General features: G+C 35.6%; 2 protein-coding genes, 1 non-coding gene and 1 pseudogene across 3 annotated transcripts; 2 read left to right on the forward strand and 2 right to left on the reverse strand.

Annotated features, from left to right (window-relative positions):
* Positions 1-8,264: 8,264 nt before the first annotated feature.
* LOC112774601 (small nucleolar RNA R71) lies at positions 8,265-8,368 on the reverse strand. Its single transcript, XR_003189080.1, has one exon. It is a non-coding gene; the product is annotated as a small nucleolar RNA R71 (small nucleolar RNA).
* Positions 8,369-26,979: 18,611 nt separating this feature from the next.
* Positions 26,980-28,430, forward strand: LOC112770242 (probable sphingolipid transporter spinster homolog 2; annotated as a pseudogene).
* A 2,008-nt stretch (positions 28,431-30,438) lies between these two features.
* On the reverse strand, positions 30,439-32,075 carry LOC140181413 (uncharacterized). Its single transcript, XM_072224971.1, has 2 exons — positions 31,201-32,075; positions 30,439-30,751 (listed from the first exon to the last, which is right to left on the reverse strand). Exons 1-2 carry the CDS (start codon positions 32,073-32,075, stop codon positions 30,439-30,441), a joined length of 1,188 nt encoding a protein of 395 aa, XP_072081072.1.
* Positions 32,076-54,827: 22,752 nt separating this feature from the next.
* LOC112772054 (beta-hexosaminidase 2) lies at positions 54,828-57,857 on the forward strand. Its single transcript, XM_025816939.3, has 2 exons — positions 54,828-55,917; positions 56,735-57,857. Exons 1-2 carry the CDS (start codon positions 55,080-55,082, stop codon positions 57,673-57,675), a joined length of 1,779 nt encoding a protein of 592 aa, XP_025672724.1. The 5' UTR covers positions 54,828-55,079; the 3' UTR covers positions 57,676-57,857.
* The last annotated feature ends 14,232 nt before the right edge of the window (positions 57,858-72,089 follow it).

Raw genomic sequence — 72,089 nt, forward strand, 5'->3', positions numbered from 1 at the left:
ACTTGCTCACAAGTGTATACTTAAGAAAAATTTGTGTATCAATATTTTGAGTTTAATGAAATATCTCATTTTGTAGTAATTAATTTCAGTATATTTATATTATGCATAATAATAATAATTAGTGGCACAAACAATTAAGATTCTAGAAAAAAAATAGTTCGTTGTTTCTAAGAAAATGAGTATAATATAACTAAAAAAATCTTAAGATTTTAGCGGCAATAGTAATGGCAACTAAAAGTAAATAATATTACAATTTTAGAATTATTTTTAGTGGCCATATAAAATGCCGGTAAAATGGATTTTGGCGGCAATAGTAATGGCCGCTAAAAATGAATAACATTGTAATTTTGGAATTACTTTTGGTGGCCATATAAATTGCCAAGAAAATGGCCGCTAATAGTTATATACTTTTTGCGGCCATTAAAAAGGTCTTTACCGGCAAATGTTATAATTGCCACTAAAACCTTTTAGCGGCGAAGCATAAGACGGCTAATGTCTAATTGCCGGTAAATGTATTAGCAGCTATTTTTATTGCCGCTAAAAGCAAAATAAATGGCCGCTAAAAGTGATTTTTCTTGTAGTGTAAGCTGATATTATCAAAGAGACGCTAAAAATTTTCTATGAATTTTCAGAACAAAAAATCAACCTCAATAAGTCATGCGTCTTCTTTTTCAAAAATATGAACCATAATATCAGAAAAGAGCTTAGCCAGGAGCTAAGAATACCTCTCATTAGTAATTTAGAAAAATATTTAGGTGTCTTGTTGATCCACGAAAAATATGGTAAACAACATTTTTAGCATATCATTGACAAGATGAAAATGAAACTCTCTAGTTAAAACATGAAAACCTTATCCATAGCAAGAAGAGCTACACTTGTTCAATTTGTTTTGTCTTCTATTCTAACTATAAAAGTTTTGAATGAGGTCTGCAATAAGATTGACAAGATTTGTCAGGACTTTTTTTGGAGTTTGAGTGATCAAGATAGAAAAATTCACCCTCTTAACTAGGACAATCTGTGTAAATCAAAGGATCAGGGACGGCTAGGTATTTGCAAAGCTCAATAAATAAATAATATTTTTTTTATAAAATTTGCTTGGAAATTATGACAAAATATGATACTTTATGGGTTAAAGTTTTTAAAGCCAAGTACGGTTGTGGTAAGAACCTGATTTCCAAAGTTCATAAAAGAGCCAACTGCTCAAATGCTTGGAAAGGGATCGTGAAAGTTTGGAACCAATTTTAAAGGAATATAATCTAGAGAATTGGGGATGAACAATCTATTGCAGTTTAGACTGATCACTAAGTTCTTGGAATTACCAGCCTAAAGGATGTTTTTTGTGTCCTATCGCTGCAGAAAGAACATCTGAGAAGCTCTCAAGTTTTACTAATGCGGATGGCGAGTAGAATTGGGAGATGATAAACAACTATTTTTTGGAAGAAATTACTAATATAATTTGTACTCTGAAAGTCTCTCACTATTCTCTTGGTGTAGATTGTATTAGCTAGTTACCCTCTACTAACAGGGAGTTTTCTATTAAATCAACGTATTCTACTTATTACAATGGAGATGGAGAATCAGACACTAATTTTAAATTGTGTTGGAAAATAAAAAATTCTCAAAGACCAAAAGCTTTCGCTTGGCTAATCTATCACAATTCACTTCTTACAAATGCTAAGGAATGACAAGAGGTCTTATCACGGTGGAAGTTGTCCTAGATGTTCGAATCATGAAGAGGCTCTGCTCCATGTGCTCGCGACTGCCTTTATGCCCGCAGTGTCTGGACTAACAAGTCAACTAATGTTTTTTCTCGAGATTTTTTTAATCAACCTTTACAAGATTGGTTAAGGATAAAATTCTTCAATATCACTTAAAAAAATTAGTAGGACTCCTTGGGTTACCTTTTTTGTTACTATCTGCAACAATATTTGAAAATCTCAAAATTAATTAATTTTCAATAATGAAAATTCTACCAGCTTTCATGTGCATAATAATCTATCCAGTTATTTGACAGAGCAGTATAAAAATAGGATGAACTTTACAGAGAGCAGTAAAAAAATTCTCAACCCCACCAAAATTTATCTAGTCAGATTGGAACCTCCAGCGAATAAGTGTATAAAGCTCAATTTGATGGCTTAGTCATCCAATCTACTAGTTCAAGAACATGTGGCGACCTCCTTTAAAATGGAAATGGTAATCTTATAGCGGACTTCATGATGAAGATTGAAAAAGTTACCATAATATATGCAGAATTTTGGACCATCTACACTGGGATGAAGCTAGCATTTAAGATGGGGATCAACAGATTACAGATTAAAATGGATTCTTCCAGTGCGTTGAAGCTAATTGACGGGTCGTCTAGCAGCCACCGTCACACCCTTTTTCTGATAAGGGCCATTAAAGATCTTCGTAGCAAAATGACTTATTGTCATTCGAGCACGTGTTTTGTGAAGCTAATGTCTATATAGATGCACTGGTGAAACAAGTTCAATTGATCTCAACTGATCTTCAATGCTTTGAAGCTCCACCCCTTTTTTGGTGCCACTCATTGTTGATGACTAAAGTAGAAAGAAAAGTATGAAAGTATTGTCTGTGTAATTTTTTGTCCTTAGACCTTTGTCCCTCCTGTCAATAAAAAAAATATTAATTAAGGCATAATCTTTCTCATTTATATTATTTAAATAAAATTTTAAACATAAATCAATAAAATTATTTTATTATTTTCGTTACATGTTATGAACACGTAATAATTCTTCAATGACATCAGAACCTAATTTCTTATGTTTAAATTTTATTTTCAATGATTATATTTAAGAATTAATATTATTAATTTAGATTTTCTTGATATAAGATAAACAATATAGTTAAGGCATAAGATGCTATGACTACCATCAAGATGGTTATTGAATGGACCCAGAGTTCATTCATTCTTATTTTTAATAAAGTTGAATTTATGTATATATTGCTTCAGTTATGCTACACATACAAGCCTTTTTGGGTTACAAGTCTTATAAGTTGGGCCAAATCTAACAGAAGTTACTCTCACCCACAAAAGCGTGTTAACATGCGCATCACGTTTTCAAAGCGCTCTTTCACCATTATGAACGACTCTTCTTCTTCCTCAATGAAAACCACAACTGTCATTTTTTATTTGTGTTTTTTCTCCTCCTCCTCTTCTTCCTTCTTCTTCTCCTTCTTCTTTGTGTGTTCTCCTCCTTTTTCTTCCCGTGTTTCATCTTAATCGTCGTGTTTTTCCTCCTTCTTCTTTTGATTTTGCAACATTATGCATTTTTTTCTTCTTTGTTTGATTTTTTCCTCTAAAAAAGAATTATGAGAATATGAAATAAGAAAATGAAGAAGAAGAAACAGCAAAAGATGAGGAGGAGGAAGAGAAAGAGTTCTGAATTATGCAGAACTTATCAGAATAACAATACACTTAAATATCTTCGTTTTACACCCAAATTTGCTGCAAATACAAAAATGAGTTATGCTACATGTACACTAAAATCAAGCACAAAAGTCAGCCACTAGTATAAAATATATACTGGAATACAAATATACACTGAAAATAAATTAAACCAAACATGTATTTATACACAAATACATTGGTGGATAATTTTAGTGGCTGATTTTAGTGTACAAATAGCATTTTTGTACAGAAAAATATTTTCTCTAAAGCTGCATTTTTCTTCTTCTTCTTCTTTTCCTTATTTCTTTCTTTCTTTTAGTTAAATGAATGTAAGTTCATCCTCTTCCAAGTAATTTTGCAGTATTATGTGTTTTTCCTTCTTCTTTGTTTGATTTTTTTGTTTTTATTCTTGTTAAGAGAGTAAAACAAGAAGAAACTTGAGAAGGTAAAACAAAAAGAAAATGATGAATAAGAAAAAAAGAAGAAGAAGATGGTGACAATGATGAAAAAAAAAGAAGCAGCAGAAAATGAGGAGGAGAAAGAGAAAGAGTTCTAAATTATGAAGAACTTATCAGAATAAAAATATACTAAAAATTTCTTAAAATACACACAAATATCTTCGTTTTACACCCAAATTTACTGCAAATACAGAAATGAGTTATGCTATGTGTACACTAAAATTAGTCACCAAAGTTAGCCACTAGTACAAAATACATACTGGAATACAAATATATATTGAAAATAAATTAAACCACACATGTATTTATACACAAATACATTGGTGGCTGATTTTAGTGTACAAATAGCATTTTTGTATAGAAAAATATTTCTTCTAATGCTACATTTTTTGCTTCTGAATTGAACCACACCTCAGCCAATTGATTGGATTCAAAACAATAAAAAGAGGAGAAGACTTGTAAAGACTTGTATGAGAAAAATGCTTGTATGTGGAGAACAAACTGCTCATCAATACCATAGAGAGGCTGCAAAATACACCCAAAATACACCATATTAAAACAAGCATAAACTATAGAATGCAAATAGAACTATAAAACAATCATAAAAATAAAAAAAATTAGATTCATGAATCATCATTAAACATAGAAACTAAAACAATTCAACTAAAAGAATAAGACAATTCACCCTCAATGAGATGAAAAGTCATAAACTGTAAATACACCCAAATATTTCTGATTTACACCCGAACGTCTGATATAAAATGCAGAAAATTTATCAGAACTAGTACATTATATTCAATTCAAACAAGGAACAATGAACAACAAATTTCACAGGCAAAGTCCATGCATTATTCAGCTACACAATCATAAACTACTAGCTGGATTCAAATTCAGATTCAATTATTAACTGGAATTAAAACACACCTCAGGAACTTCATTGGATTCAAATTCAAAATCTACTTCGCTCTAGTTCAGATGACAATCTGAAGTTGAATCATCCATTATCTTCAAAACAATTTCAAAAATAATGGAAAATGAGAAAATCGAAGAAAGAAAATAGAGAGAGAAACTTACGTAAACGGCGAAAGAGAAGACAAAGAGAAATGCACAAAAGAGATCGAAGAGTGATGCCAGGGCATCATAGGCTAGTTTCACTAGCATGTTTCTGTTAGTTTTAGTTGTTTTATGCATTTTCTTGAGCTTAAAGTAACCAAAAATGGTTAAATGAAGAACAAAGTAATGAACCATCCAAACAATATGATTTTGATGCAAATTCCATGAGTTTTAGTTATATTACTTAAATGCTATGAATGAAAGATTTCTCATGAAATTTTGCAGGACTTTGATGCAATTGTTTGGATGATTTCAGGGAAGAAGAGGCTAAGCAAGGAAGCAACAAAATCAATAAAGGAAGCTTGAATATCTCATGTGGAGTTTAAGTTCCAGTTTAAGCCTAAACTGGAGTTTAAACGCCAAAATCATGAAGGATAAGAAATGCTGGGATTGAAGTTTAACCTCCAGTTTGACCTCAAACTGGAGGTTAAACGCCAGAATGAAAAGCCTCACTTAAGGAGCATTCCACGTTTAACCTCCAGTTTGACCTCAAACTGGAGGTTAAACGCCAGAATGAGTATGCCACCCAGGGAGGAGTTCCACGTTTAACCTCCAGTTTGACCTCAAACTGGAGGTTAAACGCCAGAACCAGGAAGAGTACCAGGGGCCATTCCACGTTTAAGCTCCAGTTTGACTCAAACTGGAGCTTAAACGTGTTCGATAGTTTTTTCACTCCAGGGTTGCTCTCTCCATCTCCACGTTTAACCTCCAGTTTGACCCCAAACTGGAGGTTAAACGTGTTCGACACCTCCAGGGCCACCATTCCAAGCTTCCACGTTTAACCTCCAGTTTGACCTCAAACTGGAGGTTAAACGTGTTCGACTTCCAGTATGCCTCCACCCTTTTCCACGTTTAACCTCCAGTTTGACCTCAAACTGGAGGTTAAACGTGTTCGACCTCCAGGGCTGCCCTTCCTATCTCCACGTTTAAGCTTCAGTTTAACCTTAAACTGAAGCTTAAACGTGTTCGACTACATGACTCTCCAGGGCTACCTTCTTCCATTTCCACGTTTAAGCTTCAGTTTAACCTTAACTGAAGCTTAAACGTGCTTCTACAAATGGCCTCACTGGAAGTGTCTGGCGTTTAAGTTGCAGTTTAAGCTTAAACTACAACTTAAACGCCACTCTTGAAAAGGGTTTCTGGGCCAAAAATATTGTGATTTAAGTTAGTCTTTGAGCACAATTATTAACTTAAACTTACTTTGGTATGAAACCCAATTGAATATCATGGTTTATGGGATTGGGCCTGAAGGATTGATGAGTTTGAAATCTCAATTTATTGAGTCATGTGTCATTATTTGATTATCACTAAGTTGGCTCAATAAATGTTACAGGATCTGGATCAACAACCTCATCAAGATTATGGATCATAAACCCAAGGCAAAAGGAAAGCAAGGAGAGGCCTCAAAGCCCAAGAAGCACAACTGAAGCTCAATATAGAAAGTGTATAAATAGGATAGAAGTTAAGTTAGAAAAAAAAAAAACTTTTACTTTGACGTTTAGCTAGTTTCTTTTTCTTTGTAATTGAATTCAGAGCTATGATTCACTAAACCCCCTTTCATTGGGTTAGGGAGCTCTATTGTAATTCAATGAATCAATAATAGTTTATCTTCTTCTTCAATCTTTTCTCTTGAATTTCGTTAGAAAGCTTCTCGATCTAATTCCATTGAGTAGTTGTCTTGGGAAAGAGACTACTCATACTTGGAATCCTTCGGAGCCTTGGGAAAGGAATGGAGGATTCATGCTAGAGAAGCTTTCTCACAGTGGATTGGATTGGGGTTTGGATGGATATTGTGACATGTAATCCTACCAAATTGTGGTTCATGAAATTGTGTGGTATAATCAGTGATCAAGCATCATCTCTTCTTATGAACATTTAAACCAAGGGATTGGGAATTTGTTTGTTTTTAGAGAGCATTGGTGAGCCAAGGAATTGGGATCCAATCATATAAGATTGCCAAGCAAAATTCAATGAATGCATTGGTTGAGGAAGAGATTTACATGTTTTGATTCGGAGATTTCAATATCTCCTAAACCCAATGAATTCCCCATTTCTGATTTCCACTTTCTCTTTACATTCTGCAATTCAATTCTTGCAATCATCCCCATTCCCTTTTAATTTCAGCAATTTACATTCTGCTCTTTAATTCATGCAATTTAAGATTCAGCCATTTAATTTTCTTGTCATTTACTTTTCCCGCCAATTTTACATTCCGCAATTCTCATCTCAAATCTTGATTCCGCTCAACTAGAACACACTTCTAATCCGAATTGCTCACTCAACCAATCCTTGTGGGATTCGACCTCACTCTATTGTGAGTTTTTACTTGACGACGATAACCGGTGCACTTGCCGGAAGGAATTTTGCCGATCGTGCAATTTCCTAAATCGTAGCATAACACGTTTATGCGCATCAAGTTTATGGCGCCGTTGCCGGGGATTGGTTTTCGATTGACAATTCTCAAATTGGAAGCTAACTAGATTGAGCAATTTTCTCTTGCTTTGTTAATTCTGTTCTAAATACTTGTTGAATTTTAATTTCTGCACTTGGTTACATGCTTTCCTTCTTTATGCCTTTAAATTCATGCAACTAACTCACTGACTCACTAACTGTTTGAATTAATTCCTCAATTGAGCTAACCATACTCTTCCATTAACCAAGAGTATTTTACTTGTTTGTGTTTGAGCTGTGTTCTTGTATGACAGGTAGGAGAGGAGAGACATCAACTCCTCCATATACCGAACCGGAAAGGACCCTTCATAGAGTTAGAAGGGAAGCAAGAGGGAAGAGAGTAGTGGGAGAAGAGGAATCTGAAGGAGAATCTGAGGACAATTTTGAGGAAGCTCTAGATCTCAACATGGATAGAGAAGTTCACAACCATGAGAGAGCTGATGGAAACAATGCCATTCCCGAGAGGAGGGTTCTTAGTTCATACATAAACCCAACCTCTGGGAATTGTGGTAGTAGCATCCAGAAAACCACCCATTCAGGCCAACAATTTTGAGCTCAAGCCACAGCTAATATCATTGGTGGAAAATCATTGTTCCTTTGGAGGAAGTGCTAATGAAGACCCAAACCAACATCTCACAAAATTCCTGAGAATTTGTGACACTGTGAAGTCCAATGGAGTCCAGGAAGATGCCTATAAACTGCTCTTGTTCCCATTTTCACTTAGGGACAAGGCAGCTAAGTGGCTGGAATCATTCCCAAGGGGGAGTCTAACCACATGGAATGAGGTGGAAGGCAAGTTTCTGGCACGTTTCTACCCTCCACAAAAGGTCAATAGGCTTCGATCTGAGGTCCAAACTTTTAGACAACAAGATGGTGAAACTCTCTACGAGGCATGGGAGAGATTCAAGGACTTGACAAGGAAATGCCCACCAAACATGTTCCATGATTGGGTGCAATTGCACATCTTCTATGATGGGCTCTCTTATGAATCAAGGAAGGCTGTAGACCATTCATCAGGAGGTTCATTGAACAAGAAAAAGACCGTGGAAGAAGCCATTGAAGTGATCGAGACAGTGGCTGAGAATGAGTACTACTATGCATCAGAAAGGCACAACACTAAGGGAGTCATGGAGCTGAACCATGTTGATACAATTCTAGCCCAAAACAAGGTGTTTGCCAAGCAACTAGCAGAGCTTACCAGGCAATTAGAAACAAAGCAAGTGACTGCAATACACACACAAGATCAAGAGGAAGTAGGCATTGAAGGAGGTGATTGGGATGAGGTTAACTATGTGGGAAACCAACAAAGGCAATCATATGATCCACACTCCAACACTTACAACCCAGGCTGGAGAAACCACCCAAACTTTGGGTGGGGAAACCAACAAACCCAACCACAAAACCACAAACCTTACAACCACAACCAACAAAACAATTCCACATACCAAAACTCCAACCAAAGATCATACCAAGCCACACAAAACACTTACCCCCAATCATCATATCATGGCCAAAATAATCAACATACCCAACCTAATCCGAACCAACAATTTCAAGATCAATTAAACCGGATGGAAGGAATGCTTGCAACCATGAGCCAAGACATAATTGAATTAAAGGCTTTTAAGGAAGAAGTAAATTCTAACTTGCAAAACCAAGGAGCTGCCATCCAGAAGCTAGAAAATCAAATTTTGTATTTGACTAAGCAAGCCCCTGGGACAAGCAGTTCTCATACTGTTAAGGCTATTGCAAGGGAGGAATGTAAGGCCATAACCCTCAGAAGTGGAAAGAATCTAAAGGAGATTTCAAGGGAAACCACAGAGGATGAAGTAAAGGAAAATGTGAAAGACAAAGAACAAGGACAATCTGTTACACCGTTTGCAACAAAAGAAAAAGAAAAAGAGATCTTGAAGCCTTACACACCTAAAGCACCTTATCCTCAACGTTTGATGAAAAGTGAAAAGGATGGCCAATTCTCCAGGTTCTTGGAGATTTTCAAGAAGCTTCAAATCAACATTCCCTTTGCTGAAGCAATAGAGCAAATGCCACTCTATGCAAAATTCTTAAAAGAATTGATGACCAAGAAGAGAAGCTGGAGAAATGAGGAAACTGTGTTGTTAACCGAAGAATGCAGTGCCATCATTCAGCACAAATTGCCTCAGAAATTGAAGGACCCAGGCAGTTTCCAAATCCCCTGTATTATAGGAGAAGTCATGGTGGAGAAGGCCTTGTGTGATTTAGGGGCCAGCATCAATTTGATGTCGCTAACAATGATGAAAAGAATGAAGATTGAAGAGGCCAAACCAACAAGAATGGCCCTCCAATTGGCAGATCGAACTTTTAAATTCCCTCATGGAATAGTTGAGAATTTGTTGGTGAAGGTGGGAGAATTTATATTTCCTGCTGATTTTGTGGTGTTAGATATGGAGGAAGAAGCCAAAGCTTCAATAATTCTGGGAAGACCCTTCCTAGCTACTGCTGGAGCCATCATAGATGTACAAAAGGGTGAACTCACTCTTAGACTCCATGATGAGAAATTGGTGTTTAATGTATTCAAGGCAATGAGCTATCCATCAGAATCACTAAGGGAATGCATGAGGGTTGATGTAGTGGACATTGCAGTACAAGAAACTTTTGAGGAAACAATAAAGGAAGTGGCAGAGGAGGAGCTCACCAAGGATATTGAAGTTAGTGATATCAAGGATGATGACACAACTATGCTAAGCAGGCCAGAGAAAGTGAAAGAAGAAAAGGAAGCACCAAAACCTGAGCTCAAAGCATTGCCCCCTAATCTCAAGTATGCATACTTGGGTAGTGATGAGAGTCACCCTGTTATCATTAGCTCGGCCTTGAGCCAAGAACAAGAAGAAGAATTGATCAAGGTGCTGCAAACTCATCAAGATGCCATTGGATGGACCCTAGCTGATTTGAAGGGGATAAGTTCATCCATATGCATGCATAAAATCTTGTTAGAAGAAGATGCTAGACCCTCCATTCAAGCTCAAAGAAGATTGAATCCCGTCATGAAAGAAGTGGTACAAAAGGAAGTGAGGAAGTTATGGCAGGCAGGGGTAATCTATCCCATTTCTGATAGCCCATGGGTTAGTCCCATCCATGTAGTTCCCAAGAAAGGTGGCATAACGGTGGTGCCAAATGAGAAGAACGAACTCATACCCACAAGAACCGTTACTGGGTGGAGGATGTGCATAGACTACAGGAAGCTCAATGAAGCCACCAGAAAAGATCATTTCCCACTCCCATTCATGGATCAGATGCTTGAAAGGCTTGCCGGACATGCTTACTATTGTTTCTTGGATGGATATTCAGGCTACAACCAAATAGTAGTTGATCCTAGTGATCAAGAGAAAACATCATTTGTTTGTCCATATGGAGTTTTTGCTTATAGACGCATGCCCTTTGGATTGTGCAATGCACCTGCCACTTTCCAAAGATGCATGCTGTCCATCTTTTCGGACATGATTGAAAAATTTATTGAGGTCTTCATGGACGATTTTTCTGTGTTTGGGGATTCTTTTCCCAGCTGCCTACACCACCTTGCCTTGGTGCTTAAGAGGTGCCAAGAGACTAATCTAGTATTAAACTGGGAAAAGTGTCATTTCATGGTCACAGAAGGAATAGTCCTTGGCCACAAAATCTCTAATAGAGGCATGGAGGTGGACAGAGCTAAGGTGGAAATCATTGAAAAACTACCTCCACCAAGTAATGTCAAGGCAGTTAGGAGCTTTTTGGGCCACGCTGGTTTTTACAGAAGGTTTATTAGAGACTTTTCTAAAATAGCCAAACCTTTGAGTAACTTGCTTGTCTCTGATACACCCTTTGTATTTGATGGAAATTGCATGTTAGCCTTTGAACTTTTGAAGCAAAAACTTTCCTCTGCACCTATCATTGCCCCACCTGATTGGAACTTACCGTTTGAACTGATGTGTGATGCATCAGACCTTGCTATTGGGGCAGTGTTAGGACAAAGGAAAGACAATTTGGTACATGTGATTTATTATGCCAGTAAAGTCTTGAATGCTAACCAAAGGAATTACACAACCACTGAAAAAGAACTCTTGGCAATAGTCTTTGCGTTTGAAAAATTTAGATCTTATCTCATTGGATCTAAAGTCATTGTTTTCACTGATCATTCAGCGTTAAAATATTTACTTGCCAAACAAGAATCTAAACCGAGACTTATTAGATGGGTTCTTTTGTTGCAGGAATTTGACATTGAAATCAAAGACAAGAAGGGTGTAGAGAACAAGGTGGCAGATCATTTATCAAGGATACCATGTGAAGAAGGAAGCACACAAAGCACACATGTAAATGAGTGTTTTCCTGATGAACAACTCATGCTAATTCACAAAGCACCCTGGTTTGCAGACATAGCAAACTTCAAGGCCACTGGGAGTTTACCTTTGGAATTTAACAAACATCAAAAGAAGAAATTGGTAAATGATGCCAAATACTTCATCTGGGACGAACCATGCTTGTTCAAAAAATGTTCCGATGGCATACTCAGAAGATGCATATCCGAGGAAGAAGGAAGGGAAGTTTTATGGGACTGCCATGGCTCCACTTATGGAGGGCACTTTGCAGGGGAAAGAACAGCAGCTAAGGTGTTGCAGTGTGGTTTTTATTGGCCTACTATTTTCAAAGATGCAAAAGAATTAGTGAAGCACTGCCCTGAATGCCAGAAAGCTGGGAACCTGCCAAGAAGAAATGAATTGCCACAACAATTCATTCTGGAACTTGAATTGTTTGATGTATGGGGGATAGATTTCATGGGACCATTTCCCTCCTCATACTCGAATAATTACATTCTTGTGGCAGTAGATTATGTCTCCAAATGGGTTGAAGCAATAGCAACTCCAACCAATGATAATAAGGTAGTCATGAACTTCCTCAGAAAACACATTTTTTGCCGTTTTGGGGTTCCAAGAGCAATCATCAGTGATGGAGGAAGCCACTTTTGCAACAAACCATTAGAGGCATTGCTCCTAAAATATGGAGTCAAACACAGGGTAGCCACACCATACCATCCACAGACAAGTGGGCAAGCCGAAATATCTAACAGAGAACTCAAAAGAATCCTGGAAAAAACTGTGGGAACTTCAAGAAAGGACTGGTCGATTAAGCTAGATGATGCTCTTTGGGCATATAGGACAGCTTTCAAAACACCAATTGGAATGTCTCCTTACCAACTAGTATATGGAAAAGCTTGCCATCTGCCACTGGAGTTGGAGCACAAGGCATACTGGGCCTTGAAACTTCTGAACTTGGACAACAAAGCCGCTGGAGAAAGAAGGATGTTGCAAATTCAAGAATTGGAAGAATTCAGAGCGGAAGCTTATGAGAATGCCAAAATTTACAAAGAAAGAGCAAAGAAGAAGCATGACAGCAACATAGCCCCAAGGACATTTAAAGAAGGGCAAAAAGTATTGCTCTACAATTCTAGGCTAAAGCTATTTCCAGGGAAGTTAAAATCAAGGTGGTCTGGACCATTCTTTGTCACCAAGGTCTCCAACTATGGACAAGTAGAAATCATGGAAGAAAAGTCGCAACGAACCTTCATTGTTAACGGTCAAAGACTCAAACATTACTTGGGAGATGTGGAGGAGAAGGACAAAGTTAAATATCACCTCAACTGAGGAAGCTGACCGTCAAGCTAATGACGTTAAACAAGCGCTTGTTGGGAGGCAACCCAACCTGAGGTAATACCTTTTTGCTGTTTCTTTTATTTGTTTCAATAAAAGGGGTAAAGTAGTTTCTGTGCATTGCAAAGAATTAAGTTTGGTGTTTCACACCAAACAATGAATTCATGGCTCCATAAGTCAAAGGGGAATGTGTGACTCTAAGTTTGGTGTTCCACCATAAAGATCAACTGAACACAACAACCTTTGAATTATGTGAAAGGAACAACTATTCTAAGCAGTCACAGAAATGCTTAAAACCCTTAGTAGCAACATCATTCCAAGATAACTCAAGGATTCAAAGAACACAGAGAAGTAAGTGGGAGACTAAGTTTGGTGTTCACACACCAACTTAAGAATCCGATACTTACCCACACATAGTTGAGCTAACCACTTAAGTGCTTGAGGAGCAAGCAACTTCATTACTCTTTGCAGGAAAGGAACAAGAACCTTAAAGCAAGAAGCAACATTTAGGAAGAAGAAGGAGAAATCAAAGTGTTTCCTGACAACAAAGAGAAAACAAGGAATTTCACAAGGTGGTATTATTCCTTGATAATTCTTTAAAATGGTTAAACAAAAGCATGCGTGTTCTGGTTTAAACTGTAAATGTTGAATCTTTCTGGAATGTGTAGTTTTTTTTGTTAATTGCTTTGAATAAAGTGAATGCTTAGATGTTTGGATATAACTTCACCTTCTTAAACAAGTGCGTGCCATGCTTGTTCTGTTTCAAAAATAAAAGAAAAGTTTGAACAACAGTAACTTGGCTAAATTAGTGACAAATCAAGTAGAATTAAGTGGTGGTATGCATGCTTGATTGTTTAGTCACATCACTAAAATTAGAAGTGTAGAATTATCATTTTTTATGTAGAAGTAAAAATTGTCTATGGATCTTGATGAATAAATGTCTTTGGCCATGAAAAAGAAAGAAAAAGGAAAAGAAAAAGCCACGGAAAAAGGCAACCAAAAAGCAAAAAAAAAAAAAATTTGAGAAAATAAGCTAGGCACCAATGGTTTGAACTTCTGAGACAAATGCCTGTGGTGTTTATGTATTAAGGATATGCTTGGATGAATAGGTTCTGAGGAGTGTTTCAACACTTGGTAACTTGGGTTAACTAACCCGGGATTATCAACCAAAAGTCCATTATCAAGAGCAACCTCAATACAAAACATTTAGTCACACAAAGAGGTGCTGGGCACCAATGTCTCAAGAAGAAATGTGAACTAAAATGCCTAAAGTGGATATGTGTAGTGCACTGATAAGAAAAAGAAAATGCCAAAGGCTTGTGCAACACATGACACTAAGCAAACAAGGAGCAAAAGAAGCTCTAAGAAAAGGAAAAGAAAAACAAAAGAAAAGTGCCAAAGACATAAGAATAACAGGAGGCCATAGCAATTTTTGATGGATGCAATGAAAAAGTGATAATCCTACCTGATAAGTATGAAAAAGTGATGCTGCAACTTTCTGCATAGAACCCTTCTGATGAACTTCAAATGCTTGCTAATATAGCCAATGTAATTACTTTCTGTTCATACTTTCTTCTCAAATAACTCAGGACTTGCTTAGGGACAAGCAAGTATTAAGTTTGGTGTTGTGATGCCAGGGCATCATAGGCTAGTTTCACTAGCATGTTTCTGTTAGTTTTAGTTGTTTTATGCATTTTCTTGAGCTTAAAGTAACCAAAAATGGTTAAATGAAGAACAAAGTAATGAACCATCCAAACAATATGATTTTGATGCAAATTCCATGAGTTTTAGTTATATTACTTAAATGCTATGAATGAAAGATTTCTCATGAAATTTTGCAGGACTTTGATGCAATTGTTTGGATGATTTCAGGGAAGAAGAGGCTAAGCAAGGAAGCAACAAAATCAATAAAGGAAGCTTGAATATCTCATGTGGAGTTTAAGTTCCAGTTTAAGCCTAAACTGGAGTTTAAACGCCAAAATCATGAAGGATAAGAAATGCTGGGATTGAAGTTTAACCTCCAGTTTGACCTCAAACTGGAGGTTAAACGCCAGAATGAAAAGCCTCACTTAAGGAGCATTCCACGTTTAACCTCCAGTTTGACCTCAAACTGGAGGTTAAACGCCAGAATGAGTATGCCACCCAGGGAGGAGTTCCACGTTTAACCTCCAGTTTGACCTCAAACTGGAGGTTAAACGCCAGAACCAGGAAGAGTACCAGGGGCCATTCCACGTTTAAGCTCCAGTTTGACTCAAACTGGAGCTTAAACGTGTTCGATAGTTTTTTCACTCCAGGGTTGCTCTCTCCATCTCCACGTTTAACCTCCAGTTTGACCCCAAACTGGAGGTTAAACGTGTTCGACACCTCCAGGGCCACCATTCCAAGCTTCCACGTTTAACCTCCAGTTTGACCTCAAACTGGAGGTTAAACGTGTTCGACTTCCAGTATGCCTCCACCCTTTTCCACGTTTAACCTCCAGTTTGACCTCAAACTGGAGGTTAAACGTGTTCGACCTCCAGGGCTGCCCTTCCTATCTCCACGTTTAAGCTTCAGTTTAACCTTAAACTGAAGCTTAAACGTGTTCGACTACATGACTCTCCAGGGCTACCTTCTTCCATTTCCACGTTTAAGCTTCAGTTTAACCTTAACTGAAGCTTAAACGTGCTTCTACAAATGGCCTCACTGGAAGTGTCTGGCGTTTAAGTTGCAGTTTAAGCTTAAACTACAACTTAAACGCCACTCTTGAAAAGGGTTTCTGGGCCAAAAATATTGTGATTTAAGTTAGTCTTTGAGCACAATTATTAACTTAAACTTACTTTGGTATGAAACCCAATTGAATATCATGGTTTATGGGATTGGGCCTGAAGGATTGATGAGTTTGAAATCTCAATTTATTGAGTCATGTGTCATTATTTGATTATCACTAAGTTGGCTCAATAAATGTTACAGGATCTGGATCAACAACCTCATCAAGATTATGGATCATAAACCCAAGGTAAAAGGAAAGCAAGGAGAGGCCTCAAAGCCCAAGAAGCACAACTGAAGCTCAATATAGAAAGTGTATAAATAGGATAGAAGTTAAGTTAGAAAAAAAAAAACTTTTACTTTGACGTTTAGCTAGTTTCTTTTTCTTTGTAATTGAATTCAGAGCTATGATTCACTAAACCCCCTTTCATTGGGTTAGGGAGCTCTATTGTAATTCAATGAATCAATAATAGTTTATCTTCTTCTTCAATCTTTTCTCTTGAATTTCGTTAGAAAGCTTCTCGATCTAATTCCATTGAGTAGTTGTCTTGGGAAAGAGACTACTCATACTTGGAATCCTTCGGAGCCTTGGGAAAGGAATGGAGGATTCATGCTAGAGAAGCTTTCTCACAGTGGATTGGATTGGGGTTTGGATGGATATTGTGACATGTAATCCTACCAAATTGTGGTTCATGAAATTGTGTGGTATAATCAGTGATCAAGCATCATCTCTTCTTATGAACATTTAAACCAAGGGATTGGGAATTTGTTTGTTTTTAGAGAGCATTGGTGAGCCAAGGAATTGGGATCCAATCATATAAGATTGCCAAGCAAAATTCAATGAATGCATTGGTTGAGGAAGAGATTTACATGTTTTGATTCGGAGATTTCAATATCTCCTAAACCCAATGAATTCCCCATTTCTGATTTCCACTTTCTCTTTACATTCTGCAATTCAATTCTTGCAATCATCCCCATTCCCTTTTAATTTCAGCAATTTACATTCTGCTCTTTAATTCATGCAATTTAAGATTCAGCCATTTAATTTTCTTGTCATTTACTTTTCCCGCCAATTTTACATTCCGCAATTCTCATCTCAAATCTTGATTCCGCTCAACTAGAACACACTTCTAATCCGAATTGCTCACTCAACCAATCCTTGTGGGATTCGACCTCACTCTATTGTGAGTTTTTACTTGACGACGATAACCGGTGCACTTGCCGGAAGGAATTTTGCCGATCGTGCAATTTCCTAAATCGTAGCATAAACTTGATGCGCATAAACGTGTTATGCTACGATTTAGGAAATTGCACGATCGGCAAAATTCCTTCCGGCAAGTGCACCGGTTATCGTCGTCAAGTAAAAACTCACAATAGAGTGAGGTCGAATCCCACAAGGATTGGTTGAGTGAGCAATTCGGATTAGAAGTGTGTTCTAGTTGAGCGGAATCAAGATTTGAGATGAGAATTGCGGAATGTAAAATTGGCGGGAAAAGTAAATGACAAGAAAATTAAATGGCTGAATCTTAAATTGCATGAATTAAAGAGCAGAATGTAAATTGCTGAAATTAAAAGGGAATGGGGATGATTGCAAGAATTGAATTGCAGAATGTAAAGAGAAAGTGGAAATCAGAAATGGGGAATTCATTGGGTTTAGGAGATATTGAAATCTCCGAATCAAAACATGTAAATCTCTTCCTCAACCAATGCATTCATTGAATTTTGCTTGGCAATCTTATATGATTGGATCCCAATTCCTTGGCTCACCAATGCTCTCTAAAAACAAACAAATTCCCAATCCCTTGGTTTAAATGTTCATAAGAAGAGATGATGCTTGATCACTGATTATACCACACAATTTCATGAACCACAATTTGGTAGGATTACATGTCACAATATCCATCCAAACCCCAATCCAATCCACTGTGAGAAAGCTTCTCTAGCATGAATCCTCCATTCCTTTCCCAAGGCTCCGAAGGATTCCAAGTATGAGTAGTCTCTTTCCCAAGACAACTACTCAATGGAATTAGATCGAGAAGCTTTCTAACGAAATTCAAGAGAAAAGATTGAAGAAGAAGATAAACTATTATTGATTCATTGAATTACAATAGAGCTCCCTAACCCAATGAAAGGGGGTTTAGTGAATCATAGCTCTGAATTCAATTACAAAGAAAAAGAAACTAGCTAAACGTCAAAGTAAAAGTTTTTTTTTTCTAACTTAACTTCTATCCTATTTATACACTTTCTATATTGAGCTTCAGTTGTGCTTCTTGGGCTTTGAGGCCTCTCCTTGCTTTCCTTTTGCCTTGGGTTTATGATCCATAATCTTGATGAGGTTGTTGATCCAGATCCTGTAACATTTATTGAGCCAACTTAGTGATAATCAAATAATGACACATGACTCAATAAATTGAGATTTCAAACTCATCAATCCTTCAGGCCCAATCCCATAAACCATGATATTCAATTGGGTTTCATACCAAAGTAAGTTTAAGTTAATAATTGTGCTCAAAGACTAACTTAAATCACAATATTTTTGGCCCAGAAACCCTTTTCAAGAGTGGCGTTTAAGTTGTAGTTTAAGCTTAAACTGCAACTTAAACGCCAGACACTTCCAGTGAGGCCATTTGTAGAAGCACGTTTAAGCTTCAGTTAAGGTTAAACTGAAGCTTAAACGTGGAAATGGAAGAAGGTAGCCCTGGAGAGTCATGTAGTCGAACACGTTTAAGCTTCAGTTTAAGGTTAAACTGAAGCTTAAACGTGGAGATAGGAAGGGCAGCCCTGGAGGTCGAACACGTTTAACCTCCAGTTTGAGGTCAAACTGGAGGTTAAACGTGGAAAAGGGTGGAGGCATACTGGAAGTCGAACACGTTTAACCTCCAGTTTGAGGTCAAACTGGAGGTTAAACGTGGAAGCTTGGAATGGTGGCCCTGGAGGTGTCGAACACGTTTAACCTCCAGTTTGGGGTCAAACTGGAGGTTAAACGTGGAGATGGAGAGAGCAACCCTGGAGTGAAAAAACTATCGAACACGTTTAAGCTCCAGTTTGAGTCAAACTGGAGCTTAAACGTGGAATGGCCCCTGGTACTCTTCCTGGTTCTGGCGTTTAACCTCCAGTTTGAGGTCAAACTGGAGGTTAAACGTGGAATGCTCCTTAAGTGAGGCTTTTCATTCTGGCGTTTAACCTCCAGTTTGAGGTCAAACTGGAGGTTAAACTTCAATCCCAGCATTTCTTATCCTTCATGATTTTGGCGTTTAAACTCCAGTTTAGGCTTAAACTGGAACTTAAACTCCACATGAGATATTCAAGCTTCCTTTATTGATTTTGTTGCTTCCTTGCTTAGCCTCTTCTTCCCTGAAATCATCCAAACAATTGCATCAAAGTCCTGCAAAATTTCATGAGAAATCTTTCATTCATAGCATTTAAGTAATATAACTAAAACTCATGGAATTTGCATCAAAATCATATTGTTTGGATGGTTCATTACTTTGTTCTTCATTTAACCATTTTTGGTTACTTTAAGCTCAAGAAAATGCATAAAACAACTAAAACTAACAGAAACATGCTAGTGAAACTAGCCTATGATGCCCTGGCATCAAAGAGAGAAGGCAAGAAAACGCAGAAGAAATTCGAAAAAGGAAGTTATATATTTGCACGTTGATTGATTGAAAAATCTGTTAAGGAGATGCGTGAAACATACATGCCATAAAAAGCGCGTTTTAGGGATAAGTGATATTGAGAACTTGTAAGACTTGTATAGTGAAAAGGCTTGTATGTAAAGATTAATTAATATTGCTTTCTTCCATGGATTATTCATGTTTAAGATTTGAGATAAACAGTTTATTCCTCTCATTAGTTTCTCTCTCTTTCTATCATGTTTGTGAACGTGTGCATTCTTTTTATCATTGAATCTGTTTTCGAATGAATTAAGTGGTGATTGAAATTTTTTTTTTATTGTTAAAGACAGTACACAAGATCTCGACTCCACTTAGGGAGGAGAGTAACAAAACATGTTTGAGAATTTATGAAAGCTAAAGAAGTTTATGTATATCCTCTAAATCACCTAAATATCTATATTTTCTACCAACTCATAAGATTAGTTAGTTACAGCTACAACTTCATGCAATCATTCAAGGCCTTTTTTGCAATACCATTAAATCGAAGAGACCTGCAAAATTAAACACATCTCCAAACAAACAATTTGGTATCTAATTTTATTTTACCCACCGTATCCTCTGATCCACTTGTTGATTAGCCATTTCTTTAATTGTTCAAAATGTGTGAATTCCTTTGGATCTGTGTGTTTTAGGTGTATTGTTCCCAACTGTTGGAGAAAATTTTTGAACTTGTTCTTTTCAAAATTGAGACTCCATTATGCCTTGTTACTTTCACCTTGCCAACTGATGAAATGTTGCTAACTGGTTATGAAAATCAGTTCATTGACTGGACTAAGTGACTCCTCGAGCACGAATTGGATTGATACTTCCACTTCTTCAATAGCCGCCTTTAATCTAGAATTTGCATTAACAAGTTCACATAACAACACCAGCCATTTATGGTTTTTATCAATTAAATATCCTCCTACTGCAAAACTATGCTTTTTCTAGATAATTTCATAACACAACCACCATGTCCTCTGACTTGAGACAATGCGGAGACAATTGATCCTGTTTGGAGCTTTGTGTGTAGTATTCTTCCACTTCTCTAACTGGTTTTTAAAATTATTCCACTCATTCCAATGGCTCAATGAGATTTTCCAAGCTTGTTCCCATGCTACCACCTTATTCTCAAATAGCATTAGGTTCCTAAATCTCCATGTTGACCATATTATAGGAAAAAACAAATTTAACCAGCTTCTTCTTGTCATTCCTTTTGCTTGTTGATTGCACCATGCTTGAAAAAGTTCCTTCAGCTCTGCTGGATTTACCCAGGATATACCCGCTAAATTCATAGCACTCCACCACAATTTTCCAATATAATAATCACAATGTATAAATAAGTGGTTTTCGTCTTTCTCAACCTGTTTACACAGAATACATTTCACTTCACTTGCATCTTTGATATTATGCTTAGTGAGCCTTTGCTTGGCATTCAATCTGCTAAGAAATGCAAACCAGACCATAATTTCCACCCTCGGTGGAACCACTCCTCTCCAAATTTTATCAAAAACATGTCTTGCCTCTGCCACTCCTAGCTTTACTCCTTCGGCCATTTTTATGAAAGACCTTACTGAATATCCTCTGTCTTCAGAGAATGTCCACACTAAATCATCCTTTGTACCTGCACATATAACAACACCTAATAACATAATGTTAAGCTCCTCACTGTGTTTACATTCCCACTCAAAGAAGCGTTTTCTCCACTTAAAGTTCCAGTTCCAATGCAGCCTATCCCAGAAACCACACTCACAGATCATCGCAGTTTTTTGCATAGATATCTCAAACAGCCTCAGATATTTCTCCCTGAGATTATCTTCGCCCACCCATGCATCCTCCCAAAAACCTGGTATTTTCACCATTACCTACACACATTTTCAGTCCTTTAAGTACCATTCCCTTCAAGCTCGGATCTTGGATGATGGCTCCTATGATGTCTCTCCATGGCCTAACCGATTTTGGTACTAACAAGTCATCAATGTGTGATAAAATTGTGAAAGAATAAGAAAAGAAAAGATGAAGAAATTTTTATTGATTGTTGATTGATTGAATTGTATTGTAAACTATGAGGGTAAAACTAAGTATATATAGAGTATTATCCTATGAAAGATAAAAGCAAATAAAAATAAGATAAGAACAACTAAAGATAAGATAAAAAAAAGATAATAAAGACTAAAATTGTAATTGAATTTATGTATTCTGTTGGGCTGAATTTGTGGGCCACGAGACTTCTTTATTATTGTCATGGGCTAAGGTGAAAGAGTAGTTTAATACGCCCCCGCAAGCTGGTGGATGGAAGATGTCAATAATCCACAGCTTGGATAAGTTCCGATGAAATTGTTGAGTGTCTGACGTGGTGACGCGGAGGAAGATGCGTGTGGCAGAGTTTGAGCTGCCGGCGGCAAAAATATAAAAGGAGATGCTGTGCTTGAGCAGCGATCTTCAAAAAATGCGTGCGGCGGAGCTTGAGAAAGGAGATGCTGTGCTTGAGTAGCGATCTTCAAAAAAAAGAAAAAAAAGAAAAAATAAGCGCGTAGAGAGATTGATCTTCAGAGGGCGCGTATGGCGCAATAAGATTGGTCTTCAAAGGGCGCGTGGAGCGCAATAAGAGTACAAATGGAACTGCTAAAATAGATGTAGATTGAACTTGCTGAAATAGAATGCAGACATGACTGCTAAAACAGAATGCAGACGAAACTCTCGGAAGAAGGTGCAAATGAAATTGCCGGAAAAAGGCGCAGACAGGCCATAGTAACTATTCCATGAATGATAGTTGTTTCCTGTTAGAACAGGTGTGACCAAGACTGATGTTGGATTTTTACTCGGATGGACATAATAGAAATTGGTTAGATTCTGAGCTAAATTAAAAGATTGATTATTTATCGTGGGAGAAGGTTGAAAAAGTAGGGTGATTTTTCACTGAAAAGATGATAACTTATATATCCTCAAGGAGGATACTATGGATCTGATACCATGATAAAATTGTGAAAGAATAAGAAAAGAAAAGATGAAGAAATTTTTATTGATTGTTGATTGATTGAATTGTATTGTAAACTATGAGGGTAAAACTAAATATATATAGAGCATTGTCCTATGAAAGATAAAAGCAAATAAAGATAAGATAAGAACAACTAAAGATAAGATAAAGAAAAGACAATAAAGACTAAAATTATAATTGAATTTATGTATTCTGTTGGGTTGAATTTGTGGACCACGAGACTTCTTTATTGTTGTCATGAGGTAAGGTGGAAGAGTAGTTTAATAATGTGTTTGTTCATTTGATATCCATTGTATGACACCATTACTATCTTTCAAAGTGGTTTCTCTTCATTCGCAAACCTCCATCACCATCTAGTAAAACTACATTTTTTATTGTTATATCCCTCACTCCTAGGCCACCATGCTACTTAGGCTTTTGGATTTGACTCCAGCTTATCATTGGTAATTCTTTTCTCCCATTCTTGGTTCCCTAGAAAAAATCTGATTGTAGAGGTATGATTTTTCTTGCCATGATCTTTGGTAATTTGAACAAACAGAGGTAGTAGAGTGGTAGATTTTTTATGACCGTTTTGATCAGAATTAATCTGCCGCTTTAGAGAGTAACCCAACCTTCCATTTACTTAGCTTTTTCTCAATCTTTTCAATAACCGACTTCCAAGTTTCAATACTATGTAGGTTAGCACCTAAAGGAATCCCCAAGTAAGTTATCGGTAAACCACTGATGGAGCAACTTAGAACCCCCGTCATTCTAGCAGCTGCCATATTTGAGACATCGATCAAAATTAGAGTCGATTTTTTGTAGTTAATTGCTAATCCCAACATCAGATAGCATGCAAGAATTCTTCTGTAATTTTTTAGCAATTTACATCCTGGCGGGCAGAAAATTATCGTGTCATCTGCGAATTGGAGGTGTGTTAGAACAATTTTATCTTTTCCAATCTCCAATCAATCGACGAGTTTTAAATCTCTAGCTAAAAAATCATCCGGTTTAGTACTTATGCTACCAAAATAAAAAGGAAAGGGAAGATTGAATTCCCTTGTCGGAGTCCCCTCTTCATACCAAATGGTTCTGTTGGAGATCCATTGACGATCACTGACATAGCCGACGTGATTAATAATCCCTTAACCCAGCTTCTTCAAGTTAAATCAAAACCTATCATTTCCAAAACGTGATCCACGAATGACCATGTGACTTTGTCATAAGCCTTTTTGACGTCAAGTTTCACTATTGTTCCTCTCTTCTTGTTCTTTTTTTAGCCATGATACTGTTTTGCATGCTATAAGAGCCCCATAAAAAATCTTTCTTGAACAAATGCCGCTTGAACTTCCCCTACGAGGTTTGGCATGACCTTCTTCATTCTTTTGATGGCTTTAGGGCTGCTATGATGTGAAAACGGAGTTTTGAGATATAAGATTGTTTCAAGGGTTGATGGAGAATTGAGAAATGAGAAGTTGAGATAGGAAGGGCTACTCTCGTCCATTTTTCTTTTAGTGATTGAAATTTTGAGGGCAAAATTTTTATTAAGGAAGAGTAAAATGTAAAAAACTAGTTAAATGTTAAATAATTAATTAATAATTAATAAATTAATTAATTATAAGCAAAAAGGGTTTAGAAATTAAAAATTTATAATTTGAAAATTTACCGATGAGGATTTAATTTAAAAAATAAAATTAAGCGCAAAAATATATTAATTGTGGAAAAAAATGTGTATCGGCGTTAAAAATTAACTGTATACTACGAGTGAGAAAAACTAAACTGTAAAAATGATAAGAAAAATATTTATAATAAAAACTCGAACACTTATCTTAAAGATTTTGGTCCCGGATGGGGCCAAACGGGCCAAAAATTGCATTGGGCCTGACGGAGGAAAAATGTCGGTAAAGATTTTCATAAAAATATCGCGTTGCAAGTATAGTTCTAAACCGACAATTAAATCTCAATCAACGTTTAGATTGTTTGTCACAAATACAAACCCAATAAAATTAACCGAAATATTCAAACCTCGGGTCGTCTCTCAAGGAATTGCAGGGAAGTGTAGTTTATTATTGGTTATGAGAAAGTATATTTTTGGGTTTTGTAATAAGAAACAAGAAAGTAAAATGGCGAGAAAATAAACTAATAACCAAGAAAGCGCTTAGCAAGGAAAGAGAATTAGAAGTCATATCCTCATTATCATCGTCAATTGTGATGGTAAATGTAAATTATTTTCACTTAGTTAACCTCTAACCAATGGAGGAAGGTCAAGTGCATACAATCAACTTGGGTTCATAAGTCCTAGTCACATCATAGTGAGAGACTAGATTTAGTGAAGCTCAAGCTAACCAACAATCTTCAATTACCAATCAACAAGAGAATTTTGATAACTCAAGAGTCTCTAATTAATCCATCCAAGTCAAGAACATAAAAATCTAATTTAAAAGCCAACCGAACATTTTATCAAACACTTGGAAGGCACAAAATAAAAACATAGAAAACTAACAAGACATAGCAAAATCTAAGACTAACACTTGCAAGAGGAAACAATAACAACAAATTAAAGAAAGCAATCATAAACATGAAAACATAAATTGTTTTAATGTGGATTAAAGGGAACAAGAAGAATTCATAAACTAAATTGGCAACATAAAGGAATCAACGAGAGAAATGGATAAACTAAAGTACTAGAACAAATAGAAGTAGAAGAGAAACTAAATTAAAGTAAGGTAGAAATCTGAATTTGAGAAGGAATAAGACTAAAAATCCTAAAACCTAGAGAGAGGAGAGAGCCTCTCTCTCTCTAAAAACCTACATCTAAACCTAAAATGTGAATGAATGAGAAGTGAATGAAATTGATTCAATGATGCCCCTTCCAGCTTCACTCTGCAGCCTATAATCTGTATTTTCGAGCCTAAAACTGGGTCAAAAGCAGCACAGAGATCATCCCCAGCGAATTCGCTTTACTGAGGCATGTGACGCTCGTCACGCGTACGCGTCAGCCATGCGTACGCGTCACTGAATAAATTCCTGGTCACGCATACACGTTATCCACGCGTACGCGTCACTTGCCTGCTGCACCGGTCACGCGTACGCATCACCCATAGGTACGCGTCGCTACCAACTTCTGAAATTCTCAATTTCTTGTGTTTCTTCCACTTTTGCATGCTTCCTTTCCATCCTCTAAGCCATTCCTGTCCTATAAACCCTGAAAACACTTAACAAACATATCACGACATCGAATGGTAATAAGAGAGGATTAAAAATTAGCAATTTTAAAGCCAAAGAAGCATGTTTTCAATCATAGCACAAAATTAGGGAGGATTTGTAAAACCATGCAATTTATATGAATAAGTGTATGAATAATTGATAAAATTCACTCAAGTCAATACAAAATAAACCATAAAATAGTGGTTTATCAATCTCCTCACACTTAAACATTAGCATGTCCTCATGTTAAGCTCAAGAGAAGCTATAAAAAAGGTGAAGAGGAATGGTAGAATTTATGAAATGCAACCTATCTATATGAGTGCAACTACATGCAAAATACTTTTACCTACTTGGTTAAAAGTAAATAAATCTTCTAATAACATATATAAACTAGATTCCACTAATTCAAATCTCAAAATAAAGTACAAGTAGACTTGTAAGAAGAAAGCTCGTGAAAGCCGGGAACAAAGAATCGAGCATCGAACCCTCACCGGAAGTATATACACTCTAATCACTCAAGTGTTTAAGGTTCGATTCTCTCAATTTTCTACTAACCTTGCTTTCTAAGGCTTGCTCTTCTTCTACCAATCAACACAAATTTAATGCACAAATACACATATCAAGAGGTCTTTTAAGGGTTGTAATGGGGTTAAGGTCAAGGTAGGATTGTATTTGGTCAAGTGGACTAAAATCTGAATCCTTGATTAACCTAAACTTCCCACCTAACTTAAGACAATCCATATAATCAGAATATAAAATCTAACTACCCATTAACTATGTTGTCCACATATTCATGCATCCCAATTTTGAGTACAGTACATATGCATTGCTATCACTATTTACCTTGGAGCATTTTGTCCACTTTTTATTTTTTTTCTTTTTTTTTTCATTTTTCTTTTATTTTTTATTTTTCTTTTTCTTTTGTTTTTCTCAATGCATACGATTAAGGTATTGAATGCATGAACATGTGCTTAACATTCTTTTCACATTTTTACAGAAAAGTCTAACATACTCAATTCCTAAACCAAATATTTCCACTGGTATTGAATAATAATAAACTATGTGGATCGTGGAGCTATTGCTAGCAACGGTGTTAAGGGAAACCTTGAGATTTATGACGCTTTTGGTATTTGCACTGCCGCTACTAGAATTTAGTAAGCTTCAATTTTGCTTTTTTTCTTCCCTAATTATTTTTGTTATTGTTGTTATTGTTAACATCATCTTCTCGGGGTTGATATAATTTTATTTTCATCTCAGGAAATTTTCACTTGAGCAATTTTTATCTTGGGGTTTATTTTCATCTGCATTTATGGTTGGACTTCTATTTGCTTCTCCAATATTTGCTTCTCTTGCTAAAAGGTGATACTAACTTCGTCTTGTTGCTAAATTGAAGTAGCTTAGAGTAGGAAGAGTTAACTATATGAGACCGGTCCTACATGATTCCCTTTCAATTGCATGGTTTTTTAATGCATTTTTATGTTTTGAAGTCACAATCTGTTTCGTCTTATTGGTGTTGGATTGTCAGTTTGGACGTTCGCCATAGCTGGATGTGGTAGTTCGTTTGATTTTTGGTCTATTGCAATATGCGGAATATGAAGGAATATATTTTCAACTTGTCAAGGCCTTAATACTTTGCCATTTGCTAGTATTATGTATTGATTCGAGAGTCAAGACTGATGCCATGGTTTTGGCAGGCTAGTTGGTATAGGCGAAGCATCGTTCATAAGTCTTGCAGCACCTTTCATAGATGACAATGCTCTTGTTGAACAGGTTAGTCATAGCTCTTTCATTCCCATCAGAATTAGGTGAACTTAATGTCTCCACCAATGCAGAGTTGCAGCTTGTATTTTTATTGATGGTAGAAAACAGCACGACTTGCTACCTTCTATATGTGCATACCAGCTGGGACAACTTTGGGCTATGTTTTTGGTGGACTTGTAAGATTAATACTCATAAAATCTAGCTTTTTAGATGTTTCTCTTATTGTTTTCTTAGTTTGCTGGTTTAAATAATCATTTTATTTGTCATGAACTGATGTTGTTTGAGTATTAGTATAGTTGCTTATGAGTTAATTTTATGTACATATATGAGCTTGTGTAATGCTAACTTAAAGAACTATTCATTGGAAAATTTTCTACACACTTCGCATCCATTATTTTTTTTGAATGTGTCATCTGCAAATGAGTCAGCTTCAAAAATTCAAATAATGTGTAGGTTGGAGGCCAATTTAATTGGCGTATTGCATTTTGGGGTGAGGCAATTTTGATGCTTCCTTTTTCCATTTTAGGTTTTATATTGAAATATTTGTAGTTAAAGGGTAACCATTTTTTCTGAATGACTTGTTTCTAGAAGTTAGTCAATTTTCTACTCCTTCTAATAGTATCACAATATTTAATTTCTCACCATAGATTTCACTCCCATGGAATCCAAGCTGATACCGACATCTAACGAATGTGGAGGTACTGAAAATCTAATAAATTTAGAGAAAGAAATTTATTAATAAAGTAGATAATATTAACAATAAAGAAATTTTTTATAAATTTTTCATGTATTATAGTTTTATTTTACAATCACTGTGTAACCCATAAAAAGTTATTGTAAGTTTAAGACAACAATGGCACTTATGTTGCAGATAGACCAGCTAAAATATTATATTTTACCTTCATGATTGATATTTATGTTTCTCAGGTCACCATCCATATTGAAGAATTACATCACCAGGTTCTCAAAAGATATGCCGGAACTTTTGCGTGACCAAGTGTATGTCATAAATTTTTTTTGAACAAAAGAGCTCAACACGATAAGTGGAGCAACAAGGTCTCTAACCGTCTCAAACCAAGGTACAAAAGTAAAAAAATTAGCACCTACAAATAATCCCTTGTGTCATCTCCGGCATTGCCATCAACAATAAAAGGGGTCCAAGTTACACCAATCCCTGTAACTGATCAAAGATCTGTGGAACACCTCTTCTATTCCAGAATCCTTGTTATTAAAATTCCACTCATTCCTCTCTAGCTAGACATTCCAAATAACTGCAAAAAAACATATGAACCACTTGTTCTACTCCTCTTTCCTGTTGACAACTCCTGTCTAACTCTCAAAATGTTCTTTCAACGAACCCGGGAAAGCCCATTGCCGCCCAAGGTCAGATAGCCAAGCACCCCACACTTGCCAGGTAAATTTGCAACCAAGAAACAAGTGATAGATGTGTTCAACATCTTTCTTGCACAATACACACATGTGATCACCCTGGCTAAGAATTCCTAGCCTAAACAACCTTTCTTTGGTATTCACTCTGCCTATAAGAACAAACCAGACAAACAACTCCACTCGTGGCGGAACCAAGCCTTTCCATACTGTTTTGGTGAAACTGTAGCTGGATATGTCCTCCGGGATTGTTTCTGCTTGCATCACCTGCACAAAAGAGTTAGTTGAAAAGATCCCTTGCTTGTCAAACTTCCAAAAAACTCTATCCTGGTTATCACATGCTAACTTTACGGGCCGTAAGGTCTCATGCAAATGATCCACTAGTTCCAGTTCCCAATGGAATAATTCTCTCCTCTACTGGAAATTCCAAATCCACTCTAACCCGTCCCAAAACCCACATTTTCCTATGATGGATCCTCTTTGGTTTGAAACAGAGAAGAGCCTCGGAAAGCTCGACTTTAACGTCCCACTTTGTAGCCAAGTGTCTTCCCAGAACCGGGTTCGCATTCCATCACCCACCTCCATAGACATTCCAGCAATCATCTTATCTCTCACATTGCGGTCTTTGATCTGCAGCTGACAGATATCTTTCCAGGGACCTCCTTTACTAAGCAGTGTCTGCGATTGCAACATCACATTGGGGTTCAGGTTGTGGTAGAAACACACAATCTTCTTCCATAACGAACACTCCTTTTGAGAACTGCCACCACCACTTGAAAAGGAGGGTTGTGTTCCTAACCACGGCATCACCTACTCCCAGTCCACCCAATTTTTTAGGAGCCTGGACTACTTCCCACTTAACCAACGCCATACCATGCCTACCTTCCTCCTTACTCCATAGAAATTTTCTCTGTAGTGAAATTAGCTTCTCTGCCACTGCCTTCGGCATTTTATACAGGCTCAAGTAGTAGACCGGCAGGCTATTCAGAACAGCTTTAATAAGAACTAGCTTACCTGCTTTATTGAGTACTTTCGCCTTCCACAAGCTAAGCTTCTCCTCTACTTTATCAATTATCGGTTTCCACGTACTTACCCGCCTTGGGTTCGAACCTAAAGGAATACCAAGATATCTGACCGGAAGGTTAGCCTCCTTACATCCCAACAACTCACACATGTCTTGAGTCCATGGGGATTCGCAGTTGATTGGAATTAAGCTTGACTTATCAAAGTTGATGCTTAACCCTGACATCAGCTCAAAACTCCTTAGTAACCTGACATAGTTTCTAATGGTCTCCTCCTCCGATGGACAGAATAGTATAGTATCATCAGCAAACTGGAGATTTGATAGCACTATACTATCCTTACGAATCAGCAAGGGTGAAATCCGTTTGCTCCTGACTGCCTCCCCTACCATCCTATGTAGGACATCAACCACAAGTACAAAAAGAAATGGGGATAGTGGATCACCTTGTCTCAGACCTCTTTCCATCTTAAATGACTTTGTCGGTGAGCCATTTATCAATATCGACATTGAAGCTGTACCAACACACTCCTTCACCCATTCCCTCCACCTCCAACAAAATCCCATCTTCTGAAGTACAATATCCACGAAGCTCTACTTAACCCTGTCATACGCATTCTGGAAGTTCAATTTTATAATCGCTGCTTTCTTTTTCCTCATCTTTAGCCATTGTACTGTTTCGCACGCGATAAGTGCCCCATCATGTATCTTCCGACCCTTAACAAAAGCACTCTGCGTCTCACCTACTAAACCTGGCATCACTGCTCTCATCCTTTGAACCATGACTTTAGAGATTACTTTATAAACGCAACCAACCATGATAATCGGTCTGAGGTCCTTAATCTCCTTAGCTCCAGTGAACTTTGGTGCTAGGGCCACCCAGGTGATATTCGAATCAGAAGGCAACCTTGATGTATGAAAAAAAGTCTAATACAGCTGTCGTGAACTCTGTGCCGATCTCGTCCCAGCATTTTTTTAATGAAGTTCATGTTGTAACCATCGCTTCCTGGAGCTTTAGATGACTCACAGTCCCAAACTACCTCTTTAACCTCCTCCATCGTCGGGACCCTCTCCAAAGCTACTGCCTCTTCTTCATCAATTCAATTTACCAAACCATCCATAAACCCCACAACCGGCAATCTCTCCTGACGATACAAATCCTTGTAGAACTCTCTGATGGCAATTTTGATCTGGGCTTGATTTCTTATCAGTCTTCCGTTTATTACCAAAGCATCAATTATGTTATTCCTCCTTCTTGCCGATGCCAAGTGATGGAAGTACCTTGTGTTTTTATCCATGTCCTTCGCATGCCTAGACCGCGACATTTGTTTTCAGTGTATTTCTTTTCTCACATACCACTGCTTGCAACAGCTTACCAGAGCCTTTCTTCTAGCCTCGACTGTACCATCATAAACTCCATTCCCAGCCATCTCATCTAACTTTTTTATCTCTTCCTCAAAGCGTTGAATCCTCTTGTCTATATCACCAAATTTTTCCTTATGCCATCTCCCCAAAGGCAGAGTTAGAGCCTTCAACTTTTCTGTAAACTCGATTTCTCCAAGATTCCTCCACTCCTCCCTAACCGTTCTTAAGAATCCCTCATGTGTAAACCAAGAATCTAGACTCCGAAAAGGACGTGGACCATCTCTGAATTTGGAATTCTCCACTACAATTGGGCAGTGGTCAGACAAGCCTCTCGGTCCACCTTTTAATCGAATTTCCGGAAATTCCTCAAGCCATTCTACACTTAAAAGGACCCTATCAATCCGGCTGCAGGAGCGGCCTCTGAACCAGGTAAATTTCCGATCATTCAACGGTAAGTCCACTAGTTGCATATCTTGGACCCAATCTTTGAACTCTGTTGCCGATGCTGGTAACCTGTCTTGCCCTTTTCTCTCTCCAACCTGTATGATCTCATTAAAGTCTCCTATATAGCATATTGGATCCTGGCATAACCCAGCTACAAAGCTCAGTTCCTCCCACATAGCTAGTTTTTCCGTTCTAGTATGAGCACCATATACCAAACAAATTGCACAGTTAAACTCGTTCTTTAAAAGCACTCCCTCCACACATATCCATCTTTCACCTTTGTAACAGTTATTCATTTTAAATTGCATGTCATCCCACATTAACACCAGACCCCCAGATGAGCCTTCCGATCCTACAAACTCCCACCCAACACTATCGCTCACCCAAATACGAACTACGTCAAACTTGGTCACGACTTGCATCTTAGTTTCAATCAATCCTAACATATTCAACTTTTGCTTATTTTTTAGATTTTTCACCATACTCACTTTTTTCAACACCCCTTAACCCCCTAATATTCCAAGCGCTAAAAATTATTTTAAAACTGCTTTACACACCTTTTGAGATTTTTGGGTCTGCATCGTCGTGCCTTCTCTTTCTGCTTTGCTAACTTCTTCTTTTGATGTAAGACCCGTTCTGTTCCTAAAGGATTGCCATGATATCATCTTCTTCGTCATATTGCACGGCCCCTGATTCAACAGCCAGCTCCCACGTCATCCTATTCTCCAGCATCTGCTCCTCCCGTTCCTTGTCCTTCCCGTCGCTATTCGCCAGATTATCAGCACTAACATCCACAGCAAGTTCAGCCCCACTACTGCTTCTGTCAACCCCTTCAGCAACCATGTTCAATCGGTTCCCAGGTACATCATACGAATGCTTCAACAAGCCAACCTTTGAACCAGTGTCAGAACCCAGAGGTGCTGAACAGCGCAGCTCTGCTTCCGGTCCAGGCTCGTCGTTCCTGGGAGAGCGCGGCGACACCATCGCCGATGTTGGACAGAACCCCGGTGTAGCTTGAGCTTCCATGGGAGGTCGTTGGTCGCAGTTTGAGGCCAGTGTCACGGATCCAGCAACGCCCCTGCCTACGTTACCATGATCACCACTTAGACCTCTCTCCTCGCCGGCTTCAGTGCCGCCCTTCATCCGTGAGTTTGTCACGCCATCAATCCGCGAGAGCTGCCCCTTCCTTTGGTCTTGCAGCGCGGCGCACGGATCAGGATCCGGTAGGGCTTCAATCCGGATCACTCCTACCCGACCCGGAGTTCGCAGCCTTTCTCCTGTTGCATCTTCAGCGTGGGCAGTACGTGCTGGGCTAGTTGCTGAAGGATTAAGGCCCAAGCATACTGTCTTGGCACAGCTTTCACAATAATTCATATTGGTCCTCATAATAAGCCCTGCTTGGTTTCCTTTTTTCCTTAGCCAGCCGTTTTTCTTCGGCTTCTTATTATTATTGTAATCCCAGCTCATTGTTTTTTCAGATTCTGCATCATTAACACTCAAATCATTATTTCCCATACATTCCTCATTTTCCTCTGATTCAGAATCAGCCATTTCCCTTACTACACGCATTTGAACGGGATTGTAATTAATCCATTCATTCAAAATTTCCTCTGAATTTACGACTCTACCCTTATCCCATTCCTCCTCCCTTGGCATCACCATCACTAACTCATTCATCGAAACTATGCTTTCTTCCTCATCCATGGCCTTAGAGCTGCTAGCAACCATTTCGCATGCTTTAGGGAGGCACAGGCTACCTACTGCTTCAAATTTGCACTCCCCACTATAACTCTCATGACCAAATTCTTTAACCATAACATCAAACCCGCTCGTGCCAACTGTGACATGGATCCATTCATGAATGACGTCCATGATACATGTATCAATTTGCACTCGTCCGATGCTAAAAGAGAGGCAGGACTCTGTGGCTTCGTCACATCCAATCACTTCTCCCCATTGGCTTCCTATAACCTTGAACGTCTCTGCTGACCGCGTATGCAACGGAACACCAAAGCATTCTAGCCAGACCCTTCGAGTTTCACTACGCTCCTCCTCATCCCATCTCCATACGTTGTGAAAAAAATGCAGCATGTTGCTCATTTTGAACGTGTAGGCTTCTTCTGCACTCAAGACACTATAAAATATCATGAGAGCTTTGTACGGTCCTAGTTCTCGCACTTGCACCACTTGAGGCAGATTCTTCCTAATCATAGACTTTAGAGATGAGAAGTTAATAGCCTTTGTCGTCCCGCCTATGAGGCTCCTCTGTAGCCAGTCCAGGTTTACTTTTGTCACCAGAACTTCTATCTTCTTTGTCCACCCGTTGCCATGTGGATCTTCCTTTTTCCCCTCCTTACTCATCTCTTTAACATTTTTTCCTAGAAACCTCGTGCTATCCTCAGGTTGAGTTTGAATTTTCACAACATTCTGAGCATCACCCGCCACTTGAAGCCTCTTACTATTCTCATTTTCATTCTTGCGGCGATACCTAGCTTCTCTGACCGAGACAATCTTTCCTCTTAGCCTCATTCTATTCATCTCTGCAATGGCCTTCAAAGCTCCACCCTTTGTTGTATACCTGATGAATGCAAACACGTACGTATTACCATGTTTTTTGTTTTCGTGAGATATAGATATCATTTATGCGTCCAGTCCAGTTGAACAAGTGGAACAACTCCCTTTTTGAGATATCATCCGGGAGATGATCTACAAAAATTGAGAACGATTCGTTTTCCAATCGATAGTACTCTTATCGGTTCCAAACCCTTGGATCTCTACTGATTTGCCTAATCCCACCCCTCTCGGTGTTTCCCACCGTCATAAATGTTCTAGGTATTTACTTTTTTACTAACTGGGAGATAATCAATTTTTTTTCATGAAAATTTTATTGACAATATTGCCTGAGGAATCAAAACAGATTTTCAATTGAGGATTTGATAATTGAATCGTCAATTCAGAACAATTTCAAATATTATGACTTAAAGAGTTTAATCATTGTTAGGTTATATATCATACAATTTTATTATTTGGGCCTACTCATACTGGAGATCGAAGGCAGGATACAGCATTTACCATATGGTATGATAATGCGTCTAAATATCATATGCTTCATGTAAAATATTAGGAGAATTCATTACAAAAAGAGTTTAGTCAAAACAGTTCTATTGAAGACTTGGTTATTGATAGAGTCGAGTTGGGTTTTGATTATATGAAATCAACCTCGTCTAGTAGATTAAAGCTTGATTATTGTTCTAGTTGTGCATTTATTAATATTTATGAAAATTTTGCTTCTTTGACAATTTTGTTTTTGTTTTTTTTTTTGGACAGAGTAATGCTGACTTGTTGTTTGGAAGTATTACAATTGTTTGTGGGATTTGTGGTACGTTAGCTGGAGATTTGATTTTTGATAAAATGACTTCAAAATCTCATTTTTAGAATCTCATTTTCTTAACTGTACACAAGATTAACATACCAATTAGTACAATTAATAAAAGCACACACAAAAAATCATTCTAATTTCCCTCATTAACATACTAACTGATGCAACTAATAAAATTATCCAAAAAAAAAAATCTAATTTCTATTAGGATAAAGTACTGTTTTAGTCTTTAATGTTTAAGCTAATTCTTGATTTTTCTTTATTTCGTTCCTGATATTTAATACGTCCTATTTTTATTCCAAACGTTTTATTTCATCTTATTTTATTCCTCAAATTTTTGTCTAAAATACCCTTTATTCCAAACGTTTTATTTCATCTTATTTTATTCATCTTATTTTTGTCTAAAATTTTTGTCAAAACATACTACACTACAACACTATGATCTAATTAACTTGAACATTATTCGGTAACAACACTATTAATTACTAAAAAATTGTTACCGAAAAATAAAAATAAAAAATAAAAATTTACATATTTGGAATGACTAAAATACTAAATAATGTGATGTTTTGAATGATCAATATCTTTATTTATATCAATTTAGACATTTTTTTTTGGTGACTTGACATTTCTTTTCTCTAGATGTCACTCGTTGCTTTCTTAATTCTTAATTATTTTTTTTTTACTAATTTGAAACACACCATATAGTGAGACTGATGCAAGAGACGAGAGAGTGAGAGTGATTTTAACATCATTCTCTAATATAACTACATACAAGAGTAATTATCCGTGTCATATACGTGATAAGATTAAAATTATAATTTTAAATTATTTTTTTAAAATTAATTTAAATTATAATAATTTGATTAATAAAAAAGTAACATGTTATGTATTGTTTATTTTTTTTAATCTAGTGTTAATTATATTAACTCTAAAATAGTTATTAATCGGTTTTAATAATCTATTTTTTTTTCATTAAATCAGACATATATACTGAATGTGATCATAAATAATATAATAATAGTTAAATCCACCAACAAATATATTGACTATTATCACACTACAAAACAAATCAAATATAAAGGCTATTAGCACTTAGAATCGTAGTTAGTAACCCTTAGGTATGAAAAATAATAAACAGAAGAAGATCTATATCTGAGGTACAAATTTTCTAGATGATTAATAATTGTAACAATTCACTATTACCCCTTATATATATATATATATATACACACACATACACTAACTATACACGGTAATAATTAACAAATATTTTCAATGGAGATACTTACTACAATTAGGTGAAATTTATGTCATTATATTTTATTAACCTTTATGGTTAATTCAATAGAGATATTTACTCAATATATATGTTATCTACATTAATTATATACCAATATTTTTAAAAAAGAGCTAAAAGAGAAGCATACATAAATTGCTATATTTTTTTATTATATTATATAACTTAAAATTATAGTATCTTGCTATTATTAATTCTAGATACTTGCTATAATTATATCAAATTTAATTATGACTCTAAATAAATAAAATAGATAACATTCAATATTATTTTTTTTATATTCAATATTTACTGTAAATATAAAAAGTAAAATAATTAATAAAAAAATATGAACAGAAAATAAAACATATTAATTAAAATTCAATTTGTTATCTAATTAATCTTGTATTCATACGATATAACTTTACGAAAATGTTATGAATTACAATCTTTTTTATTCTACAAAAAAAAAATAAACACTATATGTAGTCTTTAATAGTACAAAAATAATTATAAGAATTAATTATTGATATTGATATTAATCAAAATTAATTATTGATACCCTAATTTTTTTAAAATATATTTTATCTTTTTAAAATATAATGCATGTATTGTGTAGATCTTATTATTATTATTATTATTATTATTATTATTATTATTATTATTATTATTATTATTATCCACTAATTGATATCAAATTAAATGGGTCACTATTAATATGTGCATCAACTATATCATAATAAAATTATTGCACTTGAATGAGAATTAGAACTATATCAATTAATATAATTAGAATGATTAAAAATATCGATGATTGATAAGTAGTTTAATAACGCATTGAATATTGATTTGATATAATTATAATGAAGATATTTTTTAAATTAATATAATAGTACATTATTCATGAGCTAATTATAATATAATTAGAATAAATTTATTTGAGAGAAAAAAAGAATTCCTGTGTAATTTTCAAAAATTATAATAATTTTTTATTTATGTATACGTATATATTAATTTTATTATATATATATATATATTACGATAGTTTTTCTTAATATATATACATATACATAAATAGTTTTATACATATACATAAATAAAAAATATATGAATTATATTTTGTTAAACTCCATGTTACCGGTTATTAAAAATATTTAAATTACATATATTAATTATTTTTTGTTATAATTATTTAGTTTAATATATATGATTATTTTTTATTCTATAATCGTGCAATAATTTTTTTATTTTTTATATCCATATATATTCCTCAATCCCGATCTCATTCATACGCATATTAACAGTTTTTTTAAATACTGATGTTTTAATTTTTTGTTTTCTTTTTTCTCACGTATCTTTCCTTTTTTTAAATAGTGATGTTTTAATATTTTTTTTAAATATATTTTTTTAATAATTACATTACTAATCTGAAATATCAAATGATAAAAAAAAGGTGATACATATATCCAAGAAAGAAAATAGACTGCCAATGAGTAATAGCTCAAATGGCATAGTCTCCCCATACGAAATTAAGAGGTTGCAGGTTCGATATATAAATTGAGTCAACAATTTAAATTTCTCTAAAACTAATTTAATCAAATACCAATATTAGAAATAAATTGCTTAAATAATATTTAATCTATTCTAGTCCTTAGACACGTATAGATTAGAGTCATTCTCATAACGACAACCAACTAAAATAACATCATAAGTTCGAACATTTAGAATTCGTGCAAATTCAGACCATTCTCTTGTTCTTTGAAAACCTTCTGTATCCCTAATAGAGTTGAATCGCAATTTCTTTTATGGAAAAAGAGTTACGGAGGTGGCTTTGATGTGTTAGAGACCGAAATCCTAAAGTCACTATTTATATTTGAGTGTGACACCTATTAAACCCTAAAGGCCAAATAAAATAGTATCTTTGGTTTTATTCTCATTTAATTATAAATCAAAAGTAATAATGACTTATTTAATTCAACATTTATGATAATAAATGAGATGACCATTATATAAGTCATTTAATATAAAATAGCTTAATTTGCGATTATAATTAATATATATGTTACCTATAAATAAATTAGGAAATAATAATTTCATAACAAAATAATCATTCAATTTGAATTACAATTAATTGATTGATTGATAGAAATTATAATAAATTGTATGATATTTAAATAATTAACCAAATCAATTAGTTGATATCATTAATTTATTATAATAAATTGAATTTAATGAGTTAAAAGAAATAAATTAAAAAATACCATTAAAAACATGCCACGACAATTTTATCATTAAGTGTAGAAATTTAATTTTTATATAATAAAATAGATATTTATAGATTATTATATTAAACACAGACTAAAAAAAACACACTAAACAAAACAAAAGCATCAATGGTAAAATATAACCTAAAAATTCACTTAAATTCAAAAAGAACATGTGATGAATTATAATTAATCTTTATATGAGAAGTAAAAGTAAAATAAATAATTAAAATAAAATAAAAAAAGTAATTAAAAAAATAAAAGAAGATAGAATCAATAATGTGTAGAGTAGATAAAAAATGTATTACAATAGAAGATTAATATAATTAATTAATACAAAGGATGAAAGAGAAAAATTAAAATACAATCTTATTAAAAAAATTACAAAAAATTTATTTTAAAGAAGAACATGTTAATCAAATTTTATAAAAATATTACAAAAAATTTAAATTATCTTTAAATAAAATAATAATACCGTTAAGAATTATTAATCAAAATAAATAAAAAAAGAATTAATATAAAACAAAATCATAGAAAAATATTAGCAAAATTAAGATAAAAAAATAAAAATAAAAAATTATAAATATTTTACCTGAAGTACAAAAAAAAGAAAAAAAAAGGGATATATAAAATAATAAGATAATAAATTGAATTAATTTGAGTTTATTTATTTCATTGCTTTATATATTATTTATTAAATAATTTAATATTTATCTCGATAAAATTAAATACTAAATTAGTTATAATTAATTTGATTTAATGAATCAAACAAATTTTAAAATAATATGATATTTACTCTAATTAAATTAAATATTTAAAATTATGATTAATGTAATTTAATGAATCAAATAAAATATTAAATGATGAAATATTTATCCTAATTAAATCAAATTACATAATTGATTAGTTATAATTAATACAATTGAACGAATTAAACACGTTAAATTGAAAAATAATTTAGTTAGTTTGTGTCTTAAGGACACATTCTAAAAATATTTATTTTTCAACAACTTTTATAAAATATTTTTCATAATATTTTTAACCTTTGGTCTAAAGGCACAATTATAATAACCCATTAAAAATACTTAATTAGTTAATACAAATAATTAGTATAATTAATTTAGTTCAATAAATTAAAAGAAATCAATGTGAAAGGAAAATATAAAAAAAAAAGTGAAATTATAAAAACGTGTAGCCATTAAAAAGTAAAAAAATTCCCTTTTAATTTTTTATTTATTAAGTATTAATTTATTATAATTAATTTCACAACATTTATTATACGTTATTCATCTTACAAATTAATACAATCAATTAATTGATATCAACTATCGATAATTAATTTTAATTGATATAACTCATTTCGCTATACTTTCTAAATAAATAATTAAAAATGCATGTCTCAATTTTTTGTTAAGTAGAATAAAATAAAATACATAAATTAAGTAGATATAAATATAAAAATTATAAAATTTTATTAACCACTCAAATAAATTAGTACCATAAAAACTAAATTTAACGTCTATTTTAAAAATAATTACTAACCTTCTATTCTTTTAATTATTTATAATTTAAATAAAATAATACCATATAACTTATTTTGTTATCTATTTTAAGTAATTACTAACAAATAATAGTATATTTATAAATATTAATAATAAAAATAGTCTCACTAATGTAAATGATCAATACAATAATTATATGAAAAAACAACTAATTACATAATTGCATAATTTTCAAGATCTTATATAGTTGAATAATCTAATAGACAAATAAAAAACTATCTATATGATAATATCTTAATATTTTATTTTAGCATAGTATAAATCATATTATAAATTTATATTTTATATTATAATTTTAAGTCAACTCTTTAAACACATTATAACATAAACCATCTAAAAAGTTACACCAAATTAACGAATATCACATGGGTCACAACATACACTCTAAATTGTCACAATATTTCAAATAAAAAGAGCATCAATACAAAGAAATCAATGAATATAACTAAAATAAAAAGAGCAATAAAGAGACACACACAAAAAAAATAATAATAAAGAGAATCAATAAAAATATTAACACAAACAATGTATATATTAATTGTAAATCACAAAAAAAAGACAATATATATATATGAATTGAAGTACACATGACATAATAGAATATTACAAAACAAAATTATAGTAAGATTATTTAAAAACAACGTAAAGATGACATATCTTTTTTGTTAATCATAAGCTAAAAGTAAAAAAAGTATACACCTAATAATAAGCAATTAAAATACAAAAATATAAAAAATAAAATATATAAATAAAAATAAAAGAAACAAAAATTAGATAAATACAAAAATTGTATCCTAAACATGAGAGACAGAGGAATGGAAGGAGGGAGGGAGGGAGACAGAGAGAAAAAAGAGAGCAAATGAGTATAAAATATTTGATATTGTATAAATAGATAGTATTGAGAAAAATAAACTAATTAAATTAATTCATATATTTTGTTATCATATTTATTATTTATTAAATAATTTGATATTTACTCCAATCAAATCAAACAATTAATATAATTAACCAAATTAATTAATTGATGTAATTAATTATAATTAGTCAATTCATATAAATTATAATAAATGGTGAGATTTGAATGTCTAATCAAATTAATTAATTGATATAATTAATTAATTATAATTGATTTGCTTTAATGAATTAAATAAAATAAATTAGGAAACACCTCAAGAGTAAGTCACACCAGTTCCATTATTAAGTGCAAAAATCTGATTTTTATATAATAGAATAGATAGATAATAAAGATATTTTCTTAAATTAGTATAATTATGTATTATTTATTAAATATTAATTATAATATTATAATATAATTTTAATAAAGATATTTTTCTAAAATAAATTTATTTAGAGAAATATAAATTAGTTATTAATAACTGGTGCCATTATCATATAATTATCATATTATTATTATTATTATTATTAAAATAATTAAAAATATTTTCGATTGATAATTAATAAGTAGTTTAATAATGTATTAAATATTAATTTTATATAACTATAATAAAGATATTTTCCTAAATTAGTATAATTATGCATTATTACTTAAATGCTAATTATAGTATAATTATAATAAATATATTTTTATAAAATAAACTTAGAAGAGAAAATAGTGTATTCATTTTGGCGAAAAATAAATTCATGTGGAATGGATACCTCAATTCCATTAGATGGGAAAAAATCCAATTTTAATATATTAAGTAGATTTTTAAAAATGATATTTCTCTAAAATATTTTATTAGTATATATTTTTCTTCCTTGAAAATAAGATTATAAAATTTATATAATATAAAATTCATAACATATATCGTTTAGTAATATATGAATAAAAATATCTGATCAAAATATTTGTTAAAATTAATAAATATCTTGATAAATATCTTTAGTATTTAATGTGATTAAAATTATAGTTATCATGTGATATATTTTATAGGGCAAAAAACCATATTAAGCCACATGCAGAAAAGTTTAACCAAAATACGCCAAACAGAAATTTGTTTCAGCAATAAGCCAAGAGGCATTTTTATATAAATCGAACCACCAAGGTTCGAACTGTATTAGCTAGTAATTCGAACCAAGTTGGTTTGAACTAGTATTGGAAAATTTTGAATAATTCGAACCGGAAAGGTTCGAACCAAGAAAGCATGTAATTCGAACCTGGTTGGTTCGAATTATGTGGAGAGAGCTTGCTTGTAGTAATTCGAACCAGGCTGGTTCGAATTACATGCTTTCTTGGTTCGAACCAACCTGGTTCGAACCAAAGAGAGGTTGATTGTAGTAATTCGAACCAGCTTGGTTCGAATTACGTGTATCATGGTTCGAACCAGGTTAGTTCGAATTAGTACGAATCAGAGCTCTATATAAACGCTGTAAACGTGAATTGCTCTCATTAGAGGACGTAAGATGGCTAGTGAGGAGGAGAGTTTTGCTGTTTTGGTACACCATAAAGGATCCATCAAGAGGAAAACTCGGTCCGGAGTGAAGTTCACAGATAAGAATCCTCTCTATATTGTGGTGAATCGAACGACAAGCTATGATGACTTGGTTAGAGCTGTGCTGATGAAACTTGGCCTGGAAGGTGCGAAGCGGATTAAGAAGTTTTTCTATCGCATTCCAGTCACGATCCTGCCCGATACAGTGAAGTATGATTGTCTGACGATTGGTAGTGATGAGGACCTCCAAGTCATGTTTCTTTGTCGGAGACAGTTTCCGGAGGTCCGCACACCAGAGTTGCTGGCAAAGCTGGTTGATGTGGTATCCAGCTCAGGGGGTTCGAACCGGAATACCGCCAATGTAGCCACGGCAGCTGGCTCCAGTTCGATGGCTGCTGTGGCTTCTTCCTCCGTCCCAGTTTACGAGCCAGCGGCCCAACTTGTCGCCTCTCCGTCATTTGCTGTTGATTTGAATGACGGCGTCCGCGACGAGGTAGGATCCTTTGATGTTCTGGCAAACGCTTTACAGGGCGTTCCACCGGTTGGCGTCGGAGACGGAGAATTGGGTGATCCTGATGAGGACGACGTTGAGCCCGAAACGATTGAGGACGATAGCGGGGACGAGGTTCAAGCGGCTGGGCCTGCATTGGCTGGCGGTGGTTCTAGCTCTGGCACACAGCAGTATCCACCATATTTTTCTTCTCTGGACCTGGACGCCATGACGCATGAGGTTGCGCTAGGTCACCCTGTTGGATTCGGAGCTAGAGATGCGGAAGGAAATGCTGGTCTCACAGAGTTCCAGGTTGGTCAGCAATTCCAGGATAAAGATGAGGCCCTGTTAAGTGTGAAGACTTACAGCATCCGGCGAGGGGTACAGTACAAGGTGGTGGAGTCCGATCACCGCCGGTATGTGGGCAAGTGTTCCGAGTTCGGGAATGGGTGCACATGGTTGATTCGGCTCAGTCTCCGGAAGCGGAAGGGCATTTGGGAGGTCAAACGGTACAATGGCCCTCACACTTGCCTGGCCACATCCATATCAAGTGATCACAGAAGTTTGGATCATTCTGTGATTTCGGCGTTCATTATGCCAATGGTCAGGGCTGACGCATCGGTTAGCATCAAGGTGCTCCTCAACGCCACGGCAGCGCATTTTGGTTTTAGGCCGACTTACAGGAGGGTTTGGATGGCGAAGCAGAAGGCCGTTGGCATCATCTACGGTGACTGGGATGAGTCATACAGCGAGATACCTAGGTGGGTGTTGGGTGTCCAGCTGACGATGCCTGGTACTGTTGCGGTCCTCAGGACGAGCCCGGTTCTAGTTGGAGGACAAGTTGACGAGTCTCAAGCTTATTTCCACAGACTTTTCTGGACTTTCCCTCCGTGCATCGAGGCATTCCGGCATTGCAAGCCGCTAGTCAGCATTGACGGCACACATCTATATGGTAAGTATGGGGGAACGTTGCTCATTGCGATTGCACAGGACGGGAACTCCAACATTCTACCTGTCGCATTCGCACTAGTAGAGGGTGAGAATGCGGAGTCGTGGACATTCTTTCTCTCGCATCTACGGCAGCACGTGACCCCGCAGCCCGGTCTGCTGGTTATATCGGATAGGCACAACGGTATCAAGTCTGCGCTTGAGGCCCCGGACGGAGGTTGGTTACCACCATCTGCGTACCGTGCATTCTGCATACGACACGTAGCGGCTAATTTCGCCCTTACCTTCAAGGGCAAAGACGCTAGGAGGCTTCTCGTGAATGCAGCGTACGCGAAGACTGAGGTTGAGTTTGATTACTGGTTTGATATACTGCGGTCTGAAGACCAGGCGATGTGTGAGTGGGCGAACCGTATTGATTACTCCTTGTGGACGCAGCATCGCGATGAGGGGAGGAGATTCGGTCACATGACGACGAATATCTCCGAGTGTGTGAACTCAATCCTAAAGGGTGTAAGAAATCTTCCTGTAGCATCCCTGGTGAAGGCAACATATGGTAGGCTGGCCGAACTATTTGTTCGTAAGGGGCGAGAGGCTGAGGCCCAGATGGGCACCGGACAGCAGTTCAGTCAGCATTTGGTGAAGTGTATTGAGGCCAACTTGAAGACGGCCAGGTGCTTCACGGTGACGTTGTATGACCGTGATAACTCCGAGTTCACCGTAGCGGAGACCACTCCGACTGGTACTTTCTCATTGGGTACTTACCGAGTATCGCTTGCCTCCCGGACATGTGACTGTGGGTACTTTCAGGCGCTTCATTTCCCGTGTCAGCACGCACTTGCATGCTGTGCCTACGCGCGTGTGAGCTGGAGCTCCTATGTTCATAGCGTCTATCAGATTAGCTCGGTGTTCAATGTCTATCGGATGGGATTCACACCTCCAATCCCGGAGGGCTTCTGGCCACCCTACGATGGGCCCACGGTGATTCCGGACCCAAACAGAAGGCGTGCGAGAGAGGGGAGGCCTAGATCCACAAGGATACGGACGAATATGGATGAGGCAGATCCAAACAGGCCAAAACGGTGTGGCCTTTGTCGCCAACCCGGACACACTAGACGTAGATGCCCACAGGTAGTAGGATCGTCTCAGACAGGGCGAAATTAGTTTCCATGATGTTATTGTTAGTGTTGTTTACATTTAAGTTGTCTTGTTAGATGCATTGCTTGACCACGAATGTACCTTGTTGAGATTAATGCATTGAACTTTGGTATTTGTGAGTAGTAATGAATATGTTGTCTTTCATTAGAAGTTATGCTACAAGACTCGTTCATCCTCATTTTAATAACTAAACGAAATCATTATATATTATCATGTTTCATTTAATACAAATAGTTAGGAACAACATACATAAACAGAGCACTACATAACAAGAAAACTACACCTAACTATCATACATGACTGAAATAGAGGAAACAACATACATGAAATGTGACTCATCTAAACAGATGCGAACCAGTACCACAGCGACGTGCTACCCGTGCCCTCTGACCTCGACGGATAAGCGGCTCCTCATCCTCTATCTCATCCTCCTCCTCCTGCGGAGCAGGCTGTACTGGTGGCGCAACACGCAACGGTGCTGCAGACGATCCTGCGATAGACTCTGATGCAGCGGTGAAGGCGGATGTAGGGGTACCTCCAAGACGAAACTGCCGACCAGCGGATGAGGATGGAGGCTCGTTCAGATCAACATCTAAGGGGGCCTGGATCCCTGAGGTCTGGCCAGCTCTGCGGGGGGTCACCTCAGCCTGCATGATGGCGGTGATCTCATCTAGGAAGCGTGGACTCCCGAAGTCCCCAACAAACGAGTCTGACCCAACAAAGTCTGCCCACTGTGATCCTGATATGCGCCAAGGTGTACCACCCTGCTCAGCCTGATCATCCGCTGGCACACCAACGAAGTAATCTCCAAGCGGGCCCGGTCCAGGTCCAGCATCACCAGTATCAGCCCCGTCACCGAGCCCTGTGCCATACCACTCACCTCCATGACCGCCATCGTGTGTACTAGTACCTCCATCGTGTGTGCATTCTCCAACGTGGCCCGGCTGGTCGTCATCGTCGTCCCCATGGTCAGCACCACTCCTCGCCGTATGATCCGGCCACCTGAACTGACGCTGACTCCTCCGTGTCCCTACACCCATCCTCCTCTCAACCCTGCGCCTGTCAGGCACGTCATCCGGAGGATCCATGTCAGGCACTCGCCCCGGACCCCGCTGTGAGGCCTCAACTGGTATAGGAACTGATCTCGGATCCCCCAGCTCAATGTCCGGGGCCAAGAACCTCTTCCCAAACTGAGTCCACCACTGAAGGAACTGATGAGATGGTCCAGGGTCGGCAACAATCTCGAACCTCAATACACTGTCATGACGAGCGTCCCAGTATGCATGCCACTTCGGCATGGAAGAGGGGAACCATCGATCGCCGCCTCTCCCGTCCTTAGACATCAGATAGTCGATGTTCAAGGCGGGACGCGGAGGGGCCTGTACCCCTCCAAACTGAGGAAGAACACGATCTATCTGATGCCACTCTATGACAGCAAAGTAGATCAGCGCGGTCACACTGCGCCACACCGCCATGTGCCGAGGCTCCAAAACCTCCGGGTGCAACACCTGAAGTACGTCGGGGCTACTGTACGGCATCCATATAAACTGCAGAACAAACCCACCCTTATCAGGGCAACTGTACGACCCAAGTGTAAAATATTTAACTAAAATGCATCAGTTATTAATTAGAAGACTAACCTCCCTGGACTGTAACCGGTCTATCCTAAGCCTCCACGACCGCACTCTTGGACCCTTCTCGCTACCGGAAGGGTTGTAACCTGCCCATCTGCACCATACACATGAGTTACATATACTAATATCTGTGTTAACATTATGCAATAGAGTATTAACATACACGCAATTCTCTAAGTCATATTGAAAAAGAATAGGCCCAGTATAGTACCTAGACGCCAACGGCCAGCTGAACGTCTCATATCCTGCAGGCCGAAACTGAGGAAACCGCCAAAAGATCCAAGACTGCAGTAGCTGGAGCGGGCCCGCTAACTTCACAACATGTCTGTTTGCCACCCTGCACATGCACCGGTACAACCAGGCCAGTGCTGCCGAACCCCAGCTGTACGTACCCAGCTGCTCCAGCCTCGCTACATAGGGAAGCCATCTAATGTGAATCCGGTTGCCAGACTTGTCCGCAAACAACTGCGTGCCTAGCAACATCATGATGTACGCACGGACATATCGACGAACAGTGTCATCATCTGCATCCTCAGGGCACTCACCAAAGGTCTCCTGAAACCAGCTGCAGTTCACTGCGTACTTCTGAACCTGACTGGGAGGAGGTATAACTCCAAGCAACTCCTGGAACCAGACCCAGGGTGGACGGCCTCCATCGATGTATATATGGAACTCTGACAGGCACCCGCTCACGTAACGGCCATCGACTGGCAAACCCAGCTGGTATGCCACGTCCTGGAGTGTGATCGTGCACTCTCCGAACGGCATATGAAAAGTGTGCGTCTCGGGACGCCATCTCTCCACGAATGCACTGACGAGCGCCTCGTCTAGCCGGAACCACCGGTCGTTCAGCCTTGCAAGATGGTATAGCCCTGCCATCTGCAAGTATGGAACGTATCTGTCATCAAGACGCATGCCCTGCTGCCGCCTCATGCTCCTAATGCATCGCTCGGGCTGCGCATGAAAAGAACCGCATACTGAGATATATAACTACACAGGTTTTACAGTAAACCGGTTCACATAAACCGGTTCACAGTAAACCGGTCTACGTAAACGGGTTTACATAAAACGGTTTCCATAAACAGGTTTACATTAACCATTTTTCTAAATTAAACAGCATAACATTACATGAAGGATAACTAACTGGAAAAGAAACCCCTAAACCACACAACTAAACCGCTAGCATATACCACAATTACCGAGACCCATTAACAAGAAACAAATTCAATAAACCGGCTTACTTAAACCACCTAGCATTAAACAACTACCATAAACCACATAAAAAAACCGCTTGCAAAAACCGCTAACAAAAACCGCTAACATAAACCACCAACATAAACCACTACCAAAAACCACTGACTTAAACCACTAACAAAAACCACTACCCTAAACCACCACCCTAAACCACTAACATAAACCACTAACTTATACCGCTAGCTTAAACCACTATCATAAACCACCTACAAGATCCCCTCACCTAAACCGCCTACATAAACCACTAACATAAAGTACCATCTAACTAAGATACAAAACCACTAACGCACAAGTAACGCTAGGATCAAAAAAAATTTCCGTACTAACCTCTATATGAGCGACTCCGTCCAACCGATATAACCGTGCCGGATCGTCCTCCATCAGCAGACTCGTCCGTTCAGGTCTTTCTCGGAGAGAATCTGGGTCGTTTTCTCTGGGATTTTGTGGGGTAGGGGGAGGGATAATGGTTCGAATGAGGGTGATTCGAACTCCTTTTATAGTCGAATCACACATAATTCGAACCAGCCTGGTTCGAATTATGAAGGAGTGCATTAGGAGTAATTCGAACCGACCTGGTTCGAATTACATGGACTCGAATACAAAGCATAATTCGAACCACCCTGGTTCGAATTATGTGTTATTGAAGTTCGAACCATACTGGTTCGAATTATGTATGGGAGAAGTTCGAACCATCTTGGTTCGAATTATTCAAAAACGTAGAACATTAAATCGAACCATCTTGGTTCGAATTATGAAGGAGTGCAATTCGAACCAGCTTGGTTCGAATTGTATTAAAATACACTTTGGCTCATTGCTGAAACGAAATTGGATTTGGCGCATTTTGGTTACAAGTTTCTTGCTCTGGCTCAATATGGTTTTTTGCCCTATTTTATAACCCGATTATTTGTAATATATCATAAAAGATTATATTTTAATTAAAGGTTTAAAATATATCACGTAAAAGATAAAAGGTAAAAGGGTAAAGGTTATATTTTATCAATATTATTATAATTTAAATACATTTTTTCTTAAATATTTTTTGATAAATATTTATTAGTATCACTTGATATTAATGATATAATTATTTTAGGTTAAAGATTTTAATATATTTCATTCAAAAGGTTATTAGTTTTTTTATATTAATCGGTTTTAGTAATCTATATTTTCAATAAACCAGACATAATAATAATAATAATAATAATAATAATAATAATAATAATAATAATAATAATAATAATAATAATAATAATAATAATATTTATTATTATTATTATTATTATTATTATTATTATTATTATTATTATTATTATTATTATTATAAATAAAATAATTAAAAATATTTTCAATTGATAATTAATAAGTAGTTTAATAATACATTAAATATTGATCTGATATGATTATAATCAAGACAATTTCTTAAATTAGTATAATTATGTATCATTCATTAAATACTAATTATAATATAATTATATTAATTAAAGATATTTTTTTAAAATAAATTTAAAAAAGAGAATAGTACAATCATTTTTGAGAAAAAATGAACTCACAAAAAAGTGACACCTCATCATTGTAAATCGAAAGAAAACCCAATTTTAATATATTAAGTAGATAAAGTTAAATTTAGAGAATATTATAAAAGTATTAAATGAGAATATTATCAAAGAATAATAACCCGTGTTATGCACATAAGATTATATTATCACGGAAAAAATTATTAGATAACTGTTGAAACTATTAACATGGGTTATTATTCTTGCCACGGGTAATTACTCTAAATTATATCATGTACTGATTATTACTTAATTAATATACTTAAAGTTAATTATTTTCAATCTTATCAAATAAATTATAATCCGTGTAATCTATATAATTTATTTGATAATTTAATCCGTATAATTACTAAAAAAAATAACTTAATTCATAACTCTTGATTCAATTTTATCAAGAATAAATAATACGAATTTTTATGATAATTTTTTAATCTTACCTAGTTATTTAACCTAGTTATTTACCCCTCTCCTAAAAAATTTAAAATAAAAAAATTTAAATATATTACCAATTGTTAAAATTGCATATTTAAGTTTGTCACGAATTTAACAAAATTAAACTTAAACAGAGGGAATTCAATTTCATTATGTGCTCCATTTCAAAAATTTTCGGGCAGACGTAAAAAGCATGGAGGGGATGGAACTTGAACTTGGTCTACAAAGTTCTGTGAAAACAATTCCTCAATCAAAAATCGAGCTCCTCCCAAGAAAGCTAACTTTAATCACATTCTATTAGGAGGTTGGTCATAATAGGTGAGTAGATCTAACCATCCTTCGGTAAAGTAGAAATTATTGCCCCTTCTTTGAACGCTTACATCCATGTAGTTGGAACCCGAATCAGTGAAGACAACTCGATGAGGTATTTCATGGATATGATGCATTGTAAACGATTGTGTCAAAAGACAATCGAACTGGAACATTAGACGATAAGAATAACTTAGAGTAACACAATTAATAAATTATCAAAAGAATAATATAATAGAATGAGTATATAAAAAATATTATAAAAAATTATAAATTGTACCTTAAAAGGATTAACTTCAATAAAAAACGAAGAATACATTCTTATTCTATGAAGTAGTAAAAAAAATATAAAATTATGAGTTGACTCTTAAATTTAGATTCATGTACCACAGAAAAACACTATATATAGACTTTAGTAAAATAAAAATAAATATGTAAATTACTTATTATTAATGTAATTTTTTATTATATACAGTAATTACGCATTAAATATTGATTTGATATAATTATAACGAAGATATGTTTCTAAATTAGTATAATTATATATTATTCATTAAATATTAACTATAATATATTATAATAAAGATATTTTTATAAAATAATTTAAAATAGAAAAAATTGCATTCATTTTGAAGGAAAAACGGAGTTACGAGGGATCGACACGTCACCTTTATTAGTTGGGAGAAAACCCAATTTTAGTATATTAAGTAGATAGATAAGTAGATAGATGTGACACGTATTTTATTTTCTAAAAGTCTGTATTATGTGATTTCTACATATCTAATTTAAACTATTTATTTTTTTAGAGTAAATCAAACTATTTGATTTGCCTGAAATTATCCCCATATGCTGATGGTTAATCACCTATTTGGCAAATATATATGCTAATCACACATTCAACTTTTAGTTTTATTTTAACACGAGTTAAATAATGAAATGATCCACAATGAGAATCATACCTTAATAATAATAATAATAATAATAATAATAATAATAATAATAATAATAACACATCTCTCAATCATGTCATAAGTACATTAAAAAAGATTAATCTTTCAATAATATTTGTGAAAATACCCAAAGTAATAATTAAAAAGAAAATTTTATGTCATGAATATACATTTAAAATTTGTAGTAGTTTTTAATTTATATTAAAAAAAATTATCATTAACTAACAAATTACTGTTATTTATATCCATAAAATAAGATTCGAACTTTCAACATTTATTTAAGTAAATTAATAAGTTAATTATTAAATTAATACAACCTAAGTGGATTTAAAAAAAAAAAGATAAAAATCGAAAACCTTGACAAGACGGTTTCCTTTAGTATAAACAAGTGGTACATGCGTGAACACCGTAATCCCGAGGATCAAAGTAATTAAAAATTGTATTAAGAAAGAATTCAAACTTTCATTTCAACAGCGCGGACGTTAACACAAAATATAATGAAATATGAGATAAAATATACACTAGTTTCAATATATATGTATATATACATTGTAGATAAATTCAATAAAATTTTAATATTTTATTTATATTAAAATATAAATTAATTTTTAAGTGTTTTTAATATTTTTAAATTATATCAAATATTTAAAATAATTTTTTTATTTTAATATATAATAATATATTATTTTTAAATTTATTTTAAAAATATAAGAAAAGAAGAAGGTTAGACAAATAATAATATTTAAGTATTGCTAAACGTATTTGAAAACTTTTTTTTTATCAAATGAATATTGAACAAATCTTGTATCATAAATGTTTCTAACGTATAAATACAACAAATTATTGAAATATATTCGGAGATGTTACACATTCATGTAACCAAATTGGCCCAACATAAAAAAAATTTAATATCATTAAATGAAACGTGAAATACACGCGTCTAACAAAATCGTTCTTGTCCAACGCTTCTTCTCCTCCACGCTTCTTCTTCTTCTTTTTCTTCTTCTTCTTTTCACGCTCGTTTACGCAGGGAGCGTTTTCTTCTTTTTCGCGTTCCTCCTTCTCCTCATTCTCCTCCTTTTTTGCGTTCCTTCTTCTTCACGTGTTTTCTCCTTATCGTCATTCTTTTGTTATTGTTGCTGCTGTATTTTTTTTGTCTTTTCCTCCTTCTCTCTCTGGTGAAGAAGCAGTAGAAGGTGAAAAAGAAGAGTTTTAAATAGTGCAGAATGAACTGAACACAGTACTCATGATAAATCGAACACAGTACTCATGGTGAACCGAACATAGTACTCATGGTGAACCGAACACAATACAATTGTATAGTACTAAGTGAACGAAACATTATCCATTATATAAAATCAAATTCAAACAGCTTTCTACAGAATGAACCGAACACAGTACTCATGGTGAAACAATTGTATAGTATTGAGTGAATGAGACATAATCCATTATATAAAATCAAATTCAAATAACTCTGCCTACAATTTACATCTTATCAATTCAATTCAATTCAATTCAGTACACCTCTATCCATTTAATTCAATTCAAATTAGCAATTGCATTCTATTCAATTCGATTCAAAATTAAATAATCCAAACTTTGTCAATTTGATTCGTTTCAGAAGAGTAATCTAAATCACTCTCCTCCTGTATGTTTACCAAAAAATTATGAACCCCTAAATACTGAACCCTAAACTCTAAACCCTAAACACTAAAATCAGAACCCTGAGGAACTCTGAACCCATAAACCCTAAATCCCTAAAATCCTAAAACCTAAACCCTAAACCCTGCACCCTAAAACTTAAACCCTAAAACCTAAACCCTGAACCCAAACCCTGAACTCTGAACCCTGAACGCTAAACCCTAAACCTTAAACACTGAACTCTGAACCCTAAATGCTAAACCCTAAACCCTAAACCCCGAACCTGACCGTAAACCCTAAACTCCTAAAATCCTGAACCCTAAATCCTAGACCCTTAAACCCTAAACCCTCAACCATGAACACGGTGAACCGAAATTAATATATGGGGTGAACCGAAAGTTTGAAACACACTGAACCCATGTACACTGAACCCTGAACCCATAAACCCTAAACCCTAAAACCCTAAACTCTGAAACTCTATCGTCATTCTTTTGTTGTTGTTGCTGCTGTATTTTTTTGTCTTTTTTTCCTTCTCTTTCTGGTGAAGAAGTAGTAGAAGGTGAGAAAGAAGAGTTTTGAATAGTGCAGAATGAACCGAACACAGTACTCATGGTGAACCAAACACAGTACTCATGGTGAAATAATTGTATAGTACTAAGTGAACGAAACATAATCCATTATATAAAATCAAATTCAAATAACTCTGCCTACAATTTACATATTATCAATTCAATTCAATTCAATTCAGTACACCTCTGTCCATTTAATTCAATTCAAATTAGCAATTGCATTCCATTCAATTCGATTTAAAATTGAATAATCCAAACTTTGTCAATTTGATTCGTTTCAGAAGAGTAATCTAAATCACTCTCCTGTATGTTTACCAAAAAATTATGAACCCCTAAATATTGAACCCTAAACCCTAAACACTAAAACCAGAACCCTGAACACTGAACCCGGAACCCATAAACCCTAAATCCCTAAAACCCTAAAACCTAAATCTTAAACCCTGCACCCTAAAACCTAAATCCTAAACTCTAAACCCTGAACCCGAACCCTAAACTCTGAACCCTGAACGCTAAACCCTAAACCCTAAACACTGAACTCTGAACCCTGAATACTAAATCCTAAACCCTAAATTCTAAACCATGAATTCTACCGTAAACCCTAAACCCCTAAAATCCTGAACCCTAAACCCTAGATCCTTAAATCTTAAACCCTCAACCATGAACATGGTGAACCGAAATTAATACATGGGGCGAATCGAAAGTTTGAAACACACTAAATCCATATACACTGAACTTATAAAAGAAATTATTTAGTTAACAACCATGTAAAAAATACATGGATGCAGAACTTTTCCGAATATATTCTATGCTTCTTAGTTTTCCACACGAGTCAATGTCACAAAACGACTATAGACTTGTCTAATTGAAGCAAAGAATCGTCATTTGTCTATTGCGCAGAGTCCAACTAAGAAGCAAACAACAAGCAACGAAACAACAACTAGCTGTTCAAACATGCTGACCCTTCCATGACACCTATCTATTCTCCCTTTCGGACTTTCCTATTAATTCTCATCAGATTTTTAACTAAAAGAATGAAATAAAGTTATACTATCTGATAGTTATTATCTCACATATGGACATCATTTACAATATAAATTAAATAAGAGACTATCAATATATGAGTACTAATATCAGATGTAGTCCAAGTAGTCACCGAGCTTAATTTGTTTGTATATTTAATAAGTTTGACTAGTATATATATTATTTCTAAAAAAAAAAATACAAAAATTAAATTTTTTAATATATTTTTAATTTATGTTATTAAGATACATATTAATTAAATTTTTGTATTTTTACGAAATTATGATGATACCAATATTTGTATGCGCAATCACCATTAGTTAAATCCGAATATAAAAATACATTTTTAATGCGCAAACATTACAGAATTTCTGTCATCATGAGAAACACATCACATAGAAGTATAGAACTGATAGAAGTCTTCACCCTTCAAGTCAACTTCGCCACATGTACGATGATAGTGCTATATTAATGCCACCCCATCCTAATATCAATCCCAAATTCCCAATCACATAACCAAGAATCAAGCCAATCTTACCACAAATTACACAACCCAAGATGCTTATTCAATCATTGCTCTCATCACTTCTACTTCTACTTCTAATGTTATGTCTATCTAGTAGTACTGCCAATGTAGTTGCAACGTATCACCGTAGCATAACAAAAACTGTTACAACCACTAACATCAACGTGTGGCCAAAACCAAGAAACCTCACATGGGGCCCACCTCATCAATCCACCCTCCTCCACCCTTCATTCACCATCACCACTACCGTCAACCACCACACCAACAACCACCTCTCTGCCGCAATCAACCGTTACATCAACCTCATCAAAACCGAACACCACCGTCCGCTTGTCCCCATAGCCACAAACCTCACCAAAAACCTCCCTCCGCTTTCCACCCTCACCATCACCATAACCAACCCCTCCGCCCCACTCCACCACGGCGTCGACGAGTCCTACACGCTCTCAATTCCTTGGAATGCCTCGACGGCAACGCTCTCAGCTCCCACAACATGGGGAGCCATGAGAGGCCTGGAGACATTCTCACAGCTGGCATGGGACACTCCCACACGTGTTCCTGTTGGGGTTCACGTGTGGGATGCCCCACTATTCGGTCATCGCGGTGTCATGCTTGACACCGCAAGGAACTACTATCCAGTGAGAGATATCATGAGGACAATTGAGGCCCTGAGCATGAACAAAGTGAATGTGTTCCATTGGCATATAACTGACTCCCAATCTTTCCCTCTTCTTGTGCCATCTGAGCCTGGGTTGGCTGATAAGGGTGCTTATGATAGTGACATGGTGTATTCGCCTGATGATGTTAGAAACATTGTGGAGTTTGGGCTTGACCATGGAGTTCGTGTTCTTCCTGAGATTGATTCACCTGGTTAGTCATCAATTTTACAATTCCGGAAATTTTGTTTATTACTAGCAATTTTTTTCTTCACAATTTTGGATTTTGAGTGATGATTAGGCACAGTATTAACTCCTCATAATATTTATTGTCCTTTTTCTAATTACGATATACCAGTATTATCGGACTAATTAATTTCTCTCGTCCCTTTACACAACTCTGAAAATAGCGAAAAAAGTTCCAAGTTCTAACTAATCGTTGTATTCTACCTAGTTTTGTATACATGTCGTTGTATTTTGTTTCATTGTAATTATTAATGATTAGTGATTTTTCTATTATATCTTGATTGTTTGCATCTTTTTGCGAGCTCAGATTGTGTTGGATTATAGCACTAGTCTTATCTTGTTTGATTTCTAGAAGATGATTTGCAGAGAAAACAGGCCTAGTAGTTAAACAAATAGAATATTGTTATTGACTTTGAAGATAAAATGTTAAACAAAAAGAACCCCTGGTTCATTTGAAAGGACTTTGATACCGAACAGTTAGGCTAAAAGTTATATCGAATACCAAGTTAGGAATTAATATTCTCAATTATATTAAAATGAATCTACTCAACCATGTCAAGTGTATATCTTTTACCTAACTTTACCTCCTTAGAACAGGGCAAAGTCCAAATTTGTTAACCAAATAATGTAGTTTTAAATTTCAAAGAAACGGAAAAATGATTATAAATTGTAATGATTGAGACATGGTCTTTTTCAGAGTATTACTGTATTCTGAATTCTCACTGATCTCGCACATAATTCAGCAATAGAAGATAGTGATCAACATAAAAATGAAACATTTGCAGGGCATACAGGATCTTGGGCTTTAGCATACCCTGAAATTGTAACATGTGCTAACATGTTCTGGTTCACCCCGGGATCCCAGATTCTGGCTGCAGAGCCAGGGACAGGGCATTTGAACCCTTTAAACCCAAAGACATACCAAGTTATGAAGAATGTAATCCATGACGTGACCACATTGTTCCCGGAACCTTTTTACCATGCCGGCGCCGATGAGGTAGTGCCAGGTTGTTGGAAAACCGATCCAACCATTCAGAACTACCTATCAAATGGTGGAACTCTTAACCAAATTCTTGAAACATTTGTCAACAACACTCTCCCTTTCATTATGTCTCTCAACCGGACCGTCATTTATTGGGAAGACGTTCTTCTGAGTGATTCAGTCCATGTTTCTTCAACTATTCTCCCTAAGGAGAATGTAATTTTGCAGACATGGAACAACGGACACAAAAACACCAAGAGGATAGTTTCGTCTGGATACAGAGCGATCGTGTCGTCAGCAGACTTCTATTACTTGGATTGTGGTCATGGTGACTTTGTTGGGAACAACAGTGCCTATGACAACCAAACCGGAAGCGATGCGAATAATGGTGGATCCTGGTGTGGACCATTTAAGACATGGCAAACAATATACAACTATGATATAACATATGGGTTGCTTGAAGAAGAAGCAAAGTTGGTTTTGGGTGGGGAAGTGGCATTGTGGTCAGAACAAGCTGATGGTACGGTTGTGGATTCGAGAATTTGGCCCAGAGCTTCTGCAATGGCTGAGACTTTGTGGTCCGGTAACCGCGACGAAAACGGTATGAAGAGGTATGCTGAGGCCACGGATAGGCTCAATGAATGGAGAAGCAGAATGGTAAGTAGAGGCATTGGTGCTGAGCCAATTCAACCACTTTGGTGTGTTAGGAACCCTGGCATGTGCAACACACTTCAACCATTGTAGCTGTGCATTTTCTTCTTTTGTTCTGAAACCCAACCTCCCAATATTAAACCATGAAATTAGCCCTCCCAAATGATCATATTGATGACAATTTGGCTCTTAAACAATATGTACTTATGATCCGCAAAATGCCTTTGACAAAATCATGAATGATTTGCGAAATGAAAAATATCTTTTGAGGGTTACAAGGGACTATAAAATTTAGGGGATTATATTGTGTGTGATATGCATTATTCAGTGACCAATTTGGCGGTTTTTTTTTTCTTGGGAAAAAAGAAAATTCAACAATTCAGAGTAAACATTTATGTTTTGTTACTTTTGATTGGGTGTAGAAGGTCACTTTTTAATTTAGATATGGAAGGAAAAATGGTGTAGGAGGCAATTATGGAGTGTATGGATGCTTTACACAGTTATGGTGTCAAGAGCAAATCGGACCTTCCGATTTATGTTTAAAAAATTAAAAAAATTTACAGTACACAAATCAGACTGTCCGATTTGTGTTTTAGACAATTAAAAAAATTTTAATATTAAAATCAGACCATCCAATTTTTGTTTTCAAAATAAAAAATATTAAAATTACAAATTGGACCCTCCGATTTTTCCTCCCATATAAATCGGACAGTCCGATTTGTGTTCTTAATTTTTTTTAATAAAGAAATCGTACAATCCGTTTTTTTCACTTTCAAAAAAAACTGTCTCCACATTCATGTCTAGCACCACCCACTTTCATAACTATGCACAACACACACAAAATTTACATATCCAAACAAATGAGCCGTAGAAGAAGGTTGTGTAGGCCTCTTGAAAAATTATTCATTTTTACGAGTGATTGTACACTACAAAAAACATCGTCTTTACCCAAGGTTTCAACTGTGGCTAACTATGAAGAGTACAAAAAAAAAGCCTATTCCACTTATTTAGCCTTGTTATATCAAATTTAACAATTGACGAAATAGCTACAATTTTTTTGTTATGAGACATCATTTTGAAAACATTGAGATAAACAATCCTGATTCAGTTACAGATCCCCAACTCTAGATGCTCCAATTGCTTGATTATCTATGTAATTATAAGAAAAATTAATATTGATGGTTTTCAGTGGCTAAGAGAATGGGGGTTGAATCTTAGCCCTCCCTCTTTTTTTTTTGTTCAGTAACACTTACTGGTCTTTGAAATGACTTCAGGAGATTTTTTTATTTTTGTCTTGTCCCTAGCCACGAGACTTTTATTTTTGTCTCGTCACTTGACACGAGATATTTTTCAGTTTTAGCTCCTGTGCAGTAGAAACAGAAATGGAGTAGAGAAGAGAGAAAATTACACCCAGATATATCCTGGTTCAGCTGCTAAGTGCAATGCAGCCTACATCCAGTCTCCATCAAAACAATGATGGAATTTCACTATAATCTTCTTGATTACAGACTGTAAAGTGCTAACCCAACTTACAAGGGGATTCCTACAGAATCATGAAACACAACATAGATGAACAAAAGAACTCTAGGGACATCTATGGCTTTTTCTTTTAATTTTGCACTCTCTACCTTTTTTCGCTCTATGGCTTTTTCATACAAACCTCACTGTTTGCCTTTTTCCATGAGACTCAAGACATGACAAAATTAAACAAAAAATTACAAAATAAAATACATTGAAGGAGAAGATAAATCTGTTAGCTCAGGTAGCTCTGAGAACTCTGTGCCTTACACTCTCACACTTTCTCCTTGTCTCAAGCCGTGGTTGTTCTCCCTTTTTATAGAAGGGGGAAGCCTCTACAGTTGAAACCAAAAACCAAGCCAACTTCTTCTTCTCCAAGAAACAGAACCGGTTCGGCCAGAGAGAGAGAAGAGATAACCCATGCAAAACCCAACATGCAATTACCTCTAGTCCTTCCTTGGTCACCACTTTTCATCAATCCGAGCCCTTCATCCTTGCCTTGCTCTCCAAGATGAACTTCTGGCCCTTGATACTTCATGATGATGATAGCTTCATTTGCTCCACTTCTGCTTCTTCCCTCATGTAGCCACCCTAGCTACCTTCTGTGATGAGTGAACTCAAAAGCAGAGACAAGCCATCCCAAAGATCTTCTCCTTGCTGACCGAAATCTTCCTTATTCATTTTTGGTATGGAGAGGCTGAGATCTCATCACCATATCTTTCCTTTCATGGTTGCAGATCTTAGCCACTACATTTTTATGTTTTCTTGCCATCATCTCAATGGTCTTGATGCATGTAGCTCCTTCTTTCTTTTGGTAGCTCAACTTAGCTTCCATAGTTTCCTGTGATATGACCGAAGAGAAGAAAGAAGATGAGAGAGTAGAAAGTGTAGAAAGAGAAGCAATCAAATGGATTTGATGAATTAAAGTTAATTACTTCCCTTTGCTTTAGGTAGCGTGCCTCATTATGCCATCAATCAAATCAATGACAATTTCTCTCTCATAGTTCCCATGCATGTATTAATTCTTCTCAATAAAATATTGAGTTCCATTACATGATTAAAGATTGAGATCCGTTGGAAGCAAGAAAGTTTTGCTTTTTTTGCTTAATGGTTTCGGATCATGCAAGCTTGCTTCTAGCAAGTATTTCAATTTTGGGCTTAGTTTAACATGGTTCTGACCCAAATAATTACTAATTGCTTCAGTCACTTAATATACCAAATTGAACAAGGCTGAGTGATCATAAGAACATTGGGCTTGCAATAATATTTCAGACTGGCCCAATAGTAAATCTGCATCACAAAAATTATTAATTAACATGTTTTATGAAAATCAGAATTAATAATTTTGCAATTAATTATTTCAATAATGTTGTTCATCATCAAATTTAACTTAGAGTTTTCCAAACTCATCAATCTCCCCCTTGATGACAAACATTGTTAAAATTGAAATGGAAAGAAATTTAAGATTTTGAGTAAGGAATACTCCCTTTGAAGATTTATATTTCTTCCCCTTTCAAATTGTCACATGGCTCCCCCTTAATATATGCTATTTTACCAAGGGAAGCTCCAACCTGTAACAATTTTATCAAGCCTAAGGCAACAATGTTATTCAACATATTCAATGTAAGATGAGGAATGGCTTGATTTATGAGCAGAATTGGATGATAATCAAAACTCATTTGTTATCAATAATTTGATTTTCTGCTCAAACACACAACATAATTAACCAAAAAATTATCTTTGAAAGTAAATTGCTGTTTTAACATATTTTTCAATCAATTCAGAGCAACATACTTATGGTAAGAAAATATTTTTAATCACGGCATGATCACAGTAATTTTCAACATTTATTTTCATACCCAATGCTTAAAGGAACTGCCAAAAACAAAGTATTCAACAAGCAGGTTTACCAAGATGAATCAGAATATTCCTATTCCTATTGTAGCAAGCATATTCATCAAGATAAATCCATTACTTTAATCACAAGAATACATGTTAACAACCAGGCAGCCACATTATTAAAGCAAATGCATCACAAGCACAATATTTATAACAAGGATAATCATAAATCCACACGGATTTCATTCTCTGTTTTCATGATTTCAATTTTCAGCACTTTTCTCCCCCTTTTGGCATCAAGGGGCACCTGCAAAAGATGACATATAGAATAGAATATGCAAAATATATCTAAAATACAAAATATATCCAAAGTCTCACAGTGTCATGTGTCTATAGCACCAAAATAAACTAACACAGTATTAGATTGAGCCTATCATGCCAAATATCAAATAAAGAAAGAAAGAACAATCATCAATCATCTGAGAGGTTGTACTCCGAGCCAGAATCTTTTTCCTTGTTCTCTGTCATCATCTCATCTTCAAAGCTTTGAATCATCAAGCCCACCCGTTCTTAACATTTCTGCCAAGCTTTTTCATTTTCATATGCTAACTTTCGGGCAGCCTTGTGTGATTGAAACATTAATGTGGACACATTGAGGAATTCATTAAGGACTTCCTTGATGGATTCAGTCACTTTAGATGGTTCGGCTGGGCGACTCTCAAGGTCGCTGAGTGACGGCTCAGAAGGCATTGAGCGCTTGCTTTTCTTCCCAGAAGCTCCTCCTCCTTTGATCTGTGAAACTTTGTTCTCAACAGCCTTATTAGTTAAGTCAACTTTAAAATACTCAAAGATACTAGTGAGGAACATTCCATAAGGGAGATTAGCCTTTTTAGTACTTCTAACCGATTCCCACATGTGACGAATCATAAGATAAGCAAAGGAAATTGGAGAAGAGGTAACAAGAGCAAAGAGAATAATGGAGTCAGAAACCATTACTCTGTGGTGAGAACCACATTGTGGTGTCAGGATGTGAATGATAATCCAGTGTAGCAGTGAGTTCTCAGGGCCGAGAGCTTTGTGAGTGGGAATTGATCCATCTAAGCCAGACAAATTTGCACAAATGTGTTGCAGAACAGTTTGATGAGTGACTCTAACCTGGTCATCCCATTTGTCAGTCATGTATACTTTTGATCCTTCATCCGTGTATCCTAGATCAGCGCTTATATTCTGAGGGTTGAGAGTCATGTAAACACGTTTTACATAGGAATGGATTGAGCCATCTATCAGGTGCATATTCGCATAGAATTCCCGGACCAGCCCCAGGTAAACCAGTTTATGAATGTGGAGCAGGGGAGTCCACTTCAGGGCATCGAACAGAAGATTGAAATTGATTCTTTTAGCAGCCAGAGAGTCAAGATTCACCAAATAGGATGAGCAAAGATGACGTTTTGCTAATACCTCCTTGTGGAATTCGTAGAAGGCACAAGAATAGAACCGAGAGGGATCATAGTGTGAGTGAGGTTTATGGAATTTGTTCTTGAAATCCAGTGATTCCAAGTTTGCAGGTTCTCTGGTGTCACGTAACATAAAACTTTTGTCTTCTGAGAGCTTTTTCCAGATGCATGTGGAGTGGACTTCTTTGGTAGCGATGGAGGGGGTGATGTGTGAGATTCCTCTTCCTCTTCTTCAACGCTTGGTTGTTTGCTCTTTCCAGTCTTTCTTCTCCCTGAGATTTTCTGGGTGATTACTTTCTGGCGCATTGTCTCGGTTTGTTTAGAGGGAGGTGTGTGAGTAGAAGAAGACGTGGAGTGGAGGTGTATATGGGTGTGAGTTTGGGGTGATGAGAATGGTGGACCTTTTGGGAGAGTGGTTCGGTTACTTCTTCTCAGAGCCGTTTTCTTTTTCATGATGTGAAGAAGATGAATGGAGATGGAGTTTGAAGAGAAGGCCGAAGGGTGAGGTGAGTGGAGGGAGGTTAGAGGGGCATTAAATGCTGATTGAAAAGAGATAGTGGAGGGAGTTAATGACCATCAAGAGAGCGCGATTATTAACCAAAGGGGTTTCCATTTATTTGAAATAAACTAAAAAGGTGGTTTCCTTGAATCAAGGGATTAGTTGAGAGGAAAGATTTGATTTGACATTATCCCCTTCCAATAAGATTTGATGAGACAACAAAAGAATTGTGATTTTCAAAAAATGAGGAACTAACAAATACCGTCATGGTGGAGTTAAAGAGATTTGGTAGGGCCCATGAAAATTAAATTCTGCACAGCCTCTCCCTTGTTCAAAGCCCATTCAACACACTCTGATTTTTATCTCCTCCATTCCTACGAGATAAAACTGGGCAGAATCAATATTTCACAAGTTATCAATGGAACTTAAATCAAACATTCCCAAACTTTTTCTCAAGGTGCAGAATCTGTCTTCACAGAGGGGTTTTGTAAAAATATCAGCAAGTTGGTCTTCAGATTTTACAAATTGAATAGCAATAGTACCCTTTTGCACATGTTCTCTAATGAAATGATATTTTATCTCAATGTGCTTGGTTCTTGAGTGTAGAACAGGATTTTTTGAAATGTTTATAGCACTCATATTATCACAAAATAAGGGTATACTATTGATCTTCAATTTGTAATCTTCCAACTGTATTTTTAACCAAATTAATTGAGAGCAACATGCAGATGCGGAAATGTATTCAGCTTCAGTTGTGGATAAAGCCACTGTGGCTTGCTTCTTGCTTGACCACATGTTGAGTGAGCTTCTAAGGAAGCAACATATGCCAGATGTGCTCCGTCTATCCACTCTATCTCCCGCATAATCTGCATCACAAAACTCTACTGCACAAAATTCATCAGATTTAGGATACCACAATCCATAATCACAAGTCCCCTTAATGTATCTAATGATGCGCTTAACGGCCGAAAGATGGAATTCTTTTGGGTAAGATTGAAACGTTGAGCATACACCCACACTTTGGACTATATCCGGTCAGAGGAGGTAAGGTACATAAGTGAACCTATCATTTCTCTATACCTTGTTTCATCCACATCTTGGCCATCATCATCTTTTTCAAGTTTTGTGTTAGGATGCATTGGTGTACCCATTGGTTTGGAATTTTTTAGGCCAAACTTTTTGATAAGTTTTTTTGCATACTTTCCTTGGTGAATAAAGGTACCACTAGGAGTTTATTTAATTTGGAGGCCAAGAAAGAAATTTAGCTCTCCCATTAAACTTATCTCAAACTCACTAGTCATGAGTTTTCCAAACTCTTCACACAAGGATATATTGGCCGATCCAAATACAATGTCATCAACATAAACTTGAACAAGGAGTATATCATCATTGGATGCTTTAATAAATAAAGTAGTGTCGGTGGTACCCCTTTGAAATTGATTTTCCAACAAGAAGGCACTAAGCATTTCATACCAAGCTCTTGGAGCTTGTCTAAGACCATAAAGAGCCTTAGATAGTTTGAAAACATGATTTGGAAACTCTTTATCTTCAAAATCGGGGGGTTGTGCCACATACACTTCTCTATCAATAAAGCCATTAAGGAAAGCACATTTAACATCCATTTAAAATATTTTGAAACCTTTATGGGCAGCATAGGCAAGAAGCAATCTATTTGCTTCCATTCTAGCTACCGGAGCAAAAGACTCATCAAAATCTATACCCTCTTCTTGATCGTAACCTTGGGCCACTAATCTGGCCTTGTTACGAACAACTTGTCCATCCTCACCAAGTTTATTTTTAAATACCCACTTAGTACTTGTAACTTTCTTACCATCCGGATGGGGTACTAGTGTCCAAACCTCATTCTTGTCGAATTGAGCAAGCTCTTCTTGCATGGCTTTGACCCATGATGGATCTTCGAGAGCTTGTTTAACATTGTTGGGTTCCATTTGTGACAAGAGGGAAAAATTACTTGGTTCGGATTGTCTTTTGGTGGAGGATCTTGTTGTTACTCCTTAAGAGAGATCACCAATTATAAAGTCATAAGGATAACCCCTCATAGACTTCCATTCTCTAGGCTTTCAGAGTGGTATTGAGCTTTGATGAGTTTCTGGTGGTCTCACTGTTTCAGTTTCTCGTGTCTGCTCAGGAGACAAAATGGAAATGTCTCCTTCAATCTGATGAGACAAAACTGGACTGGCAGATTCTTCATTTTGAGCAGATTTGAGATTTTCTTTACTTGTTCCAGTTTCTTCATCATCTGAATCATTATCTATCACAGCACCGGGAATTAAATTAGAATCATAAAAAGTAACATGTATGGATTCCTCTATGGTCCTATGCTCTTTGAGATAAATTCTATAGGCCTTGCTAGTAGTAGAGTATCCAACAAACATTCCTTCATAGGATTTTGGATCAAATTTTCCAAGGTTTTCTTTATTGTTAAGTACAAAATATTTGCATCCAAAAACATGAAAATACTTAAGATTTGGAGGGGTTCCTTTCCATAGCTCATAGGGGGTTTTCTTCAACCCTTTTCTAATAATTGTCCTATTCAAAATGTAACAAGCTGTATTTACAGCTTTAGCCCATAAGAATTTAGGAGTCTCATTTTCACAAAGCATGGCCCTAGTCATCTCTTGAAGGCTTCTATTCCTTCTCTCAACCACTCCATTTTGTTGAGGGGTTCTAGGGCATGAAAAGTTATGAGAAATTCTAAAGTCATCACAGAAGTTTTCAAAATCTTGGTTTTCAAATTCTCTTCCGTGATCACTTCTCAAATGGGCAATTTTTAAATCTTTTTCATTTTGAATTTTCTTGCAAAGAGTTACAAAAGCATGAAAAGCATCATTTTTATGAGCAAGAAAAAGTACCCAACCAAATCTAGAGTAATCATCTACCACCACAAGACCATAGTGTTTACCTCCTAAACTTTGTGTTCTTGTTGGACCAAAAAGATCAATGTGTAACATTTCTAATGGCTTTTTAGTAGAAATTCTATCTTTTGGTTTAAAAGAGGATTTTACTTGTTTGCCCAATTGGCAAGCATCACAAGTAAGATCCTTATCAAATTTGATGTTTGGAATTCCTCTAACCATATTTTTCTTAACTAGTTTAGAAATTTGGTACATGCTAGCATGACCCAACTTTCTATGCCATGGCCATTTTTCAGATTCAAAAGAAGTAAAACATGTTACATTTTGTTCTTTCAAGTCCTCAAGAGTCAATTCATACACATTATTGCACCTTTTAGCTTCAAATAAAATATCCCCAGTTTTTTCACACACAACCAAACACACAAACTTTCTAAAAATAATTTCGAAACCTAAATCACACAATTGGCTAACACTAAGTAAATTATGTTTCAAACCATTTACAAGAAGGACATCATTTATACAAGATGAAAAGCTTTTACCAATTTTTCCAACAGTCACTATTTTTCCTTTTGCATCATCACCAAAAGTGACAAGTCCTCCATCATATTCATCAAGCTTTATGAAGAAGGTTGTCTTTCCGGTCATATGCCTAGAGCATCCGCTGTCCATATACCACATATTCTCCTTCCATTTGGATGCTAGGCACACCTACAAAATAAGCTCAAGTGACCTTAGGTATCCAAATTTTCTTGGATCCTTTCACGTTAAACCATCTCTTATGTCCTAAGCCATTATAATAAAAAACAACCTTGTAAACTTTATCACCTATCATCCTTTCACCAAAAAAATATTGTATGGAAAAGTGTCTATTTCGGTTACATAGTCTACAAAATCTTGGAGTTGCTATTTTGTTAAAGTTTCTTGAGTTTTGAAATCTTGTATCATTGGAAGATGAGGCAATGTTCTCAAAATGAGATTTTTCAACAGATTTATAAAACCCCAAGCCAGCTTTATCATAAAGAGGTTTTTGGCTAGCCAAGATTTGATTCAGATTTTCAGAACTTTGTGTGAACTTGGCTAAGTTTTCTTTAAGCCTTTTGACCTCTTTAAGAAACTCTTCATTCCTTCTAAAACAATCAACATATACAACAACCGAATGATCACTTTCACAGCTCTTAAGTTGGGCTTTCAACTGCTTATTTTCTTCAACAAGATCACAAGCAGTTTCGGCCTCCCTTAGCTTTTCTTTTAAAAATCCGTTTTCTGCTTTAAGGATGATAATTTGTTGTTCAAGTTCTTGATTATCCAGCAAAAAGCATCTTATTTTTTCAGAAAGATGATCTATCATAAGATGAAGAGATTCAGTGTCAGGGTTGGGGAACGATTACCTGCTCAACATGGTCAGCCATAAGGCATGGTTGAGACTTTGTTTCAGATTCTTCATCGTCTTCGGAGTCATTCTCCAAATCTTTCCATGAAGCCATCAGTCCTTTCTTTTTTCCTCTTTTTGGCTTCTCCTCCTTCTTTAACTTGGGACAATCAGATTTGAAATGCCCCATTTCCTTGCAGTTGTAACAAGTTACTTTGCTAAGGTCTTTCTTTATTTTCCTTGAGCTGCTGCCTTTGCCTTTGAGCTTTACCATTTTTCTGAATTTTTTGGCAAACAACACAAACTCATTTTCAGAAGAGTTATCACTGGATTCATCATCCAGAGGGTTAGTTACAGAAGAAAAAGCAATTCCTTTCTTTTTTGAATCTTTTTTCAAATAAGTGTTTTCAAAAGCAAGAAGGTTTCCTCTCAAATCATCACATGTCATAGAATCTAAGCTACTGCTCTCAGAAATAATTAAAGCTTTTGTTTCCCACTCTTTTGTGAGACATATCAACACTCTCCTCACAAGTACAGAATCAGGATACGTAATTCCCAGAGCATCTAAGCCAACAATGATGATGTTGAATCGTTCAAACAGTTCATCAATGGACTTTCCTTCCTTCATTGCAAATATTTCATATTCTCTGTTCAACATATCTGTCCAAGTCTTCTTTACAATGGTGGTTTCTTCATGAGTGATTTGCAGTTTGTCCCAGATTTTCTTTGCCGTTGTGCATCGTGATACCCTTCGGTATTCCTCGAAGCTGATAGCACAGTTGAGCAAGTTGACAGCCTTGGCATTTAGCTCCACCTTCTTCCTATCTTCCTCGGTCCAGCTTGCTTCTGGTTTAAGAGTGACTACTCATTCAGCACTTGTGTTAGTTGGAAATTGAGGACCTTCCAGGATGATCTTCCAGAGTCTGTAGTCTACTGCTTGCACAAAGATCTTCATTCTCTCTTTCCAATAGGTATAGTTTTCCCAATGAAAAGAGGCGGTCTATTGCTTGACTGTCCTTCTGTAAGGTTGTAGGACACCAGATTAGAGCCACTGCTTTCTGCCATTTGGATCTTTTCTCCAAGCTGTAAAGCTTGATCTCTTTGAGACCAAGCTCTGATACCAATTGATGGTTTTCAGTGGCTAAGAGAAGGGGAGGTTGAATCTTAGCCCCCTTTTTCTTTTTTTTTTTGTTCAGTAACACTTGCTGGTCTTTGAAATGACTTCAGAAGATTTTTTTATTTTTGTCTCATCCCTAGCCACAAGACTTTTATTTTTGTCTCATCACTTGGCACGAGATATTTTTCAGTTTTAGCTCCTGTGCAGTAGAAACAGAAATGGAGTAGAGAAGAGAGAAAATTACACCCAGATATATCCTGGTTCAGCTGCTAACTGCAATGCCTACATCCAGTCTCCATCACAACAATGATGGAATTTCACTATAATCTTCTTGATTACAGACTGTAAAGTGCTAACCCAACTTACAAGGGGATTTCTACAGAATCATGAAACACAACATAGATGAACAAAGGAACTCTAAGGACATCTATGGCTTTTTCTTTTAATTTTGCACTCTCTACCTTTTTTCGCTCTATGACTTTTTCATACAAACCTCACTGTTTGCCTTTTTCCATGAGACTCAAGACATGACAAAATTAAACAGAAAATTACAAAACAGAATACATTGAAGGAGAAGATAAATCTGTTAGCTCAGATAGCTTTGAGAACTCTGTGCCTTGCACTCTCACACTTTCTCCTTGTCTCAAGCCGTGGTTGTTATCCCTTTTTATAGAAGGGGGAAGCCTCCACAGTTGAAACCAAAAACCAAGCCAACTTCTTCTTCTCCAAGAAACAGAACCGGTTCGGCCAGAGAGAGAGAAGAGATAACCCATGCAAAACCCAACATGCAATTACCTCTAGTCCTTCCTTGGTCACCACTCTTCATCAATCCGAGCCCTTCATCCTTGCCTTGCTCTCCAAGATGAACTTCTGGCCCTTGATGCTTCATGATGATGATAGCTTCATCTGCTCCACTTCTGCTTCCTCCCTCACGTAGCCACCCTAGCTACTTTCTGTGATGAGTGAACTCAAAAGCAGAGACAAGCCATCCCAAAGATCTTCTCCTTGCTGGACGAAATCTTCCTTATCCATTTTTGGTATGGAGAGGCTGAGATCTCATCACCATATCTTTCCTTTCATGGTTGCAGATCTTAGCCACTACATTTTTTATGTTTTCTTGTCATCATCTCGATGGTCTTGATGCATGTAGCTCCTTATTTCTTTTGGTAGCTCAACTTAGATTTCATAGTTTCCTATGATATGACCGAAGAGAAGAAAGAAGATGAGAGAGTAGAAAGTGTAGAAAGAGAAGCAATCAAATGGATTTGATGAACTAAAGTTAATTACTTTCCTTTGCTTTAGGTAGCGTGCCTCATTATGCCATCAATAAAATCAATGACAATTTCTCTCTCATAGTTCCCATGCATGTATTAATTCTTTTCAATAAAATTTTGAGTTCCATTACATGATTAAAGATTGAGATCCGTTGGAAGCAAGAAAGTTTTGCTTTCTTTGCTTAATGGTTTCGGATCATGCAAGCTTGCTTCTAGCAAGTATTTCAATTTTGGGCTTAGTTTAACATGGTTCTGGCCCAAATAATCACTAATTGCTTCAGCCACTTAATATATCAAATTGAACAAGGCTGAGTGATTTAAGAATATTGGGCTTGCAATAATAATTCAGACTGACCCAATAGTAAACCTGCATCACAAAAATTATTAATTAACATGTTTTATGAAAATCAGAATTAATAATTTTGCAATTAATTATTTCAATAATGTTTGTTCATCATCAAATTTAACTTAGAATTTTCTAAACTCATCAAATATTTTTATAAAAAAAAAAACATTTAAGATAAACAATATGATTACTGAAATATAAAGATGTAAATTATTATTAAATTTTTATATAATAATATGAATATTAAATATGTTGATATTTTAATATTATTAAAAATAATCGAATTTTTAAAAATTGGCTATAGAGATGAATATATAAAAATTCATTTTAAAAGTATAAAAATTTGAGTATATAGAAATGAGTATATAAAAAATTATATATTGTTAATTTATTATGTGTCATTTTGATTGTTTGTTAGTTCTCTTTGGAGCGAGGCAGTGATTGGTGTAATAAGTTTTTCACTATTTTTTATTGAATGTCAGCTGTCAAGAGATCATTTATATATGATAAATAGTGTTTTTTTAAGTATCTCTTATGTTTATCTTAATTTATTTCTTATATATATTTGATGAAAACGGTTGGTATCGTCATATATCAATAATTTTTCCTTCAATTATTTGATGGTTGAATAAGATAAGAAATTATTTGAAAAATAAGAGATCAACCTAAGAAAAAAGTTTAATTAAAAGTTAGTCAATTATGTATGTTTTTTTATTGCAGTTTGAATGTGAATGTACTTGCGATTTTAGTTGCAATTTCAGTTGCGAACTGGTATATATTCAACTTGAATTCTTATTGTTGTTGTTGCGAGTTTGAATTTTGAATGGAAATGCACATTAATGGGATTAAGTTTTGCTGCAAATTTTGTTCAAGCGTATTTTACCGTGAAAACTTTATTGCTTATTGGGTCTTATACATTAACTTGTTAGAAAGAAAAGTTTAAAAACTTATGTGGTACAATACTAAAGCAACTTAAAAGCAATAACAACCATCAAAAGACAAAGATCATAGTCAAACCCCCCAACGTTTATCCTAGTGATAGAACATTGAAAGCTCATAGCCACTATAGGTATCACTCAAGTGGGCGCCCTATATATATATATATATATATTATATATATATATATATATATATATATATATATATATATATATATATATATTAAAGTATTATTTAATTTTATCATTTTATAAATCGCCTTATCTTAAAAGATATTTTTTCTAAACGGATGTATAGAAAATAGTAATTAATGTAGAATATTAAGCAAGATTATGATTAATCTTCAATGGCCTAAAGCCATGTTGAAGACTTGCTTGCCAACTTTCTTAATGTTAAACATGAAGTCACCACACTCGTTAACGTTCCAACCTTCTAATGCATGCAAATGCAATATTCCCACAACATAATGCGCCGGGCACTTATCACTCTTCTTGCCAGCCAATTCTATATATCATATAATACGAAAACTTTTATTTTTTTATACTGTAATGTTAGTATAATTGGTTAATTTTATCGCCTGTTATATCAAAATGAAAGTCATATAAAAATATAAATATCTAATTAAAGAATCGAACAATATGAAACTCTATCTTGATACCAAAAAAAAAAAGGTAAAGAGTTCTGAATAGACCTCACAAGAATCGACATTCATGAAAGTAGAGGGAGTTATCATGGAAGGTGTGGTATGATAGAAGCAATCTTTACGCAATTTCTTTGGAGGGAATTGGGAAAAAGATATGAACAATGATCCTTTTGGTGCCGTATTTTGTTCAAACTCATTAATTTGGTCCCCTACAAGCCATATCTAGAAAAATAATACAGACATTATGAATAATTCATGAAATTTCAAATAATGAAAAATGTGAAAGGCCAAATAATATGTATAAAGTTAATTATATCAATTAGAATTATTACTAGAGATGTAGGATTTTTTTTAAATAAATAAAATAAACATTTTAATTATGGATACATGTAATTTGTTGAGTATTTACCAATTTCTATAACATTACTTATCTTATTTACACGGTAAATAAGATAAGGCACAAACACGTATCAATGTATTACGTTTGCATACGTGTTATGTGGAAAATAGCGGGTTAGACGTATTATACAGTATGATAAAAATCAACAAGCTATAAAAGGATCAGCAAACTGTTGGTATTCCTCATAAAACTCTCAATCTTTCTTTTCTTCCATTTTTCTTCCAAAACCTTAG

The sequence above is a fragment of the Arachis hypogaea genome, chromosome 18 (assembly GCF_003086295.3).
Source record: "Arachis hypogaea cultivar Tifrunner chromosome 18, arahy.Tifrunner.gnm2.J5K5, whole genome shotgun sequence".
In the NCBI taxonomy this organism is placed as follows: Eukaryota; Viridiplantae; Streptophyta; class Magnoliopsida; order Fabales; family Fabaceae; genus Arachis; species Arachis hypogaea.

Bases quoted from the DNA above. Each gene is read 5' to 3' on its own strand.
- LOC140181413 (XM_072224971.1), bottom strand. From the start codon at position 32,075: ATGCAAGTCGTGACCAAGTTTGACGTAGTTCGTATTTGGGTGAGCGAT. The intron at 30,752-31,200 runs GTATGTGAGAAA...TCATACATCAAG, and splicing joins GTAAGCTGTTGCAAGCAGTG to GTTGCCTTCTGATTCGAATA.
- LOC112772054 (XM_025816939.3), top strand. From the start codon at position 55,080: ATGCTTATTCAATCATTGCTCTCATCACTTCTACTTCTACTTCTAATG. The intron at 55,918-56,734 runs GTTAGTCATCAA...AAACATTTGCAG, and splicing joins TCCTGAGATTGATTCACCTG to GGCATACAGGATCTTGGGCT.